Raw genomic sequence first — 58,568 nt, 5'->3', positions numbered from 1 at the left:
TAGGATGCTGTTAATAAATATGACTCTTCCCGCGTGTGACAAAGAGAGATGATGCCAGCTGGAAACTTTCTTCTCCACTTTTTCCACTAGTGGTTGAAATTTTCTGGAGCTTCGGCCATCCACCTCAATATTACACCCTAAGTATTTCCCTAAAGACTCCTGTGAAGGGGTGCCAACTATGCTTCTCATGAATCTTTTGAATCTGAAAGGTGTGTTTGGACTAAACATGATGTGTGATTTGTTATAATTAATTACTTCTCCTGACAGTCTGCTGAATCGGGAAAGAATATCCTTCACACCTGCACAAGCTTCAGGATTGGCTTTGAAGAAGATTAATGAGTCGTCAGCAAAAAAGAGATGAGATAATACCGGACTAGATCTAGACAGTTGAATTCCTTGGAATGAACCATTGGAACTTCCATTTAACATTAATCTAGACAACATATCCATTACCAAGATGAAAAGATAAGAGGAAAGAGGGTCACCCTGTCTTAAGCCGCACGTTGGTTTAAATTTTCGGGTAGGCTCACCGTTGACCAGAATAGAGTAAGTGACAGTGGTGACGCATTGCATGATCCATTGTCGACAAATTACCGGGAAACCCATTTGTGTCAAAAGCCAGAAAAGAAAGTCCCAATCCACTTTATCATACGCTTTAAACATATCAATTTTTAGTGCTGCTAGATACTGCGAACCCTTTTTTCGTTGTTTAATAAAACTGATGACCTCGTGTGCAATAAGGCAATTATCTGAAATCAACCTACCTGGTACGAACACGTTCTGGTAAGGGGTCACTAAGCTTGCTAATATTGGTTTGAGCCGGTTGGCGATGACCTTCGAGATGATTTTGTAGATTACATTACAAAGACTAATTGGTCTGAATTGGCATGCTTCTTCTGGTCGTTCTTTTTTAGGGATTAAGCAAATGTTGGTCAGGTTCCATTCTGTGAGAATATATCCCGTATTAAAAAAATGGGAAACCGCTCGCCATATATCGTCGCCAACAATTGACCAGTGCTTCTGATAGAAAAGTGCCGGGATGCCATCTGGGCCCGGTGCTTTGAGACCCCCCATCTGAAAAACCGCTTGCTTAACTTCCTCTCTTGAGACTGATTTGATAAGTTCCTCCTTATGCAAACTATCGATTTGAGGGACCAAATGTCTGATCTCTTCTAGTTCTTCCCAGTAATTTTGAGTGTGCTGTACGCCTTTGAAGATTTGCTCAAAATAGCCAAGAAATTCACTCTGAATATCTTGCTTATTTGATAACCATCTCCCTGTTGAACTTTTTAGAATTAGAATCTCATTTTTTTTCTTACGCCCTTTTGCTTTTCGGAAGAACCATTTGGAATTAGTGTCCTCCCAAGCCTTCCATTTTGTTTTTGCTCGTTGCTGCCAAAATTTGAGTTTAACATCTATTGTGCGAAGGGCCTCATTTTTGACTTGAGCATCTAGGTTACCTCCTTCACTATGGGTTAAATCAGCTTGAATTTCGCCACATTGAGATAGGATCTGTTCCCAGTTGATATTATTGATTTGTTTATAATTTTTGCACCATTGAAACAGCTTGTACCTCACATTCCGGCATTTTTGAGCTACCGCAAACATCGGGGAGCCACTAGAAGAGGATTTCCACTGGGTGGAAATTATCTCTTCCACTTCCTTGAACTCAAAACACCAGGTTTCCATCTTGATGGGAGATTTCTTTTTTTCTTTGATTGGTGAAGAGATGAGAAGAATTGGACTGTGATCTGAGATAAGGATCGGCATATTTATTATCATCGCTTCTGAGTATCGTTGTAACCAATTTTCTGAAGCATATGCTCTATCTAGTCTTTCATAGACCCGGTCAGGAACAGATCGATTATTACACCAGGTGTAACTCTGCCCTTGAGACTTAATCTCTGAAAGACCAAACCGAGTTCTCCAACTTGTAAAATTTTCCTTTCCCAGAATATACTCCGTTCCTCCCATTTTTTGACTAAGAAATTCAATCTGATTAAAATCCCCATGATGACCGATCATGAGTGTTATCTCCATGTAGGCAGATATCATATTCCAGACTTCTCCTCTACTTTCTACGTAAGGTGACCCATACAGCAAAATAAGATTCCATAATATACAGCTTCATCAACTATATCGTTGATGATACAGGCAAAATAGTTAGTAGAACTACTCCTTAGATCTAAATTTACATCGTTACTCCAAAATAAAGCTAGGCCACCTGTATTATTTATACTATCTACGGTGGCAACATTAGGAAACCCTAGAAACATAGATATTTGCTTATGATACTACTATCTGACTTAGTTTCAGACAGGAAAAGGATTTGCGGTGAACACTTGCGGACTAGCCATCCCAAAAACGGAATTGTAGGGGAGTCCGCTGATTTTAGGCCCCTACAATTCCATGCGAGAATCTTCATGGTGCTTCTGGAGACTGTTTCGGCCCAGTGTCCAAGCCATCATTTTCAAAGAAAGCCCTGTACTTGAATTTCTTAAATTTCCTTAGGATTTCTTGTCGCTTTTCTGAGATCCACTTATGCAGGTCCAGTGTGATGTCATTTATGAACTCGTCCAGTAGAGGCTCAAAATCTTCAAATTTCCTTTTTTTCTCACATACTAGTGCTTGAACAATCACATGCTTGGGTCACGGTGGTCTGCTCGATAGTTTTTTAGTACCCCCTTCCTCTACTGAACGTTCTCTTGCTTCGTGGAAGTGAAAAGGGAGTTTAGCTTTTATATACGTACCTGCTGATGGATTCGGATCCTAATCACCATCTTGCACCTTTGAGTCATTCTGAGGTAAGGTGGGGGCTGCATCTTCAATATAGTCTTGTGCTTGAATTTCAGGAATGCTGCCAACTACATCATCCACCTTCATTTTTTTTGCTCTTTCCGGCGATAAATTTCAGATAATCTACTACTCGTTTCCCGTTTATCGGAGCCAGCATAGATAACTTCTTGTACATCTCCCAGTTTTCTCTTGCCCAGAAGCGAAGTATCATAAATATTCTGAGCCATGGGTTGAGTGACTTGCGACCAGGTAGGAAATATTCTTAAATCAGCAAACTCTTCAGCAGGGACACCCGGGAACACTGAATGAAAGGAACTTGAAGAACCTGTCTGGAGAGAAGAGTGTGAACCTGGGAGTTGTAGAGGGGTTTGAGGAGAGAGAGATACAATATCCTCAGGAAACAGATTATAAAAGTCTGACCAATCAAGATTATCATTTAAAGGGAAAGAGTTGTATGGTGGACCCCCCATTGCCAATGCATCATCTGAATTGAAAAACGATGACATACTGCCAGAATGAAGTATATAATCCCATGAAACACTCATCTCGTCAGATATAGTAAATGTATTATCCTCTTGTTGATGAAAATGATTGAAATGCCCTTCTGAATAGTCAGAAGATTCCACAAAAGGCAAGTTGTTTTCATACATCTGTTGGTTAGGAGGAGACATGGGTAAAGTTGATGGTTGAGTGAAAGAGTTTGATGATTGGGGAGAGGAGATATTATATTCCATATTCTCGGGTCTTATATCACGTGGGATAACCTGGCTGATTAAAGGAACTAAAGTGGGTTGGAAAGATTCTTGGTTATTTATGGAAGTAGATATTGAGATTGTGGGTTGATCCGGATAGGGAGATTTTTCGGGAAAATGGTGCTTTGGGGGAAAATGGGTTGGATTCGTTTTTAAAGAAAGACTATGGGTAGAAGGTGCATCATGATCAGCTAAGTTTTCTGATAGCGCCGCCTGACATTTATGGAATGATGATGTAATGCTGTCATTCCTAACATCTATCTTATGCCAGCTGGCCATTTTTTTCGATCGTTTAAAGGAGGGATGGATTATTGAAAGGACAGATTTGCCCTTCTTTCTAGCACTTGCTGTGGAGCTAATGTTCGGGTTCAGTGGGAAAAGCCCGAATCCTTCATAATTACTGGGCCCGCCTTCCTCAAACATTCTACCTTGAAATCCTTCAAGTCTAAGTCTCTTAGATGGGCCCGATTGCATGCTATCTCCTTGATTGGGCCAGTTGGAGTGGGAATCACGGTCAGAGGAGGCATTATGCATTTCTTCATCTCGAGGAGGATTTTGATTATCATCGTCATCTCCAGAACCAGAGCTACTGCTTGTAGAAGCTTGATCAGGAGGTTTTCTAGGTTCATTTAGTTTGACAACTGTAGTTAAGAATTCAGGGGAGTGAGGTAAACCTATGACCTTATTTGTATACAACGAAGCATTGGGATTACCATACATCATAGGAGCTTCCGGATTACATGCCTCTGCTATTATTGCTTCAATACTTCTTTTAGCTTTTTCCCAAGGCTGATCACAGGAAGAACTTTTATGACCTATTTTTCCACAACGCTTGCAGAATACAAAAATGCCTTCATATCTGAAATTCACCCATAAAATTTTATTATCTTGAACTTCAATGAACATCCCTGGTACTAACGGCACGTTGATCCTTAGCCAAACTAATGCTCGAAAGTACTGTTTTATTCCCGTTCTTTCAGAATTTTCATCATAAAGAAGGACTTTTCCTATACGAGAGAATAACTCATTTGCAATAGATTTAGAGTTGAACACCAGTGGAATGCCTTCTAACCGGATCCAAATAGCTGTTTCAGAAAAGTTGAAGGATTTAAACGAATCAAGAGGTTTCCATGGCTTGAGAACAAGCAAAGCCCCTCTGTAATTCATAGTATCATACAATCCCAAAATATCAAATCTATCTTGCATGTCATGACAGTGGAAGAAAAAGAGTTTTCCTTCTTTCATCACTTTGATTCTTCCTCTTGTGATCCATGAATCCACCCAAGCTTGAATATGATTAACTGAAAATTCTCGCTTATCAATAAACTTACCGACGACAACTAATGATATATCTATTGGAATGTTGCTGAAATGATCCATTGGCGTTTTAATAAGCGGACCTTGTTTCCTATGCCATACTACAAAGTTGGATGTTGATTGTGACTGCTCCATAGATATATGCTTATTGACATGCAAACTCAAAAACTATAGATAAACTATAAGAGTTGGGATTTTGATACCGACTAAAAGAGAATTTGAGATTGCAATAATTGAGCTAAACGAGATGAGTCAAAGAAGAAATTTAGTAGATAACTCTTATGTTTTATTATGATGAGCTGAGTCACGAAAGGGAGTTGAGAAACGTGAGAGCAAACAGTGTATATTTCGTAGCCTTAGATGGAGGACTTTTAGAGAGAGATTAGAGAGAGAATTTTAGAGAGAGAACCTCTCGCGCTTTCAATTTTTAGTGTAATATGTTGTGCTAGATTTTGTTATTCTATAGTCTTTCACTCTTTACTTGAACAAAAACAAATCCCCACTTTAGGTACTCATAGGTATAAAATTATAATGTATGTATTTTATTGGCCTCTAAAAAAAATGTATTTTATTGGGATGGCATGTGGGTAGAATTTTGGCGAGTCGGTAATCTGGCGAGTTTGTAATCGTGTTATATTTCATTGAAGAGTATAATTACATAGAGAATATTTTCTGGAGAACAGATGAAAATTAGGTTGTTTGGTAATCGACTTGTATAGGCACTTATATGCTTTTTCTCTCTATTGATTAGTAGTGAACATATTCTCAAAATAGAGTTGCTCTGATTGATATGAGTGTTGAACTGTGGGGTATAGTTATGGCTGGTTGTGGGCATAATGGATGTCAAAAAGCATACATGTCATGAGTTGTAGACTCGTAGCCTTATATCCATCTTACGCGGAAACCTCCCACGTAGCCCACGTGCATAATTATTGTGATGATGCGGTTTAATACTAACTACTAAAAGGGGTGTGGGTCTTTTCAACATAACTAGGTTTTGAGCGTGGATGATGCCCCGAATCATCTATACAAATATATTAAAAGGCGTGTGTGACAATGAATACACGCCACGTGTCACATCTGTTACTCCGTTAGAATTGTACGGTGTGTACATAAATCATGTCGATTAACAAAATTAAAATTAGTTTGCAACAGTATTTGAACCCGTGACCTCTTGCTATTATAACATGACATAATTACCATCTCAACCAACTTTTAATCATGCTTTAAGTGTCTAGAATAAAAATTTAAATTACGATCTAGGAAAAGACATAATACAATAAGAAGCCACCAAATAATCAACCCTCTTGGGTAATATAAATACGGAGGCCACCGCTTTTAATTTGCATTATGAAAAAAGAAAACCTAATTATATAGTCTATGTCCTATTATATACATCTTTTGTCGATAATAAACAAAACTACAACATATTTCTATGCAACAATAGTTATTTATTCTTAAATTTTGGGTTTCACGAAAAATGAACAAATGTGGTGCTCGGAGGTTTTTTCGAGGCAACACAAATGTGCGAAGCACCTGTGCAATGTTACAAGTCACATCGACATTCCTAGGAACGTTTCGAGGGAAAATATGACTAGGCCCGGAGAAGTCCAAAAATGTCCCAAAAATTAGCCAAAATTGAAGGTTATAATACACGTTTTCCTTTCCCGTGACCCGAGATTCGGATGGCACGGGGTGTCTCCTAGGGCCACGGGAGGTCATTGGAAAGGATTCTTATGGCTCGGAACATATGTATGGATGCATTTACGTTCATTTTGAGGCAATTTTAGGTTTCACGAGAAATAAACAAATTGGGTGTTTAGAGGATTTTCGAAGCAACACAAATGATGCCAAGCACCTGCGCAACATTACAAGTCACGTCGGCCTTCTTAGGAATGTTTCGGGAGAAAATATGAGTAGCCCTGAAAAAGTCCAAAAATGTACCAAAAACAGTCAAAATTGAAGTTTATAATACACGCTTTCGGACTTTCCTAGGGTCTGAGTTTCGAACGCCACAGGATGCCTCCTAGGGGCATGGTAGGTGATTGAAAAGGTGTCATGTGGCTTGGAACGAATATGTCAATGCATTTACGTTCATTTCAAGGCAATTTGAGTTTAACGAGAAATGAACAAATGAGGTGTTAGAGGCTTTTCGAGGCAATGCAAATTGTGCCAAGAAACTGTGCAACGTTACTAGTCACATTGGCACTCCTAGGATCATTTCCGGAGAAAATATGACCAGACCCAAAGAAGTCCAAAAATGTTTCAAAAACAGCGAAAATTGAAGGTTATAATATACGCTTTCGGTCTTTATCGGAGCCCAAGCTCCGAACGCCACGGGATACCTCTTAGGTACATGGGAGGTCATTGGAAAGGAGTCATGTGGCTTGGAACGAATATATGGATGTCTTTAGGTTCATTGCGATGTAATTTTGGGTTTCACGAGAAATGAACAAATGGGGGTTTTCAATGATTTTTCGAGCAACACAAATGGTTCCAAGCGCCCACGCAACATCACAAGTCACATCGACTTTACCTTAATAGTTGGATAATAATTGCAAATTGAATTGTCAAGAAATTGAGATATCTTACGAATTAGAATTTATTTGAATTTACTTTTTCAATAATTTATTAGAACTATTTTCCTCAAGACTTACTTTTCAAGGGGAAGATAATAATGCACCCTTATATCAGTATGTGTAATTGAATTCTACTATTTGCATTTTTGGGATGTTTATAGATTCTTGTCGTCGGAGTTTTGGTGTGGATGTGGACCGTACGAGTGTCGTTGAGCCTGCAAACTCAATGTTGTTCTCAAAGTCCCAATCCGGCCAGCCAAAGAGGCTGCCGAAAGTCCCTACACTTATGTATCATCCAACTACTTTACTGGCTTATTTCTCCCCAGTTTCTCTCAACTTGGAGTCTACATTACATGAGTGATTTGGTTGGATGAGGTATAATTTATTTTCAAGTAACATAAAGTTTATTAGTATTAGATTACCAAGCAAGAAGAAATTCACAAAGTTTATCTGAATATAAACGTATATCTATCTTAATTTTGGTTTAATATAACAAATTAAACACTACCTCCTGCAATTAGTTACAATCGAACATCTAAATTTGTCACATAGATAAAGAGATATATATACTGAAAGATTGACCCGCATGGTAGGAGAGACGTAGAGGAAAGTTCTCAAAAAAATCATGGAGAAGTCTTCAAAGCTCAAGTTCTTTAACTATTAACTCAATAGAATTTTACATATCTTGCAAGTGTAAGTACTCAACCTTTTCGCTAACATTTATTGTCTACTTTTTTGTAATATTTTCATTTGTTATACTCCCGACGAGCCAATTTTAGTGAGGATACTTTGTTACAAACTTACATATGAATTGAATGAATCATGCTCACATATATGAGAAGGAGATATGTAGAATAATTAAAATTACATAGTTTAGGAAGTTTAGTTTCAATTACGTTGATTTCGGAATAATGATATTAACAAAGTTCAATTATTTCTGTTTGCAAAGTTTCGAGTTATTTATAGTTAATTTCAGAACCTTTAGTTTTCTACTAAATACATACTGAGCTAAAATATTCTAAAATCATTTATTTTTACTCTTGATTTAAGATATGCAAACATCATCCTCTTACATGCTTTCTCTCAAGGCCCAACACAAAGGCCTCACCTCGCAACCTTCCCTCCCTCCATTAATAAGCGTTTGAACCCACACCTAAACGAAAAATAGCATGCCTTACCACAACATACCATAAAAGCACAATAATATATACTTCATACTTCAAAGGGAAAGAAAAATTGACTTAAAGTACTAATCAAATGATCCAAAATATAATAAAAGTTAGAGCAACATACAACAAGACACAAGTTGTATAATTAACTCCTATTTACTACTCTTTCAAAAAGACATTTAGTAGCAACTTGTTGCCTTGCTGGAATAGCAACTTATATGACACCAAATAGATAGAAGTTTCCAATTTCCATCCATCAGTGCTTACCAAAGCAATTTCATCCACAAGTTCTTATTCTCCATGTAAGATCATGTAATGTACACATATTTTTTAAAAAGGTTCTATATTCTGCACCTACCCAGATCAATATATACTCTTAATAATCACTACTATACTTTCTAAAATAAGCAAATAAACTCATCATACTTCATCTCTCTCCTTCCAAACTGCCAAAGATTGTTTGGATGGATACACACCGATATTCAACTTTCATTTTCTTGAGGTTAGTTCATCTTCTTCTTCTTAAAAAATCCCTTTTTTTTTTAATTATCTGCTAATTAGTAGAATATTATTGTACTGGTTTTTTTTGGGTGTATGATTTTTTGTACAGTTTTTGTATGTGGGGTTAACTTGAAGAGTTATTTTGCTAGTTTATTTGTACTTTTGGTTGAGGATTTATAAGTGGGTAGAAGTTCAAACTAACTTACATCATCATATGACACGAAATTTCTGCAGGGTTTTTAACCAAAATTCTTCACTAAAGAAATTATAATAAACCAGTCTTATGTGACAAATATATATACAGTACTCTAAATTCAAACCCACCTTTTAACAAATTTTGAATGTATAACCGTTAGTTTATGGAAAAATTATCATAATGTCATACTAAACATGCATATTAAGGCTAAGTATTCTTTGTTTGTCTCTAATTTTACACTTAGTTATGTTAATTGTCAGCACATTTGTGTTATTATTAGTTTTCTATTGTCCTTTGATTGAATTAGAGAGAGATTGAGAATGTAATGTATGTATGTAAGGTATATTAGAGGTTTGATGTTGGATTATGTTCATTTTAACTTAAACTTGAGGGTTTTTGGATCATAATTAGGGTCGTTTCGAGTAGACAATTTGTCACATACGAGTCGTTTATTTTAATTTTTTTGAAGGCCAGTGTGGCTATGAGAATAGACCCCTTAATCAGGTGTGGTTTTTGGTTAGGAATCCTTTTTTTTTTTGTATATGTTTGTTTTTTCGGGACCAAATTATCGATAATTCTGGAGCTTGAAACTGAATTGTATGCAGCTGACCAAGTTTGGTTTCTTGTAACCTTGTGTGAAGTTGAATAGATTAACATGAATTAGATTCTAGAGCTTACAATGATTGATCATGATGCAGAGCTTCATCATCCTTCAAGTTGCTGATGTTTTTAGTTCAGTATGCTACTATGCTGTATTCCTGTCTCAGTTTGGCACAACTAGTAAAAGATGTAGTTGCTGTTGCTAGTTTTAAAATTTAATTTTCAGGTATAATAAAGTTTTGAATCCCTGACAAATGATGCAGTTCTTTTGTTTACCAGAAACTCGTAAAATAGTTATACAATTACAATCAAGCTCTAATAAGAGAGTATTGGCTACATACGGAACACTTTGTTGGCTAACAAGAGAGAGGAAATGGGGTGGGTTGACTGGGTTCCATGAAAGTGAAATTACCTGAGTGTCGTATCTTGTTTGCTATTCGCTAACAAACAGTTTGTCATTTTTCTAAATTATATGACCTCTATGATAAGGTTGCTGATATTTGACGTCAATTTATATATCGCGTGGGAGTTTTATTTTCCGTTTTCTTGGTTGATGGTTCAGTCTATCTACTATAGAGCTCAGTTTCTTCCTGAATGTAATCTAAGGTTAGTGAGATTCATCTTTTTTTTTTCCAAGGGTTGCATAGATGACTAGATGTTCTAGGTAGAAAGTTGGTTGTAATCTTTCTTTCCTTGCTTGAATATCTTAATTTAGCTGAATGCTAATTTCTTGTCATGCTTTTAATCTGTAAGTGCTTAGTCTTATTGAGTTCATTGGTTGTATATGAGAAATTTTGGTCTGATTTAGGCTTTGGTTAAGGGAGCCAAATAGTTAAATTCGTACCTAATTGATAATGAAACCTACTTTCCATATACACGGGCTAACTTCCCAACCACCTAAGGCATGAATATATAAGACTGACTAATTGATTTTGTGGCCTTCAATAGTAACTATGAAACTTGCTTTTGTGTACAGTTTATGGTAGCAACTGCATCTTATAGTAAGTAAAGCGCTACAAGAGAGCTCAGGAAAAATATAAATATTTTGTCTGCAACATGCCTGATCATGTTGCAAGCTCTTCCCATGACGAGGATGTAACATCTATGACATCCTCAAAATCACATCAGCCCATCTGGATGTCCCACTGTAATAACAGAAGTTCTAAGCCAGGATCTACTGTTGAAAATTCTGGATTGGTTTGTTACGATGAAGGGCATGTTGATATGAGAGGTTGCCTGATACAAAATGGGTTTAAGACAGAAGATGGAGTTCAATATGGGAAAGGAGCAAGCAAAGGTGCTGGAGAAATACAAACTAGAATTCTTAATCAGAATTTGACCAAGAAACTGGGGAACTTTGATAATAGTCTCAGTAATTCATCTTTCCCTACTCTCAGCCTTGGCCGAAACAAAGGAAAATCTTCAGCGGTTGGGACTCAAATTGATCATGAGTTTGGCCACAGATCCACGGCTCTAGCCTTAGCTGTTGGTCAAGAGAGCACTTCAAGAGAAATCAACTTGAGGAATAGAGAGCAACAAGCCATGTCTCATTTATACCAAGAACAGAAAGGCATAGCTGGGTCAAGGGCTTGTACATATGATAAATCCAATGATAATTTCACATGCTTTAGTCAGGAACGTCGCAAGTATCAGAAGTCCTCCTCAGTCTTGTTTCATGAGAAAAAGATGGAAAATAACATATGTCATGAACCTGGACATAGTGATGGATTACATTTGCACCATGGCTATTCCCCTGGTCAAAAGAGTTTCCAGTCTTTTTTCCTTAAAAAGCAGCCTCAAAGTGTTCGTGGCCAACCCCTTAATAGAGTTCCATGTTCTTTCCACAATGTGGAGACTATGAGAATTTGTACAATGATTGATTCTATGGAGAACTCACCTGGAGATCCTCCCAGAGTTTCTCAGAGAGCCCACCACATTCTATTCACCAAAGAAACTTGTGTTAATTTATCTGAAGAACACCAGCTGATCAGAGAACCATCTTTAGGTCATCAAGAAGGGAAGACATTTGGTGGATCTTTTAGTAATCTTGGTTCTCATGCAAGAGGAGTGAAGATCCAACCTCTGTGGACCTCCACTGACAGTGAAAGGGAACCTTCAGGCAGTCCTTCCACCTGTAAAGCTGGTTCATGGAATGAAGCGTCTGCTGAAACTGATGGCGTGCAAGCAGAATCAACTTTAGGTCATCAAGGAGAAAAAAGGCCATTTGGTGGTCTTTTTAGCATGTATCCTAACAATTCTTCTCATTCAAGAGGAGTGAAGATCCAACCCTTGTGGACCTCCACTGATAGTGAAGAAAAGGAAAATAGAGGTGATGCTTCCTTTGGTAGAGCCGGTTCAAAGAATAAAGCATCTGCCAAAACTGATGGAATGCCAGTAGAAGCTCCTAAGAAGAAGCGTATTTTAATGGGTATTTTGCAGCTCTTTCATTAGTATATTTTGCTTGGACCATGCCTTTATTGTATTTGTATTATCTAAAGTTGAACTAAGCTGTTGTAGATCATTCCTCTTTAACTCATTTATTTTTCTCTCTTCCTTTTTTTATTTTTTTTTATTTTTTATTTGTTATAGGTATGGAATCGTCCCCATTGAATCAGGTATCTCTTCCTGTTTCTTGTTAATCATGTGTTGTATAGTTAATTATGCATGAATGCCTATGTGACTTTCTCATCCAAGTAGATCAAAGTAGTACTTCCTTGATATTTACAAGGTCATTGAATTAATAACTAGATTTGAATGATGTTTGATGGTGTAATGGTGTTTCAGAGCATTTTAAGTTCAATATAATTATTTCCATCACAATGTTACATAATTCAGTAAAAACCCCTGCAAACTGCGTCAAGAAAAAAGGCGAATTTGTATATGAAGTGATATACGTTGGACTTATGTAACAAAACTAAATAGCGAATTTTGTTCTTGTATCCATCCTCGTTTCGGGTATCAGGTAACATTGTTTTCACCATGAAGGAATGTGAACTTTTCATTATAGAAGCTCATAAAGTTGGCTGATGCTATACATGCAGGATGATACAGTGGATGAAAATAGCCCAAAAGCTGCCTGTGATTCAAGTACAGAAAAGGCTAGAAGCAAAAGGCCCATGACGGAGATACCTGATATAAATGAAGATCCCCCTGAAATCCAACCTGAAGTAAGCTCAACAGATGGAAAGGAGCCAAGTAGCTCACGAGTCCATAGTTTGAATGCCAAACAACTCTTCTCATGTCATGGAGAGACCTCAAGGTCTGTGTGCAATGGCCGCCAAGAATCCTCTCTCGGCCCAGATACTAGTAACAGATGGATTAAGCGTCTGAAGGTAAGTTCTTCTGACTCATTTGGGGTTGGTACCAAGAGTTCTGATATTGGGGAAGGCTCATCGCATCAGAAATGTAATACGTTCTTCAACAGAATAATGAAATCCAATCGGGTTAACTCCGATGCCAAGTTACGCAAGCAACATGGAAAAGAACAGATGTCAATAGATCAAAATGTGGAGTCCCCAAGAAGTGGTGGATCCTCATCCATGGGTTCAAAGAAGAGAAACCAAAGCACAATGCAAGGCTGCTCTTGGATTCAAAGATGGTGTCAAAGTTGTACTGAACCTCCACCAAGTAACCCTGAGCCCCTTGTGATTTGTGAGCCCCGTAGCTTAAAGTTACGACCAGATGACGTTACAAAGAAGCAGTTCCCAAGTATTGCTGCCATGGCGCTTATGGGGAAAGCCATGAATGGAGTTAGCTCATGTGAATTCCAGAAAAGAGGGCCTGTTGTAGTTTGGAATACCAAGGAATACTAAGATACATCTTCAATGAGCTACCCAAGTGTACGTCGCTGGGAGATGCTCTTGGTTCTCATGAAAATGTAAGATTTCAGAACTATCCATAATTTATTTCTCAGTCCAACAAGATTGATGGCCATGTTTATATATTTATAGGACACTTGTATACTATATTTCCCCCAGTGTGTTTCTACATAATGGACCGATCATCCTGTACAAGTGTTCCTCTCCTCTGAATGCATCCAGGTGGTAACAAGACCTCTTTTATATGGTCTGGAATCCAAGTAGGCGTCTCTTTCTGCAACTGATACTTAAGATGTGTTGCTAAGATGACGATGCGTCATTTTTCAACAGCGAATGAGTATTATGTACGTATGATTCGTCCTTTTGGTGGCTGACTGGAGCATACTTCTTGACTCCAAGTTTTCAAATAGGTTATGAAGAGTTCCCAGATGACCCTCAGTGTTTCTGCTATAGTTTGATATGGTTAGTTACCTTTAGGCGAATTACTCCTTCTGCCCCAAATTACTTGCCACATATTCTTTTTTTGGCTTTCTAAATTATTTGCCACCTTACTTTTTGGCAATATTTTTCGCTCTGCTTTTTCTCTACAATTGGGCCCTACACCTACCGACCTACTTTTTCTTTAATCTTTCACTTCCCTAAAAAATTTGTGCCAAAATGGTTTGTGGCGACTAATTTGGGACGGAGGGAGTATTGTACTTTTATAATCCTTTGTTGGTGATTTAATTATATGCTGCTTTCTTTCTGTGGTTTGTCACTTGACTGAATCTAATCATTTGATATATCCAGAAGCACAAATATTGTCAAAGTTTGTGTTTTCAGACTTTAGATTGTTCTTCGTACGATAACTTCCATGCAATAGGTATAAATTAGATGGTTGAGGGTTATAAACTTATATAATCTTTGTTGTTAGAGCTCATTTTAAACTCAAAGCATCTGACTTCAAACACCCTAACTTAAACTGAATCATTTGGAGTTTGGACACTTGAAGAAAATTGTTGAGCTTGAGCTTAGCTTGCTTCTTTTCTTCTGAATCTTTCTTTTCTTTTTGTAAGAAAAAATATTTTTTGACCTATTAACTTATCAAGTACATTAAAAGAATGTAATATTAGACATATGAATTAGACAAGCTGATCCTTTCCACTTGATAGGGTTCAGCTAAAGCTGGCTCTGGCGTGTCAGACCGAGTTCCAAGAAATAGTTTACAAACCCTTCTAAAGGCTATAACTTAAGAGCCATGAATTGTTAGTCTCCCAAGGCTATAAAACTTAAAATGACAGTATGCTTGTAGGATTTTTGGGTCATCATAATCAGGCCCTTGATAAGTTCCATTGGCATTACTATACATGATTATAAGGTGCCTTAAAACGCCCACAACAAATACTTGAAGGTGTGTTTTGGATTGCTTCTTTCTAGTTGACTCCATTAGGCTTGAGAATATCAAGAAGATCTCGTCTATCCAGTCGAAAGGCTAACTCTTGAGTTGGGAGGTATCCTAGCCTCTCGTGGGCAAATTGTCAATGTGTGGGCGGCTTATGTTTCGTTGAGCCCTTTGTGGCTCTGGGACCTAATGTTACATAGTCTTGCCTCTTGAGAGTCTCCTGATATGCTCATTGTAAAGTTACATTGAGAAATCTTAACAAGAAGATGTCTGCTTGTGGCCAATGTCCCCTAGGTAGCTAACCACTTAAGGTCACACTAATGAAGTACCAAAACTTTCGAAAGCCCATTGCGATGGCCATAACTCATAACTGCTTTGAACTTACCTGTGACAAATATTGCAGCTTAACACCAAGTAACAGAGGCATCCTGAACTTCCCCTGGATCCCAGTCGTCTGCTGGGAAACCTGAAGGGTTCAGTGCTCAGTATCACAGCCTTATTTAGACGTTGTCGCCAAGTCCAAGCTCTACTTACAAGTGGGCTATGTGGAGGTTGAATTTGGAGACCACGCTACAGAGGCTATTTGAGTAGCAGATTTTAGTTAATAATTCTTAGGGATCACAAAACGGTTAAAGCATTAAATCTATGATACTCTTGTTTCGTTAGTAACCAACCATAACCAGACCTAATGAGAACAATCATCTACAATAGTCCTCTTCCCCCCTTCTCCTCTTAAACATAAATAAATTGTAGTAGAAAAGAGCTTACTGGTCAGAAACCATGGTTCCATTTTCTATATGGCACCCAGCTTGCTTTAAAGCAGATTCAAAGAACCCACCTCCTTTGATCCTCGAGTCCATACCGGGTGGAGCAAATTCCATAATTATGTCTTTTAAGGTAAGTGTATTCATCACTCTGTTCCTCTCATCAACTATGAAGCTGGATTCGCCGTCTGTCTCCGCCATTTGTATCATGACCTGTTTAAGGATGTCTATTTCTTTGTGCATGATTGGTGAGTCCATTCTCAGGATATTGTTGTTCCTAACACAAAATTTTTGGGAAATAATATCGCGCTTCTGATTCTCATTAACTGAGTTGTGGTTATCCTCAACATTCATACTGATGAACTCTGCCAAAGTCATAGTCCTATAAACGAGCATGAAAAAACTGCATCAGCTACATTTCACTGAAATGAGACCATGTTTTTGCTTTTTGACGGTTGTGACATGCCTCAAGATACAATCAGCAGGGATGAAGTAATGTAACTCACTTCGATTTAGAAAAGAGCTGATGATTCTCTAGGAGAAGGGTGATGTCGCCTTTCCTTACTGTTCCAACTAGCTCATCAGTTTTCCTGTCTACTACAGCTACTGCAGCAATCCTTTCTCCTGACAAAACTAGAAATGCCTCTGAAATACTTTGGTCTGCATATACTTGATAGACACAGTTTTTCCTCTGAAATCTGCTAGAGATAAATGTTACTTGGATTAGCATTTTCAGTTTCTTCTTTGTTCTGAAAAAGGCTATCTACCTAATTGTTTCCACATAACAAAGGTGTATAGCATTCTTGCCCTTACTTTCTTTGTCATTTTTTTCCTGTTACTAAGGGTAAGAATGTCGATATACTTGTTTGTTCTACGGAAAATTATTAGGTGAATAGCCTTCTTCTTTATTCTCCTTATATACAATTTCTGAATGTGTGGTACCGAAATTCTGATAATGACACAGTAGCAATGTTGTCAAACCACTCTATCCCACTTGATTGAAGAAGAAACTTCACTACTGCATGCTGTTACTAAACAGGAGAATGTAAGTTACCTGCAGACTTAAGTGTCAGAAGATTTGGGACTTTTTCTAGGTTGATTAATACCTGTGTGATGTACCCGATTACTTGGTCTGCGGCTCGTTCTATGACTGGCAGAACAAGGACCCGATGTTTAGATAGAAGCAGTAGAACGTGAAACAGAGTGTCGTCTTCCAAATGCACAGGAAAGTATGGATCCCATAGGAAGAATTTTGCCAGCTCTCCAACCTGTAAAATTAGTATATGATGCCTTAGTTAAGCAAACGAAACGCGGCATAGTGCTAGAACTACTTCAGCAACTTCAGAAATCAGCTTCCTCTTAGAGGCTGTACTTGCAATCTTGCATAAACTGCACTTCCTCCGTTTTTATTTAATTGTCACATATACTAGTTTGGACTGTCTGAAGAATTGGTAAAAAAAATACAAAATAAAGGCCACTATTACAAATGATATTACACTGAAATCACGAGGAAGTAGTAAATGATTATACCTTAGTTTGCTTCACGTCAGAATTCTGATCTAGCCTAGAGAAAAAACCCTTGGTTGCATGGCGTCCAGCTTCCTTTTGATTTTGGTTAGCTGCATCCTCCTCAAACCTCTATATTATTTCATTATCATAAGAAATTATTAACATTCTTGCAAACTTTTTTTTTTGTTTTGATGGGATTACTGTCGGTACTAAATATGTGACGTGCCACACCATTAAATCGATGGTATAATATAAATCGGACACAGGCCCGTCTCGAACTATATAAAGGTCCTGTGCGATCTCGTATTTGAAGAATTCAATAATGTAATAGCTCATCCATACTTCACATAATCATATTATGAAAAAAAGTAATCCATATAAGTAGATAAACTTTTTCTTTTTACTACTTGAACTTTCTCTATTTTGGGGCCCTCACAATTAAGGGGACCCTGTTCCATGGAACATGTTAAACATGCTAAAAGCCGCCCCTGATCGGACAATGCATTAACGGGGTTACTCATAAGCATCAGCTTAGCGTTATAATGGGGTTATTGTTAATATACATCAAGAGAATCATTGATAATGTGTTAATGAGGCTATTGATGATATCGACATCGGTACGTTTGACGTGTCACGTAGGAGACAGGGTGGTGAAAGAAAAGGCCTTGAAGGCTTAATCACTCTATTATAGAAGCATCTAACTAACAAACCATAGGTGATAGGTAATATCTATATTTTCCATTAGGAACAATTTTTTTTTAAAAAAAAACTTGCGAGTAGTGTAAATTAGTACCTGAATGCACCATAGTACCATGGAAGCAAAGCTAATTACACCAATATATTGGTCCAAGAACTTTGATGTTGCAGCATTGTTGGTACTAAAGTTGTTTGATGATGAGTCTTTAATGAGTGCTACAGATACATTCTTCTCATACAACAAGTGTATTGCATCTCCAAGTGAATCCCCAGCCTTCAGTTCCAGTACTTGTGTCATAAATAATATGACGAGTAAAAAACATTGGATGACATTAGATGGAAAAAACTAATAAGATGAAAGACCCTACTGAATTGCACATCATACAGGTATAACCAGTAAGTTTTGCAGGTCAGACTCTTTGAAGGGAGGGGGATGGTAAGGAAAATTTCACCCTAGAGAGCCCCTATGTAATCGCTTATTAGAAGCTTTTGGAAAGGAAAGACGGACTAGTGGGATGACCTTAAAGTTATGAGGCCAAATCTTTACCATTAGGCCTACGAAACAGGAGAAGGTGTTCCCACACCGTGTGTTACATGATACGCGCACATTTGTACGTAATATTTTCTCCATACAATATTTTGGGTTTATGATTGATCTTGTATGATAGTAATAAAACACAAATTTCAACAATAAGGTCATACCAACCAACAAATTGAGAAGATATAATAAAAACTGATCATCAATATGGTTGTTCTCATCACCTGAAATTCTTTTAATTCTTTTACATTTTTTAGAACTTTTTTGAATTTGTGAGAGAAATTTTACTAAACTTATATAAAATATAGAAAACAATAAAAAGATAACACAACATGATGAAACAAAAAATTTGCTAATTACACAAAAAAAAAATGAAAGAAAAAGATTACTAACCAGGTGAATTTCTAATGCCAGGCAAGGAGGATATTGAGATGCTGTTAAGGTAGGTTTGTAGGGCAGAGGCAGAATCTTTAGAATCATTCTCCATCTTTTTGTCTCTATGTAAAAATGATTTTTTTATTGATATGAGCCACAAAGGCAGTACAAAGTATAAAGAAGGGAAGGGGGAGTCAAACTCATGACCTATCATTCACAGCACCTCGATCTTAACCATTAGGCGAAGACATTTTTGATTTCTGTGTAAAAATGATGATTGTGTTGCTGCATTGTGGAACTGAATAAACCGTGCACCATCTTATTATTATTCCTTGGATCTTTCAGTATGTGCCACATAAAAAAAAAACAATCACATCAATATGTTAGCAGAATTGCAAAAATAAAGTTCATCCCACAATTGCCGCATATTAACAAATAACAATTAATTTTGGTAACTTGTTCACCTTTGTGTATTGCTTCACATCGTTACAGGATAATCTTTGCTTGTTTGATGTTTCTCGAACGATATCTGTGTATGGGGTTGTCTAAGTTACATACTGTCCTATTGAACCGCTATCGATCGTCATGGCCAACTCATATATATAATAGCCATTAATTTAGAATGAGTCAATTCCTGGTACCGACATCAGTATCATGACAGTCCTATTGGAATGCCATCTTCAAATGGCATAGGTCTGATCCAGTACTTGGTTAACGAGTCTAATAGTTGGAAAATATTCACGCCTCAGAAAAACTTTAAATCCCCCCGGGTGCCAGATGATCCCCCGGGTTCTTCAAACCTTCATTCCCAGTCCACTTTTGTCTTCCCTTAGCTCGCTTGGCACGACCCTAGCTAGGCCTAGGAAGGCCTCCGAACGGCACCACATGACCCTTCCACAACACGAGTGTGCCTTCAAAGGGCCTCCCCCGGTGCACAGGCCCCGCAGGCGTCCGGATTCGTGTACTATAATCCACGATTTTTTAAGTTTTCGGGCCATTTTCCAACTTCCCGAGATCCGATGGGTTTTTTCATCCCGGACCTCCCTAGCGTCCTCGGGTGCCTGAGGATCCCCTATAGGGGCTTAGACCTTCATTCCCTTCCCACTTTTGCCTTACCTTGGCTCGTTTGACTCGCTTGGCACGACCCTAGCTAGGCCTATGAGGGCCTCCGAATGGCACCACTTGACCCTTCCACGGCACGAGTGTGCCTTCAAAGGGGATCCCACACGGCCTCGGAGAGCACCCCATGGGCATCGGTGCCCAGGCCCCGCGGGCACCCAGGTTCGTGTACTAATCCACGATTTTTTCAGTTTTCGGGTTATTTTCCGACTTCCCAAGACCCGGCGATTTTTTCATCCCGGACTTCCCTAAGGTCCCTGGGGTGCCTGAGGATCCCCCATGGGGTCTCAGACCTTCATTTCCTTCCCACTTTTGTCTTCCCTTGGTTCGCTTGGCATGACCCTAGTTAGGCCTAAGAGGTTCTTCGAACAGCACCACATGACCCTTCCAGGGCACGGTGTGCCTTCAAAGGGCCTCCCACGGCCCCGAGGTGCACCGCATGAGCACCAGTCCCCGGGCCCCGCGGGCTCCCGAATTCGTGAAATATAATATACGATTTTTCTAGTTTTCAGGACATTTTCCGACTTCTCGGGGACTGATTTGTCCCGGACCTCCCTAGGGTCCCCGGGGTGCCTGAGGATCCCCCATAGGGACTCATACCTTCATTTCCTTCCCACTTTTGTCTTCCCTTGGCTCGCTTGGCACGACCCCCGGTAGGCCACCGGTCGGCACCACCTGCCCCCTTCCAGCGCACGAGTGTGCCTTCAGAGGGCCTCCCACGACCTCGGGGTGCACCCATGGGCACCGGTGCCCGGGCCTCGCGGGAGCCCGAATTCGTGGACTATAATCCACGATTTTTTCAGTTTTCAGGCCAATTTACGACTTTCCGGGACCCGACGAGTTTTTTCATCCGGGACCTCCCTGGGGTCCCCGAGGTTCTTGAGAATCCCCCATGAGGCCTCAGACCTTCATTTCCTTCCCACTTTTGCTTTCCCTTAGCTCGCTTGGCACGACCCTAACTAGGCTTAGGAGGGCCTCCGAATGGCACCACATGACCCTTCCACGGCACGAGTGTGTCTTCAAAGGGCCTCCCACGGCCCAGGGGTGCACCCCATGGGCACCGGTGCCCGAGCCCCGCGGGCGCCCGGATTCGTGTACTATAATCCACGATTTTTCCAGTTTTTGGGACATTTTCCGACTTCTCGGGGCCGGCGATTTTTTTTGATCTGGACCTCCCTAGGGTCCCAAGGGTGCCTGAGGATCCCCCATGGGGCCTCAGACCTTCATTTCCTTCCCACTTTTGTCTTGCTTTGACTCGCTTGGCACGACCCTCGGTAGGCCTACAAGGGCCCCCGGTCAGCACCACCTACCCCTTCCAGGGAACGAGTGTACCTTCAGAGGACCTCCCACAAACCCCGGGGCGCACCCCATGGGCACCGGTGCCCGGGCCCCGCGGGAGCCTGAATTCGTGGACTATAATCCATAATTTTTCGTGTTTTTGGGCCATTTTCCGACCTTCCAGGACCCGATGGATTTTTTCGGCCCGGACCTCTCTAGGGTTCTCGGGGTGCTTGAGGATCCCCCATGGGGCCTTAGACCTTCATTTCCTTCCCACTTTTGTTTTCCCTTGGCTCGATCCACGCTCGGCCTAGGAGGGCCTCCGGATGGCTCCCCATGCCCCCCTTTTAAGGCACGGGTGTGATTATTCATATGTATATTGTAATCATGTCATATGTGTGTATATTGCAATCATTTATTCCATAACGAAACAATCTCATTATTTATGTAGGATACGATTTAGTTTAGCTGGTAAATCTTAAGGGCATAGTATCAAATACGCAAGGAATTTCGTCTATATTCTACATGCTGGCTAAGTGTCTTATTAGTTTATTGAGAAGAGCTTTGTTCCACTTCCACTTAAAGTTATGAAGTTCCATTGCACTCTCAACATACACAAAAAGAAGAAAATAAAGCCACATCTCAAATTTTCAATTGCAGGCAAGAAATGCAGTATCCACTTCATGAATGATTGATCATAATTCATAAATCGACAATAACGTACTTGTTTTTCTCAAGTTGTGTCTTTGTGTGTGTGGAGTCTGATATCTAGCTATGAATAAATAACGAACCTACAGTAGGTTTATATGGTAAAGTCTTTGACTCATGCGCGTAAAATCCGACATTATTTATGCGAGTAAAATCTGATAAACTAATAAGAAGGTGTTTGGATGCTCTGGAATTGTAAAATAACTCTATAAGATAGAATTTGAATGATATCAACTATTGACCAAAGTGTAAAACTTTTATTGATGTATAAACAAAAGTTTGGTACAATATCTTTATCATTAATTAACATTATAACTTCCTACCCTAAGAACTCTCCCTTCAGACAAAGAGAATGTTGTTCTATATTAGTAGTAGTATATTATGACCAAAAAGAACTTATTTCTCCTGCACCTTTATTCTTTCCCTCTTCTTCTCTTTGTACATATTGTAGCCAAGCTGATTTCTAGTTGTACATAGAATTATCCCAGGTAGCTCATTCTTTGTAGTCCTTCCTTGTACTAACCCACCTTCAACATACCGCCTTCTGAAGCTTTTCCATTCCAATCTCCTTTCGAAGACGACATATATCTTGGAAGATGTTTGACAGTTGAACTTGGAAGATCATAATTTATATGACTGTGCCATCTTCAATGGTTGCCTTCTCTACTATGACGGTGATCCCTGATCGAATATAGAACCCTTGCTCTGGCCGATCAGCTTCTATGACACCCTAAATATGGGCCAAAAAGAGATGATTATATGCTCAAGAAAGCAATTAATTGCAAGCAGAAACAAAGCAGGGTTTAAGCATGCTTACATCTTTGTTGGTGATGATCACATCTTTACCTATCTTTGCATTCTTGTCAATGATACAGTTTCTGCAAAAGGAAAAACTCGCCTTTTATAGAAACAAATTCTACTAATAAAATTGTATATCTTTGGTCCTAGTTGTCAGTTAACATTGTATTAAGGAGGAGAAAGTAGAAGAATAAAGAAACAGAAGTAAACAGAGCAAAATATAAAAGAAGTGTTCATCATTCATTGATGTTAACAGGGAAGTAAGAGCACTTCGGTCGTTTTCCTACTGTTTTTTTCAAGGAATCATTCTCCTACTGTTATGCACATATTTCAGCTACGTATTCAAAAAAATTAACATACTAGAATAGTAGTATGTTAACTTAGCTCCGGTACGCACAAAATGGTAGTATATGTTATGTTAGTTTTGGGACGGAGGAAGTAATATTGTTTCGAATTGCTACAATGATTGAGCTCAATTATTGTTGTTACATTTGATTAATTTAAGTAACTAGATACCTGATTATTGTGTTTCGCCCGATCCCAATTGGCACCTTACCCTCTGCTAGAAGAGATGCAATTTCAGATTCAGTTTGATAGTAGTCTGCACCCATCATTAAGGTATCCTGGAAAGGCATATAATAGCCATTCAGAAAATGCTGATACAAAGAAACAAAAGGAAACTTACAAAAGGATATCTTAGATAGAAAGAGAACCTTTAAGATCTATACCTTAAGCTCTACACCAGAGTCCAAACGAGACCTCTCCCCCACGATAGAGTGCTCAACTTTACATTCTCTTAAGAAACATCCATCTGAAATAATAGTATCTTTAATCTGCATCATAATCGAAATGAGACTGTCAGTTCACTAGCGATTGCATCACTCCGGCTGTCTCAACATACTTGCTCCATCCTTTATGGTAACATTTTCTTTTTGAAGTATTTCTCAACACTCATTTACCCAGTTTATATATGTGCTGAGGTGGAAGGCGTTTTGTGTCAAGCACTTTTTTTGAGCACGGCGAAGCAACCTCAAAAGAGGCAAACTTGAGGCACACCCTAAAGCACACTGAGGGGAACCCAAGGCCAATATCAGTTTTTTTAAACATGATAATATTGTAGTCTTCCTTTGTTGCGCCTCACTTCGCTCCAAAGTGCACTAGTATCCTTATTGCCTCAATGCGCCTTGAGCATTTTTGTACATTGCATTTACAAACTTATTTTTCTCTCTTATTAAAAAGTGTGCAACTCACTATGGAGCAAGTAGTTTGAGACAGAAGTACTATAAATTAAAAGTTTAATTGGAGTAGCACATACCTGGCACCTGTCCATTTTCGTAGGTGGTAGGAACCGAGGAGAAGTATAGAAGGGTGTCTTTGGGTCATAAAACTCAAAGCTTGGTGACTTTATCAAGGAAAATCAGATCATTAGTGTTATTCATCAGATGAAGAAATATATTGAGTAGATGGCTTAATAATAATCAGATTGTAGGCTAAGCAGCTCACCTCTTTAGTGAGAGCCAAATTAGCATCAAAGAAAGTCTTTAGGGTTCCGATATCTTCCCAGTAGTCTCTGAATAGATATGCCTGTTGAGACATGATTATAAAAAATTTATGACGTGCAAAAAGGCGTGAAAGAATTATGTATGCAAGTGTTTGTGAACATACTGCAGTGCTCTTTTCAACGAAAAAATTGACAAAAAGAGACTCAATTATGGGCTATATTAGATCAAACTACGAAAACGTACAAAAAAAGATTGAACTACCCATCATGCTAAGAAAAAAAGCAGACTTAGTTATGTTGAAGTTGGAAATTCAGACATCTAAAACATTGGAAAGAGCAACATATAAGATCCTAAATGAATCTTCCAACTCCTGCATATGAGTGATTTAGATGCCTTAAATTTCCAACTTCAACATTTCTAAATCTATTTTTGTTCATATGTTCATTGGTCAATCTGTTTGTACATTTTCATATTTTTATCTATATTTATCTGATGGTCCATAATCTAGTCTAATTTTCTGAGTGTTTACTTCTTTTAATGTACATGGCAACAAAGAAAAAAAAAACCAGAGAGATCAGCTTCAAGAATTATATACCTGTATATTTTGGTCCTTCACAGCAGAAGGAAGAATTTCAAACCCAAAGTCATTGGCTTTCGGGCATGTCTGCGTCAGAAGCTTTAGTAGCACATCAGTTCTAAACACATAAACTCCCATGGATGCAATATAAGGATTACTCAATGCATCTTCTTGCGATAATCCCAGGATTTGCGTGTCCACTCTCTGCAGCAAAACAGACATCAAAGGATTTAATGTACATCCCTTTCAGTTGTAAAGACAAGAAACACACAGTACATTACTAAGCATCATATGAATAGGTTGTCCCACCATTGCTTCCAACTCAGTCCCCTTCGGTTTCTCCCAGAACTGGATTACTCGACCTCTGCTGTCTATCTTCATCAGTCCATAATCAGATGCGCGGCTGAGAAAAGCCATTATATGTAAGAGAAAACGAAAGTTTCTAATTAGAAAAGAGAAGCGAAGTTTGTTCAAAAACGGACATTCAGCACCAAATATAGAGGTGACAGCATACCTCTCACCCACAGGAACACAAGAAACTGTGATATCAGAGTTTCTATCAATGTGATTCTGTAAGTGATAATCAAAAAGTATTAAGATCATTTTGAGGTGATCAAAATTTATCGAAATATTCAATTTTAACAAAAAAACTGATCCAATACCTGCACAAGATCCATATAGTCCATTCTATAGAGCTGATCACCAGATAATATCACAATATTCTCAATTTGCTTATTCCTCGCGTCCTACAAACATTAAACACATTCGTCACATGCCATTTTCCGGCAGCCCAACATATGTGAATGTATCAGGTCAGGTAGATTATCCACCTCCAATAGGCAATTAATAAACATTTATTGTCGCTAAGCTGATCCCATTGGGAAGACCAAGTATTTTCCTTAATAACTAGCAGTAAAAGATTCAAGAAGTTAAACTATTTTACCTCAAACAGCCATATAAATTGTCTAACAGCATCAGCTGTTCCTTGGAACCAGTTCTTTCCACTTTCTCCTTGTGTTTGTGTAGCAGCCAATACCTGATAACCACCAAAGATGGCAGAACTCTCTAGTCAATAATCTATAGTATAAACAAAGAAGATTTCACATCATTTTGAATCAGTTTTCCTATTGCATATGATTAGAGAATTCAAATTACTTCTCATGGTGTATTACATGGTATACCATTGCACCAGAAGTTTACCTCAACAAATCCGTCTCCAAAGTTGATACCATTGCCATGATAAGTGCGGTATATGTGTCGATTAAGAGAAGCTGAATTGAACTGAGTTAATATGAATATCTTGTTTATACCACTGTTGATGCAGTTACTCATTGGAATATCAATAAGCCTGTAGGATCCTCCAACAGGAACCTGTATCATTTTCGAATAAATTTAGATATAGATGGTCTATAACCAAATGATTAATTCATAAAGTTTATTTGTCATACTAAACACATTTTTCCAGCATAAATACCAAAACTTCCTGATTTAATAATTTTGATGCAAGTCCATTATCCAATTATCCTACTATTCATAGACCATAGTTCTATGCAAGAGAGCAATCTCATTCATAACCTGTCTCGCCTACGAATTTAAAAGGTTTACTTACAGCCGGTGTTGCTGTTCTGCTGGTAAGAGGAAACAGCTGAGCTCCAACACCTCCTCCCAATATAATGGATGCAACATTCTTAGGATCAGCTCTTCGCCTTTCGAAAATTGGTGTCTCTCTTATCTGTAACAAAATCAAATATATGAAAAGAAGAAAAATCACCACAATAAACTACATTGGATAATCAAGTAGGAGCTCAATAATAAAGCTCCCACCTCCCAAGTCCCAACTATAAGGTCGAGGGTTCGATTCTCATCACTCATACTCAGGGTAATGTGATGCTTTCTAATTGAGTAAAACTCTCAATTATTTTTATTCTATTTGATCCATATGAGCCACGAAGGTAGTACAAAAAGGGGAGGATTCGAACATGTGACCTACCTATCGTTCACAGCACCTCAATCTTAAAACACTCAATTATGACTCTACATAGTTGAGGTTTTCTTTTAAATTGAGATCACCCCGCCTTACAAGGGTTGTGCCATCTATGACGCGTTAATCCCAAATCAAACAAACAACAATCAAGATACGGAAGTTTCATATCACACACAATTAATCAACGTAATCTAGCAAATAAATGAATCCAAAAACCCGAAACATAGGCTCAGTTTGTTTTGGAGGAAAACGAGTTTCTCCATTTTCCATTGTTTGGTTGGATAAGAAATTTACATCCCTATGTAAACATTTTCCTCCAAAATTTGAAGAAAAATTCTTTTTCTCCCCTCCCTCATTTCCAACATCACATTTTCCCCTTCTTCACTTAATAATTCTCCATCAAATCAAACAAAGTAAAACTAATACTTCTTCCGTTTCATAATACTCGCTACACTTTTTATTGTGGAAAGTTTCACATTACTTGCTACACTTACTTTTTGGACAATAAACTCTTTCTATCTCTCTCCTCTCACATAGGTCCTTTTCTTTTTACTCTCGAGCTCTTTCTTCTCAAAAAATTGCCTAAAAATTCGTGAATTTAAAAGTATAGCGAGTAATCTAAAATGGATGAAGTATTCATTTGCGTTTTCCACCCAAAATATTTTTAATAATAAACCACGTTTCATGAAAATATTTTCCATCCAACCAAACCCAACATAAAAAAAAAAAAAAAGATTTGCAATCTAATAGAACTTACAATGATCTCAGTAGCATTGTTTGATGTCATGACAGAAAAAGCAACTCCAGGTTTAATCTTTCTGATTCTCTGATCAATCTTTAAGCTCATTGACAACTTATTAACCAATACATTGCTCTTTAAACTCCCACTAATTCTCTCTCCCCAAAAACCACTTTCTCCATCTCTTTTTCCTGTTCTTGTCAGATGTGTACTTCCTCCAAGTGTTGCACAATAAGAATCCATTACCAAAAAAAATCAATTTTTTTTTTTTTGGGTGGATTTTTTGTACTAACCCACAAAAAAAAAGCTAAGTAAAGATGATAAAGATGAACAATAGATGAAGAAGATTGAAGATTATGAAGAATCCCAAGAAATTAGATAATCAAATAAAGTAGCAACTCCAATCTAAGCAACCCCAGTAATCAAAGTAAAGTATTAGGAATTTTTTTTTCCAGTTGTTATATGCTTGGATTAATTAAACTAATACTAACATTCCATAAAATGTGCGTAATTAACAAAGTAAACCCACTAAACCAAGCAAGATTTAAACAAGAAAAACTACTTTAAAAAGATGGGTTTTAGAGGGAAAGTTCTAATCTTTTAAATAGGAAACTACCCACAAAATTTGAAGGTAACAATGGAGGAAGAAGATGGAGAGACTAAATAAGGAGGCAAATTAGCTTGAATGATGGTGAAATGTTGAGGGAGAAAATATGGGCTTTATTGGCATGTGAGCCTTTTCACGAGAATCCCTTCTTATGATAACTGAGGAAATTTCTATTGTATGCTCTTGAAAATCTAAATTTATTGACAGTGAAATCCATCTCATGATCTTCTTGTCATCTTGTGAATGTCATTGAAAGTCACGTGACGTAACGAGAAGATGTTTGAGCAAAGGGCAATGCTACATCTATTGGGTGGGTAGTTACCCCACTAGGAATAAAGCATTAGAAAACTATTAAAACTAATGAGTTGGATTCCACTATTTAGGAAATTGTTAAACGTCGTCCAAAAAGTACTTAAAATCGCCCCAAATTCATTTTTATAGAATATATTACCCTTCCTTTTTTCCACACTACCACCCACCACCCCCTGCAACCACTCGCCATCACCTACCTCCCACTACCACCCGCCACCTCCTCCACCACCCACCTGAAAGCAGTGGAAATTTTTTTAGTGTGATGGGCGAACGTTTGATCAGATGTTCGCCCCATGGACATTATCTCCATGGAGCAAACGTCCAGGCCAGACGTTCGCTCCATGGAGCGAACTTCCTGGCCAGACGTTCGCCCATCACCCTAAAAAAAATTCGACTCCTTCTAGGTGGATGGTGGGTGGCTGTGGCAATGGGGTGGTGATGGCAGGAGGTGGATGGTGGTGGAGTGAGGTGGCTGATGGTGGTGGTTTAGAGAAAAAGAAGGAAAATGTTAGAGATGTAATTTCAACTTTTCTTTGAGCAATTTTAAGTAATTTTAAAACGATGAATAGAAATTCGGTTTAATTATTTATATTAGTAGTGGGTTGTTGACCCACTAGACAGATAAAGTTTTTTCCATCCTGAAGATCGTCGATTTTTTTAGACACATTAACATATAATATTATTTTGTATGTAATAAATTGAAGGAAGAAATGATATAAAAATAATATTTTAATATATTTATAATCAATAAACATTGAACAATAAGAGAGTTGATAAGCGTCCTCTAAAATCACTTAATCACTCCTTCGTACGATGATATTCAAGATTTGAGATTGAATTCTACGAATATAATTTTTTTTTTTAATAGAAATTTTCGTTATTTCTATCTCTCTCCTACATATTGTAAATGGTTACACACTCGCACAATCTTTCAAATTTGGCAACTTTGAGTCATAAAATGTTTTTAAGTAATTTTTGCTTGGCAAATTGTAATAACTGCCTCTTACTAAGATGTATAGCATTGCTTTTCCGTGTATTCTAGGCTGCTAAATATCCTACACATTTTAGTCACTACTCACTATTAGCCGAACACCTGTCCATCCCAGAGACAAGCAGACAAATTGGGCATAAATTTGATAAGCGGAAAATAATTGTATTTAGGCAATTTGGTTCAGTTGCAATTAGTTCGGTTCAGTTTCGTTCCAATGATCATTTCTATTAATAGTAATTTAATTCATTTCAATTGCAATCAGTTCAATTCGGTTCGGTTCAATTGTTTTATGTCAAAGATAACATATTTTTAATAGTTTAATTACAAGTCTGTACTATTTACAATTAAACTAAACTGAATTGAAAATAAACTCTGAGTGAACCCACTACAAGTTTCATTGTTTCAATAACGGTGTGATGAGATTATGCTATTAGAGGTATGACAAATTGGTTTGTTTGTAATTTGCATGTATCCATTTTGATGTTATAAAGGTTAACCAGCTTGATCCTTGGACTTCGTCGGTGGTAAGTTTTTGTAATCAACAACTAAATTGAATTAAAATTTGTGAGATTTAAATATCAATTAGATAATACAATTTTGATAATAACACCATGTATTATGCAAGATTTTGTTTAATTTCTAATAATATGAATAACTATATTAAACATAGAAAATTTATTGTTTGAGGATAAAATCTTCACATATTAGGCTATCAAAATGGAATTTTTTTCATGTATCAAGCCTAAAACTATAATATCATAAAACAAATTTTGCATGACATGTCAAAATTTTGGCAAATTTATTTATTACTTCGAAAATTTAAGCTAGAATTGTTAATAATATTCAAAGTTTAAGAGATATATTAATGACATAACACCTAGGTAAAGTATTTTTCCTTTCTAATCTCATATCACCAAATTGAACTTATGCAAAAGTAACACAACCAAAGAGAACTTTCAATCTAGAAAAGTTCCTTTCATATTTATGTTTTTCCTCCTTTTATCAAAAATGTCTTGACATAGTGGTTAAATTAAGGTGTTGTAAACAATAGGTTACAGGTTCCAATCCCCCTCCTCTTTTTTGTACTTTGTACTGTCTTTCGTAGCTCATACGGATAAAAAAATGTTGTCAATTAATTCAATACATTTCAATTAGGGCCATGAAACTTGAAATGTTAAAAATAGATTATTTATGATAAGATTGCACAATTACAATATTGAGGTAAATTACAAAACTTGGAGTTTGACAGGGGAACTCCAATAATTTTCTGCAAGACTGCAAATATCTTTCTGACCGCCCACGTGGCAAAATTTTGACGGTCATAAAATAAAAAATTACACAAGAAAATTCCAGTCGTTAAGTACACATTAGGGGCCCATCTGAAAAAATCAAAGTGTGGGCCCAACATAAGAGGCTCAGAAATATCAAGTGTAGTAGGCCCACAAATTCCCACATTTTATGGAAGTCCATGACACCAAGATACATAAACAAAGTGGTTACATAGAACCAGACAGAAAATGTCCTAACAAAACTTCCATAGTACATCACGTGTTAGGTCTCTCCTCTCCCCTCTCTCCTAACAACAACATGCATGCCTTAGGATTTATTTTTCCGGACTTATTTTCAGTTTAGTTCAATTCAATTTAGTTTAGTTCAATTCAATTTAGTTCTGTTCAACTCTTAATAATACTTTTATTCTCACATATTCAATAATCATTTCAGATCAGTTCAACTGTTTTATGTCGGAAAAAAAGACCATAAATCCTTATGTATAGAGAGTTAGAACATCCACAATAACTACCCTCTCTGTTATAGAAGAAAACAATTCATATCCAAACAACAATAAAAGACAGTTTAGAGTCAGTGTTGGAGTCTCAATAATCTATACTAACATATTGAAAAGCGTTCTTAAGCAAGTTTGTACGTCACGTGACACTTTTTCTTAGTTGTTCCATTCCATGAAATCATTATACAATAAACGAATTAAGAACATATTCTATAAGATTCAACCATGTGACATCAAGTTAATATAACCAATAAGTTATGCAATATTAGATTATATTTTTTAACATGAAAATGTTAATAACCCGAGACATCGTCCAGAACTAAAAAGTAAAAACTAGTTACATATCAAAAGTAAACCCGTATAAGATTTATGCCTAAAGCACTAAATTAGGGTGCGTTCTATTCAACTTATTGGACCTGAACTTATTGGAACTTATCTGAACTGAACTTATTGAACCTGAACTGAACTTATTGGAACTTATTAAACCTGATTGGACCTGATTGAACCTGATTGACCTTATTGGAACTTATTGACCCTGATTGAAACTTATTAGACCTTATTGGACCTGATTGAAACTTATTAGACCTTATTGGACCTGATTGAAATTTATTTGACCTTATTAGACAAAAACATTGACCATGAATAACATAAATATTACCACTAACGTAAATACTACCCCTCAAAATTTTTTATGGAATAATAATTATTATAATTCGTCCTTTAAAAAATAGATTATTAATTATCTCTTATGGTAATTAATTTAACAAAAAAATTACTATTTATATATTTGCCTATACGTAACTTTCATCACTAATATATCTAATAGTGTTGTTTTAATTTTATAATACACTAGAAGAAAATCAAAAAATTAATTTTATAAAATACTAGTAGTTACTAATTTAAGCTGAGAAAAAGGCAGTGAACTTCATTCTAAAGGGCTTGATTATGGGCCTGATTCTCCTTTTCCTAATCAATGAAAATAAGCTGAACATTTATTGCTAACAACAACTCCTTCATTCATTTCTTCGGCTTTCTTCACCTTTCATTTATTTGAATGTTACTAGAAGAAAGAGGAAAAAATGTTCAAAGTCATAGTAGCTTCAACTCGGGCGAAAATTGCAGATGAAATATGGTTGGCTGTTGATGAAGAAAACGTATTGATTGAAGAGGATGATGTAGAAGATGAAGAAATATACTCCGATAAAGAAAGATACTCCAGTGATGATAATGAAGCAATCAATTGATAACATTTATATTTTCATAGTTATTAGTAACGAAAACATGTTATTCTAGTTATTTAAAGACGAATTGCAAAATATTGTAATTATTATTATTATTATTATTATGTTAACCTTAATTATTTGACCATGATTATAATATTATTCAATAGCAATATGAATAATCAAATAATAGACAATAATACAAGTATAATACTATACATTATGGTACTTTAATAAAAAATTCTAATTATAACTAATCAGCTAATAGTAATATGAATAATAAAATAATAAACATAATACAAATAAATAATAAAATAATAGACATAATACAAATAAATAATAAAATAATAGACATAATACAAATAAATAATAAAATAATAGACACTAATACAAGTATAATACTATATAATCATTGTGGTACTTTAATTAAAATTCTAATAATAACATAATCCGCTAATAGTGATATGAAATTATGAATAACAAAATAGTGGACAATAATACAAATGTTTATTAAACATTGACTATTTGGACCTTATTGGACCTTATTAGACCTGATTGGAACTTATTGGACCTTATTAGACCTGATTGGAACTTATTGCACCTGATTGGAACTTATTGGAACTTATTGCACTTATTAGACCTTATTGCAACTTATCTGAACTTATCTGAACTTATCTGAACTTATTGGACCTGAAACTTAATTTTTTTAAGTTGAACAGAACGCACCCTAAGTACTCGGTGTAATTGGCTAATTGCTAGGGGGTTCTTTTATATTACCTTGTCAGTTGCGGTTTTTGGGAGTTGGGAGTAAAAATTTTACTTATTTTTCCGCCTACTCCCAACTGTCTAAATGTCTAACCTACAATCTACGTATTTGGTCTAAGTAAATTTCTTTTCCACACTGTAATTTAAAAAAGTACTCCTAATCAAGTTCAATTAGATAATTTCACTATTATTACATACTTTCATATATTTTAACCCTTATAATCCCCTAAAAATATAATGCAGGAGAGAGTTTATGTTTTAATGATTAAATAAGAAAAATCATAAAAAAAGCTATGTCTGTTGATTTTCCTGAAATTAACAAATCTTATTATAACATGGATAAATTCAACATGTTTATTGCCTACTAGGACTGGTCACTTTTCTAAATGAGAACGATCTCAAACATAAATAATGCACACAGTTATATTTGTAATATTTTTCATGATTGATTTAAAGGGATTTATATGCTACTCATTCCAACAAGATGCATCTTTCTTTTAGTGAGTTCATTTCCTTAGTTACTCCATAGTTAAGCGTGCTTGGTTGGGAGTAGTCCAGGGATAGGTGGCCTCCTGAAAAGTTTCTCAGGTAGGCATACGTGAAAACAAAATGCATCGGATGCATGGTGACGATAGACTCGACTCTGAAAAAATCGGGTTGTTACAATACTAGTATATCATCAGTTTGAATTCTTGAAAAGCCCCACTTATAGTATGAAAGTTTGCTCAAGTTTTTGATCAACTTAGCACTATTAATGAGCTTTTAGTATCGTGTACACTATATGAATTGCTCATTTTCTCAAAAAATGGTATAAGATTTTATATTCATTGGGGTTAGGAAGAGTTGAGAGTTTTAAGTTTCAACTACCCATCTACAATATGCAGATGATACCATCTATTTCACCACACAAAATCTGCAAAATCTTTTCAATATAAAAAAAACCCTCATCCTTTTTCAGTTGACATCTGGCCTCAAAGTTAATTTCCATAAAAGTGAGATTTTGGGAATTAATTTATCTGACTCTTGGTTGAATTGTGCAGCCTCCAAACTTTATTGCAGGGTAGGGAAATTCCCCCTCACTTATCTGGGCCTCCCGATAGGTGAAAGCATCAACAGATTGCAAACATGGGCCCCTTTGATCGAAAAGATGAATGCAAAGTTAGCCACTTGGAAAGGGAGTTTACTCTCAATTGGAGGCAGACTCACTTTGATCAAAGCCTCACTCTCAAACTTATCGATGTACTACATGTCACTGTACCCCATTTCCATGGGGATTATTGAGGAGATAAATAAAATACAAAGGCGGTTCCTATGGAGCGGTGGAATTGACAAAAAAGGGATGGCACTCATCAGATGGGAACTGACACAACTGCCAAAAAAATTCGACGGGCTAAATATTAGCAATATCCTCAACCGAAATCTGGGTCTTCTTTTTAAATGGATTGGCGCTTCTTCAAAGAGCCCAACTCATTATGGAGGAGTCTGATAAAACAGAAATACAAATACCCGGAATATTTCACGATGTCAGATATATCACGCATGGCAAGGGGAGGCCCATGGAAGGCCATTTGCAATCATCTAGTTAAAAATCCGGATTCACAGAGCCTCCTCCTCAATGGTACTCGCATGAAGATAGGGAATGAAGAAGGGACACTTTTCTGGTATCACACATGGGTCACTGATAAGCCTTTAAAAACTCAATTTCCCAGACTCTTTGCGTTATCTGCCCTCCCACTGGCCTCGGTGGCTGCAATGGGCTTCTGGATGGACGGGGTTTGGACTTGGGACCCCCCTGGTCACGAGATCTCAGGGTCAGAGACACCAGTGAATGGAACTCCCTCCTTGCACTTCTAAAGCAGGTGTGTTTATCCCCAAATTCGTGTGATGAAATGATGTGGCCCTCCCACAAATCAGGTCATTCTCAGTTAAGCACTACTATGAGGAACTTGCAAAGAAAAAAAACGAATTCATTTTGAACTTGGTCTCAAAAAGACTATGGAAAAACCTAGTTCCACACCGAATTGAAATATTTTTTTGGCTGGCCCTCTTGGGGAAGATAAATACCAAAAGCAAGTTGGCTATCTTAAACATCATCCCACAATCGAAAAAAGTATGCCCGCTGTGTGTTAGTGCGACGGAAGAAGTGGATCATTTGTTAATACACCGCCCCTTCTCACAAAAATTATGGGCTTGGTGGTGTGATATGTGGAATATCAGATGGGTGTGGCCAAAGACGCTGGAACTGGCTTTCTCCCAATGGTACTACCCGAAAAAAAATTCTTTCTTTAGGAAAATATGGATTGCAAGCTTTATGGTTATTGTTTGGTGAATCTGGAGAGAAAGAAATAATCGAATTTTTAGCAATACAAAGGCCTCAATCTCAGAACTTCAAAATCTTATACTGTTATGGATAAGTTGGTGGGTGAAATCCTGGGACGAACCTTTTCCCTACTCACCGGAGGAGGTAATGAGAAACCCAAATTGCCTTAAATGGTGTGAAAATCAGCCGAAGGCCTTCCCAACCCCTATAGCAAATATCCCATGGGCGGCGCCTCCCCCATCCTACCTCAAATGGAATGTGGATGCCTCACATAACCCCTCTCTCCAATGCTCAGCAATTGGAGGAGTGCTTAGGAATGATCGAGGAGAATTTTTATGTATTTTCTCATGTCCTAGCTATCCCACCTATGGAAATCAATGCAGCAGAAGTAATTGCAATACACCGAGCGATACAGATTACTCTCAACAGCGAAAGGTTTCGCATCTTCCCCATTGAAATTGAGTCGGATTCTCATAACGCAGTCAGATGGGCTGTTAGTCCAAATGGTGGTCCGTGGCATCTAAATTTCATTCTGAATTTCATAAGGTCAGCCCCTCAAAGAGGCCTCTCTCTCTCAATCTCTCATCATGGAAGGAGCTCAAACATAGTTGCAGATGCGTTTGCAAAACAGGGATTACATCGCTGTTCGGATTTTGTAGCCTGGATATAATTGTAAGAGGAATATTAGAATGAGATGTATGGTGGTATTTTTGTGGTCTCTGTGAGACCTGATTATGTAGGAGGTTCTCCTCCATACCTTATTTTAAAGCTATCAAAAAAAAGTAACGGTGACAGGAAATGTGGAGCCAAATAGGGTGCTAAACAAAGTGAAGAGCACAGGAAAGAGAGCAGAGTTTTGGCCTTATGTACCTTACAATGTGGTATCTTACCCTTATGCTGCTCAAGTTTACGACAAGAAACCACCCTCCGGCTATGTCAAAAATGCACCTCAAGCATTTGCTACTACTTCTGATGCAACACAAGAGAAATATATTCAGATGTTTAGTGATGAAAATCCTAATGCCTCTTGTAATCTTGTTCTATCATGTAATCAACATGTTCATTGTTTATTATGGGGTTAGCAGTAAGATTTTCACATTAGATATATGAAGAAGGGTATTGGGTATAGTAGCATGTTTTCCGAGAGCAAGAGAGAAGTCTTACATGAGTTACTCTATGTCAACTGCAACGTCGACATTCATCAAAAAAACTAGCCTGCGGACTGTAAATTGCAACAAGGCCCCAAGCTATTGGACCAGACCTCTTTCATCAATCCAAACAAATAAAAAAATATACTATAGGACTATATGCAAGCAAATATTTGCAGTGCTTAGGATAAAATGTACTATTTAATCTCTAAACTTATTTTTTCGGAAAAATTCACAAAAAAAAATGCTCAATTATTACCCTTGTTTTTTATAAGTCCCAATTATAAATTATTCTCTACATATCCCAATTTACTATATTGTGATTTTCATAGGTCATCATTTAATTATAACTGATTTAGAAGATAAATTTTTTAGATATTTACCATCTTCGAACACTTCCAACAAGTGACAGAAACCTATAAATTGGGACCAACATTTAAAAATCTTACCTTCTAAACTAGTTATAAGTAAGTCAGAACATATAAATATCAGAAGATAGTACACTTATATAAGAAAATGGATAATAATTAAACCCTCTCTTGTGCATTTTTCTTTTTTTTTTGAGGGGGAGGAAGAGGAACCTCTCAAACTTAATATGTGGTCTTTTGTTGGGATTTTGCAAATTTCATTTTCATTTCTTGCTTTTTGCATATCATAATGGACTATTCCTACAAATTATCTGTATCTTTTGTAGTAAAACTACAAAAAATATAAATGTAAGTGTTCTTGTTTGGCATGCACTAACAAACCCATCTAGTATGGTCCTTTACATTCCCCGCATAAGAATGCATCCGTGCTCCAATTACTACGTTCTAGAATTCACAAGATGAACTTCGTTTTCAATACTACTAGGCTAATGGGAGAGGTACTTTAAAAGAGAGATAAAATATCTTAACATTAGCATGAAATAACATACCTTCAAAAAAAGCTTCATATATTGAAAGCTCGCGACTCAGACTAGACTATGCAAGCTCCAGCTCGTAAACAAAGTCGATCGAGGCTCGAAATTTAAGCACTCTAGTAAGAATTTAAGATGGTGCCAACTGAGCCGAATTTCCTCAGTCCACAACTCCCTGGCTCAAGCTCGGTAAACTAAGCCGAATTCCCCGTCACATATGCGGTACACCCCTCAGCTCAAGGTTAGCTAGTTTCATCAAACACAGTAATTGATAGAGGAATTGTAGAAAATTTTCCGAGGGCCAATATGAAACACTCTTCAGCAGTACCAAATAGTTTGTGCAATATCAGGTGGTATTTTTGGGCACAACATAAAATGGGATCATCTTACTTGATATCCCAAAAATACACATTTTCCCGTACATAAAGCACATTTGTAGTCGAAGGAAAGGTATAGAACAGTATCAAACTAAAAAAATACAACCATTTTCGAAGAGTAATTAGATGATGACTCCTGTATTAGGCATGCCATAAAGGGGTTGGCCAATGTAAAAGGTGATTTGGTTATCTAAGGAGAAAGGTGGCCGCAATGGTACTGAACCATAAATCTTCAGGTAATATAGGTTCCGATAGTCAGCTTCGAGATCATAACAAATTTTTATTCACATTGCGGTTTTCTGGTCAGGCTACTTCTAACCGGTCTGCTTGCAATCGCGAAGCAAGTCGAGAAACAGAACCAAACCCGACGAGTTTCAAACAAGTTTGGCCAAATACTTCCATAGTTGGTTCAATCCTTCCAAAGTAGTAACATGAAAAGAGCACCAAGAGGTTCAACAATCAAAGCAAATATTTCTCAAAGGCTAATAAGAGTTCTAATTGAGTATTTTGCCTCAAAGAAAAATATACGGGAACAGAATTGTCAAAACTAAACTATAATATCAGAAACAAAACTTGCAGGAAACATCCTAGCAAACCATAAGTTCTTAAGACATGATTAAAGAGAAAGCACTTAAGCAGCAGCAGGGTTAACTTTCTCGTTGGTTGATCTGGTGTAGATCTGTAAGCTGGAATGATGGGCAACCATCTTGATAGAACCCCTTGTCACAAGCTCTCTGATGGCCCTCCTTGCAAGAGATCCATTGATCTGTCATACCAAAACAATATCATTGATCAGCAAGTATAAAAAGAGCAAATAACACCACTTAGATTGAATACAAAAATTGTTCATAAGATCAAGAAAATAAGCTCGGCATGAATTGTTGGAGAAACAACATCAGGAGACATTAGTACAACTTTATTTCAGAATAAAAGGTTTGCATATTAAAAGAGAGATAATAACACACGAAGATAGAAAATTGGACATCGGAAGTAATTATCATTAGCATTCTGGTAATTGAACTTTTGCTTAGTGCAGACAACACAATGACTACGTTCTAAAGTAAAACCACCAATAATATGACTGATTCACCAAAACACTACTCAGAGGCCATAAACTTGGTCAATTAATTTTCCAATGATCAGAGGATCCTTAAATTCCACTTGTTTATGAACATCACAATGTTCACTGTGCTCACTAAACATACCATCTCAACAGGCTCTAATTTGGCTTAATTTAAGCTTTACAACACACTGATAAAATTGCCTCCAGAAATTTCACATGCACAATGCAATCTGAGGAAGTATGTAAATAAACAAACCTCTGAAATTTACATAATTCACAAATATAAGAGGAACATAAACAGAACAAAACAAGAAGGCACAAGTTTCCTGCAATACTGTCCATCATAGTAAATTTTGTACTACTAAACCTAAGTTGGGTATTGTTAAAAACAGAAACAAACGGAAGAAAAAAAAAAGCACAAGGCTTCGTACTATTAACCCTAAGTTAGGTATTGTTGACAGATATTGTTCCTTTGAATTAACCTAATGCAATACTGTCCATCATAGTAGATTTTGTACTATTAACCATAAGTTGGGTATTGTTTAAAACAGAAACAAATGGAAAAAAAGCACAAGGCTTCATCCTATTAACCCTAAGTTAGGTATTGTTGAAAGATATTGTTCCTTTGAATTAACCTAATGCTTCACATCTACTCAACCCTCGCCGACATCAACATTACCATTACATCAATCCCTACGGCCAATACAAACTTGACTCTCCAAATGAAAGAAGCCCCTCAAAATATATGGACACATAGAAGGTTCAACCCTTGCATTCATTCGAAAATATAATACACGTCACCGACAAGTACTAAATTACAACTTATTCAATCAAAATCTCATAAACCCTAGGCACCTAAAGAAATACAATTACAACTTATTCACCCAAAATCTCATAAACCCTAAACACCTAACGCAATTAAATTACAAACATATTCACCCAAAATCTCAAACCCTAGGCACCTCTAGCAATTCATACTAAAATCGACAAACGAACACGAAAAAACGAATACATACAACTTCAACACAATATATAACAAACATCGCAACATAAATAGACAAACGATTACCAACTTTACAAACTTCAAAGAACAAACGAACAAAAATCAAAACTATCCAAAATCCAATTAACCTAACCCACATCTTCGCATACAATACTTACATTCACATACAATCAATCATAACAACACACAAAAAATCAAAAATTACAAATTTTAACCCTAATTACCAAAGATCTGCATTTAAATCAATGAACAGCGTAAAAAAAACATCTAAATCGGGTAAAAAAAATAGAGAAAGAAATCATACCCTGAAACGCTCAGAAAGAGTAGCAGCAGTAACAACCTTCTGTTTAGCAGCTTCAGAACAAAGTTTGTCAAAAGTTGCGTTATCAAACAACACCAAATTGTTCACTTTTTCCTTTTGCTTTCCTTTACTCCACTTCTGCAATTTTTTCACCAAACAATAAAAATTCAATTCTGTTAAAATCCAAAATAAACAGGAATTTAAGAAAAAAGAAAAACACAAATTCATGAATTTTAAACAGAAACAAAATCAAAAACAAAACCTTCTTCTTCTGCTTTCCTCCAGATTTAGCAGGCTTCGATGATGGTGGTGGTTTACTATCTTTCTTTGGTGCCTATGATTTCATAACAATTAACATCAAAAATCAAAAACAAACGAAAATAAAAAACAAATGAAAATCAAAGCAAAAGTATAATTCATGAGATAAATCTAGAGAGAGAAGATGAAGGAGTACCATTTTTTTTTTTGGAGAGAGAAAGAGAGAGAGGAAGAGAGGCGGAAGTGAAGAGAAAACTGTCAGGAAATAAATGGAGAAAACCCTAATTTTTCACTAGGGTTTTGGCCGAATATATTGCTGATGTTCGGGTAACTCTAGGGCCCAAATCCCGGCCCAAATGAAAAACAACTCGGCTCGGAATAGAGCCCACGCGTGTAATTTATTTTTTATTTTTTTTAGCGGCCCAGAACACGTCTTGCTAATTGCTATAGTATAATTTGTCACTCTCAATTTCTCTCGTTTCAATTGTCTCACACGAACATGATTAAGGATTTGTTTGACAATTAGCGGATACATGTTAGTTGATTATATTAGCTGATAACTAATACTTCCTCCGTCCCATAATATAGTTTCCATTTCTATTTTGAGAGTCAAAATTTAAAATCTTTGACCAAATATTTTCATTAATATATACACGAAAACATATTCATGTGGGGTCTTGTTGGATTCGTCTCAACGTGTAGATTCATAATATCAGTTTTTTATATTTTTTACTAATACGAAATAGAAGATATAATAGGTCAAAGATACGTCTTTGAGACTGTGCAAAAAGAAATGGGAACTATATTTTGGGACGGAGGGAGTAGCTGGTTTTATTAGCTGATTGTATTTGTTGTTTTTATAAAGGTGTTTTTTAAGTAGATTATAGTTGATTGGTACCCCCTTTTGTTTTTCTTTTTTCTCACTTTCCTGTGCACATCTCTCAATACACGTCTTTGAGCGTAAATGTCTTTTATCCCACATGACTATATTTATACAAATATATTAAAAGGCATGCAAAATAAAGCTTGTATGCCACGTGGCACTCTCCTCAAATTTCTAATGCAAATGTGTTTATGTTTACGTGTACTCCTCACTTAAAAAAATGTGTAAATGTAAGGTATCGAACACATGACCTTTGAAATGAAAAGTAAGAGCTTAACCATCAATACACTATGACTTTGTTGTTTAATGTTTCAAATAAAATATGATGAAGTCTTGTAATAATTATAATTAACTAAAAAGACTTAAACAAGTATGCACAACTCTTACAAGAGAACTAGTTATTAGGTTCGGGCTATGTCCTGGGTAAGAAAAAATTTCATTTATTAATATAATACTTTATGATAATAACACTAATGTAATAGCCTATGTTTCGGATACTTTAATTATTTCTGAGTTGGAGTATGACATGTGTTATAATATATTTATTTATTTAATTTTATGAGACTATTATTATTATTTAATATTTTTGTGTGAAATTAATTGAGTGGTATTTGCCAGAATTTAAAGCCAAAGTCGATTTTCCATTTCATTTATCATAGTTGGTTATTTTTGGAAGATAAACCCAACCCCCCCTATTGTCGGTCAAAAATTGGTAAACCCAAATTCCTTAAACCCCTCCTCTCTCTCCCGTGTCTTCTACTCCCAAAACCCCAACCCCAAAACCCAGTTCTCTCTCCTTGTGTTCTCGTCGGAACCCAAGCTCGTCGGAGCCTCGACTCGTCTCGCCGCCGCGAGCCAGCGACGTTACTATTCTCATTTTCTCTCTCTCCTCTATTTTGTCGTTGTTGTTATTGATGCTCTTCGCCGCCTCCTTCGCCGGAGCTGCGTGTCTCCCTGCTCACATCTTTCTCCTCTGTTCGTGTCCTGCTATCGCGGCGCTGCTCGCGTGCCACCGCGGTGCTGTTGTTGTTGCTTGCGGTTGATCGGTACTGCCGTTGTTGCTTGCGGTTGGTCGGTGCTGCTACTGTAAGCATTTCTAAGTCTTTCCTTTCGTTGCTGCTGTTTGTTATTTGTTGATGTTGTGGTGGTGATGTTGTGGTGGTTATTGTTGAGTTGTTGTTGGTAGTTTTGTTCTTGAATTGTTGATGCTGTTGTTATGTTGTTGGGGTAGTTATTGTTGTTGTTGCTCTGTTGTTTGTTGTTGTTATTGGGATGTTGTTGTTGCGGTGGTGTTGTTATTGCTGTTGCGGTGCTGTTGTTATTATTGTTGTTGTGGAGTTGTGTGGTGGTCGTGGTGAAGTGTTGCATTATTGTTGTTCTGTTATTGTGGTGGTTTATTAGTTTTAAGTGATGGGTAAGTTTGTAGGTAAATCTGAAAGTTAAGATGATGTCTTTTAGAAGTAGTTTTGTGTGGTTTCCTATTCAAGGATATTATATAGTAGTCGTATGGTTGTTGTTGTTGTAGTTATTGGAGTCGTGTGTTGGATGTTAAGTTTAAGAGTTATAAAATGGATTTCATTAGATTTTATTTCGGGATTTAGTTTGATCGGTGTAGTACGTTGTTTTAAGAAAGGTTGATTAGATTAGATTAGTTTCTTTTATTGAGATTTTGTGATAATGGTTTTTGTAATTAGTTATATTTGTTATTGAGGTTAAGGATTGTTAGGAGTTCAAGAGAGTTGGAGTTGTGGAATTCTCAAAGTCTTTATATGTCGGAGCTACGGAATGGATCGCGTATGAGGTAACTTTTACGTTCAGTAAAATCATTTACTCATTCCCTTGTGTGTGTGTGTGTGAATATTTGTGTTATGTTTTCGATAAATAAGTTCGTACTATGGCCATAGATATGAATGTGATGATGAAATATTGATTGAATATGAATACGAAAACCGTTTTGCTGGCTTAGTTTATGAACTGAAAATAGAAAGTGGGCAAGGTATGGGTGGAGGATGGTTACTCTTTTGACCTGATACGGTCTGCTACGCTCCATAACGAACCTCGGGGGTAGTATTGCTGGGCTCCATAACGAACCTTGGAGGCAGTGTTTGTCCTTTGTCCAAAGCTTGTACTTGCCACCGTTTGTTTAAGAGAGTGAGCTATGCCAGCGTTGTAACGAATTGAAAATGATTTGAGAAATAAAATGTTTATAACGGGCTGAAGTAAAGGTTACGAGTTTTCCACTCATTTTGGAATTGTGTTTGTTTTGTATTTTCTCCCTGAATTTGCAGGTTTGGTATCAAGAGCTCGAGAATTGAAGTGAAGCAAGATTATGATGTCGTCCTAGATTAAGGATTGAGCTTGTATCTAGTTAGTTGATTGGAGAATAGTTTATGATATTTCGTTGTATAATATTTGGGAATTTTAGTTCAGTTATTGGTGTATTTAAGGATATTTTTCCGCTGCGAAGTAATTTATTTAAGAGTTAATTCTTGTTTATGGATGTTGAGTGTGTGTCCGCTAGCAGCTCAGAAGAGTGGGCTGTTACAACTAAATACAACTTAGCATAGTGGTTAGAACTTTAGTATATAATGTACTTGAGGTATCGGGATCGAACCTTATTGATGTCATATTCTCCTATCATAATTTTTTCTAAGATATTGTTTTCAAACTCAAACCTCTCAAAATTTTTTTAACTTATCACGTCGTAACATGAAATTTTCAATTTCTTAATCGACAAAATATACGAAAAGTAGCAAGATAAATTATGAAATTTAAAACTAATACTTCCTCCGTTTCAAATTAGTTGTGATACTATCTATTTTAGGAAGTTTCAATTTAGTTGTGACACTTTCATTTTGGGTAATTACTTGTCTATATCTCTCTCCTAGCACATGGGACCTTTTTATTTTCTTTCTCTATCTCTTTCCTCTCCAAAAATTATTTAGGAGTCCGTGATTTTAAAAGTGTTACAACTAAATTGAAACGGGTGAAGTAACATATCTATTTATTGTAACTGACTCGGTGCATCGCCCGGGAAAAAAACTAGTTTTTTCTTATAAATTGAAAAAAATCGAGAAGATTCTCTCTAATGTCTAATAAGGATATAGACATATTTTTCACTTTTGTATTTTTGGTGGTTTATAAAATAAACTTGGTATAGTAATAAATAATAATTTTAACCGCGTCTATTAAATTCAATATTCATCATTATTAATTTATATATATATATATATATTTAAACTTATGAGTAGATAATTTGCAAATATATTTAATAAGAATATGGACATAATTCATTATTGTACCATTTATTGTTTAGAAAAAAATATATATGTATTGTATATATTGAGAATAAGACATACAAGAAAAATAATATATAAGAATTATGCAAGATTAACAAAGAAAATTACAAGAATAAGAAAAATCAAATTAAAACCTTCGGTAAGTGTAGTAATATTAAAGAGCTTTAGGACATAAATGTATCACTAATTCCCAAACCTCTAATATCCCAAAGTTCTTCCTCCCAACTTTTTCAAAAAGAGCTTTAAGCTCCTATCTCAAACCTTTCTTTACCAAACACCCACATTAGGATATTGACTGTTCAAATTCTCTAATATGTGTTCAAACATCTAATTTTGTCCCAAAACTTTCTTTACCAAACACCCACATTAGGATATTGACTGTTCAAATTCTCTAATATGTGTTCAAACATCTAATTTTGTCCCAAAACTTTCTTTACCAAATAGGACCTAAATCTATTTATTAAACGAGTTACCTACCACTAGTAGATTTTTTTAATAAATCAATTGTCAAATATTGAGTTAGATTCGACAACATATCAAATTTTAGCGATAGTGGGTAATAAACTTACTTAATAGAGTAGTAGACAAAGTTCATCTCACAACACATAATTTATTTATTCTCTTTATAGTATATGTTTTTACAATGCTAAGGTTTCTACGTGAATTTATACGGATCTTTTAGGGGGCAGTCGGGCGCAACTTCTAATGGACCAAAGAAAAAACATACACATCTTTCCAGCAGTAAAAGCCCATGCATGACATATTCGACTTAGCAATAAAAGCAATAAACATCAAAATTTAATTTGGTATGTTTACGTTTTTGTATGGTTTTCTAATCTATAAAGATTGATGTTGATGGACTTTTTTTTACCATGGTTTGGCCTAGTATTGGGTCAATTCATCCTTTTGGGCTTATGGAGCATGAAGTGAAATTTCCAATCACATACATCTTATTTTGTGTCCATTCAATTTTCTTTTAGCACGTTGTCCAATTCTGTTGCTTTTTTTTTTTTCTTGACATATTGATGCACATTTTTAATCATGAATTCATGACTATCTTTAATTGTGCTTTTAGAAATATAATTACTTGTATATTGAAATGACACGACTTACCGACAAATAATGTGGATGACCACGAAATAACCTATTGGTTTATGCCGTTAGCATCACTATATAAATATGAAAATTTGACACCGTTTTTTATTTATTTATATGAGCCACAAAAGTATTACAAAGAAAGGGATGAGGGATTCAAACCTATGACCTATCGTTAAAAAACACTTCAATCTTAACCACTAGGCCAAGACATCCTTTTGATAGTGCTCAATCGAACCTGTGACACTGTTGTTTTAAAGTATGAAGAATTATGATTGATTGTCTTTTGATAGAGCTTAAATTTGCTCTCTACTTGGCAAATTGTTAAGCACGGGGAATTACGTCTAATATAAATTGGATTGGATTATGTCTGGTTTATATTAGATTACGTCAAATACAAAACTGCTAATCGAACTTACACTTTAAAGCTCTACTGGATTGAGGAACTAGTTTCTCAATTAATTTAATTTCGGCTCATATTAGTATTTTTTCGATTCATGGGCCATTTATGGAATCGTGGGCGCAGACGTTGGGCATGTGTATTGGGCTCTGGATGGTGCAAGCGTTGCTTTAAAGTCATGTGACAGCATAGTATGATAACTTTAAAGTTAGGGGTTCAATTCCTACTAAAGACATCTTTAAAGAAAGGATTTTTCGCACTTCCAAAGTATTTGACGTGTGAAATCAGGCCGACTTGAACTACGAAAGGTTTCAACCTCTTGAAAAAAATTGGTTTCGGATTATATGATCATCTCGAAACAGGTTCTAGTCTTTATTATCAATGAAGTAAAGGGCTAAGATCGATCCTTTACTCCTTAAAAGAAGGGGCGGGGGTGGCAGCAAAGTGATTTTATTTTGAAGCAAAAGTGTGGTGGTGGTGGTGGAGGTGGAGAGGTGGTGATATATTAAGATTTTCCTTAGATATCTTGAAACAAACAACATAGTAAATCTAAGGATTTACCTTTCCATCTTCTTGTTTTCGTTTCTTAAACCCTTACCCTTTCTCCTCTGTGGACCAAACGCCCCCTAAATAAGATAACACAAGTTTATAAGAGAAATGCATAACAATGATAGTAAGTTGCTAGGCTGCTCTGTAAGAGGATACATTTCTCCATGATGACATTTGCTCTTGTACATAATTATAGTACAAATAGTCAAATAGAACTAAATGGCTGAACAACATAATATGTCCCGAATTCTTATAATTTATCATCAATCTTAATTGGAATAATTTTCTAGGTATTGTATAAAATCCCCAACTTTTATATGATTATTCCTTAAATAACAGGACCAAACCCTTTATTAATTTTAGTATATATAAGATTTATATTTATATTTATGTTTAAATAATAAAGAGACTTATAGTATATGAACCGAGATTAAACACTAATCGTCACTAGAGTACATCCAATACAGACATACAGTGTGATTAATATAAAACTAGCCTTACATGCACGCAATGCGTGCAATAGCGTGATAGCATATGAAGTAGAAAATGAAATTAATTGGGTAGAATAACTGTCTTTACACTTTTTTTAGAAAAAAAGGTTAGTTTAAATATCCTATTTTTTCCCCTCTTCTCATTCAAAATAAATCAGTTACTTATCTTCCTATTTTTTTTTCTTTTTCTATTTTTTTGGTATCCCCATATGTTGCCTTATATATAGAGATCATTCATTTTACTTGTACATGCAACTTTGTTATCACTTTAAGAATATATAATGTGGTCACATTCGATATACACGTCAATAAGCAGAATAGATATTACATGCGCGTATTCAAAATGTTCATCTAATTGTCTTTTTTGTATATGCATATTACAACTATATCCAACTAGATTTTATCTCAATGTATATATGTATATACAATATGTGATAATTCTACGTACAAAATGCTATTATAATTGCGCATGCAACCTTGACAAATTGGGGGATCGGAATAAAGGAGATTCCAACTTAACAAGGGTGAGAATCGATCTCAGGACCTCCTGAAACCATTAGAGAAGTTCTAACCAGTACGCTATCCCTCACTCTCGGTCTAAGTCTAAATGTACATGCACATATCAATAACTTTTTTTCTATCAATAACTTATAGTATATAAGTTCATCAACATGGCCTAGTTGTACATGAATCTTTTAATTTTGTTATATATTTCCTTAGCTTTAACCATTGTTAATTAATCTTCAATTTTGATTACAAGGATGCAATCGAAACGGTGCACCTCTATTCTGATCTATAAGAATACTTTACTTTAATAAACCGATTCTTTGAAAAATAAAATTGTAAGAAGATATATTTAATTTCATAATATGCCCTTTATTTTTTTTATTCATATGAGTCACGAAGGTAGTAAAGTACAGAGAAATGGAGGGGGAATTCGAACTTTTGACCTATCGTTCACACTTCACAGCACCTCGATCAATCTTAATCACTAGGCTTAAACATCCTTGAACCTTGATATAATATGCCCTTTATGCATTATACTACCTCCGTTTCTTTTTAATTGTTACACTTTGACATTTTACACTATTCACAAATTGCACTTTGACCCTCGTTTGTGATTTATACGTGAATAAAAACATAGTCATGTGGGATCTTGTTAGATTCGTATTAGTATGTATTTTATTAATATGTAGTTTTTATATTTTTTACAAATACAAAATTAGAGATGTAAAGGCTCAAAGTAGTGCATCGGCATGCGTGAAAAGTGTAAGTGTAACAATTAAAAAAAAACGGAGGTAGTATATAGTACAGTAGCACAAGTTAATGATGGAACAGCAGGATATATTCTAAGTTAATATAGAATCAGCATATGAGTTGGAAAATGCAGTGGATTACTAAGACTGCCATTGCATGAGAACTTTACGTGGATCTGATGCATTATGGTATTATCCGACGTGACAAATTCCACTTTTAAAGTAGGAGGATATTGTTACGTACTCAATATCATGGACTAATATTCCATAAAAATAACCATGTACTACTAAATCATAGCAAAATTAATATGGGACAGGATAGGGAAAAAGTTTAATTAAAATAATTTTTTTACAAGAATAATCTAAAATATGGAAGGAATAATCTTAATTATGTATTATTTTAAAAAAATCACACATATGGAGATGGCCTTTTCAAAATAATTTCAAGTGTCCAATAACACATTGAATCCAGTTTCTCGCTCACTACTTCTTACAATGCCTCCCTCTGTTTAGCCAACTACTCAACTAGAGTTTGATACATTATTTTTTAAAATCGGCTTTTTTTAGATCAATGGATTATTTTGAGAAGATACGTCTAATAGTTGATATTATTATGCAATAATGGATAGTTGGGATCATTATAAGATAATTAGTCATAATTTAGATTATTCTGTATTATTATGTACTTGAGCTAAAAAATACTACCTCTTGTAATAGAACTTAACAATATAATTTTTCTCTTATTTTAATGGGATATCATACGCAAATGCACTGGTAGATCTAGTATGACATATTAAATTAATAATGAGAATGGTAGAACCACATAAGAAAATTGAATAGCTCAAATTATTTTGGAGCGGATGAAAATAAAGAGAAAAGTTAAACTACTACTATAAGATAGGAGTAAATTTTTTATTAACTAACTCATTTTCAAATTTTGTAATAGTCAAATTTATTATAGAAATATAAAATGAAGAATATATGGTACCGAAATTACAATAATTTGAGAAAAATTAACACGAACTTTTATTAATAATTCTATTACTTTTCATTAACTCCAAAATCATTACAATTTGCCAAATACTTTTCTTGTACCACTTGATCTCTTTCTAACATTTTCCTGTAAACAAAAAAAAAGTTGTGGGAACGAACTTTGTGTTAGCCAAAACATTGTTCCTTTTGAATCAACAATGCGTGTTAGAATCAAAATAATTGAGTTACCACTTTTTTCCTCCATAATTAAGGAAATATAGAATCAAGCACACATGCATGTTGAGAAATTGAGAGCATTTAGTATAATTATCCTAATATCCTATAGTGCCTTGTTCCTTTAGATAGCATATTGGCCATAAGTCATTGTCAGATAAACTAAATTAGTGACTAAGACATAGCTAGGAATTGTTGGCTAGGATTACTTTATGCAGAGATACATACATATGCTCCAAAAGTTTCAATCATTCACCAAATTTGTCTGCCAAATCCATTGATTTATATGAGGATAATAAAGCTTCATCCAAATGTTTAGTTAATTAGTTTGATGGTGTAAATTGACTTCTCCTTCTTCTATAACCTGAGCTCGAAGAAGGAAGAGATAAGAGGGCCCCGTGAAGAATGTGGTCAGAAATCCATAATAGAGTCCGATCACAACGACCGAATTAATTATCTTCATGCAGAAGGTTACTAGATTACCTAGTAGAAAAGATTGAAAAATCATCACAAACATCCCTCTTTTTTTTTGTATTCACTTTATAATTATACTCAAAATGCATGTAAAAAGTAAATTAACAATGGAACAAATTTAAACGATACAAGGAGTATTATTATAACCTACTCACATAATATAGATTTACGAAAAAGGTTAAAGATTTTGAAGAATGGATGATCAAGTAATATATAGTCATTTCCAAATAACTTGTTTCAATAATCCAAAGATTTACAAAAGCTTCAATCATCCGAGTTTCTACAAAGTTTATGAATATTGGGGTGAAAAGAACACAGGATAAGATTCCTAACTCAAGTTACGTATAGACCCATGCATCTTTAATTGGCTAGATAACCATAGACCATAACAAACAAAGTAAAGGTAAATGATAGAAACTCATAACTCTAGAAGCTCTCTGCTGCCTTTCTATTGCCGTTACTGATCTTTAGCCTAAGCAACTAGCTAATAAAAGAATGTCTAGATCCTCATCTTTACTAGAGTTTGGATAGACGTCTCATCGTGAGAGTTAAAATGACCTCTCACAGGAACACACTTGACATTTCGCGCAAAGATACAAAAAACAGACACTGGACTTTGGTATAAACTTTGAGTTTTTGTACCAATTATGCTTACTTTGGTATAATTTTGAACTTTGGTATCACTATACCTCCTTTGGTACAGTAATTTGGTATTAACTTTGAACTTTGATATCACTAATACCTCCTTTAATATAACAACTTTTACTTTGTTACATGTGAAATACCATTTTTAACCTCTCACGATGAAACACCAAGAGTTTTTGTCCTTACTGGGGTCTTACCATTTTCTCACAAATCATATTCATCCTTTCAGGTGAATTTTTTGATTATCTACTTTAACGACTTAACCTCATTATATTCTCCTCAGAAAGAAGTGTCAAATCAACGAAACATGTTAAGATTCTACTATCTAGCTGTAGTTACAAAGAAAAAGTCTCTTATTTTACTAATTACTATATATGATACAAAGCTTTTTTTCAATCTAATTTTCCAGTGTCATAACTAAAAGTTATTCTTTAAAAGAACAAATACAGTCAGCTTCGTCTAAGAAAAGAATGTAATATTATATTTATATTTTCATAACGGGTAATTTTATTACTTGTTTGACTGACTGATAAAATATGAGAAATGAAAAACAATAAAATTGTTTAATTGATAAAAATACAGGAATAGTAAAAAACTCATAATTAAGTTTCACTTCCTACAACGTTGAAAAATAACTTAAACTTCCCTATTAAGTGGAGCTTCCCACCAAGATTTATTATGTAAACATTTGATGTTGTAGGAAAATAACTTAAACTTCCCTATTAAGTGGAGCTTCCCACCAAGATTTATTATGTAAACATTTGATATCTACCATTTAGTTTGTAATATGTAATTATTTTCAGATTTGTAGTCATTATATTGTATGCTACAATATTGTCAACTATAAATTTAAAGTTACATCTAAGATATACATGGGGATAAAATCACATCATTATACTCTTTTTAGTTATTATCCTTATTTAATGTAGATAACATGAATGATCCAATTGAATCTGATTACTCACAGGTTTCTCAATTCAGGTCTGTTCTATTTGACATAAAACAACTGAATTGAATTGAATTAAATTAAATTATAACTAACAGAAATGATAATTGGAGCTGAATTGAATCAATTGAATTGAACCGAACTGAATTGATTACAACTGAACTGAACTGAAAATAAGTTGGGGAGAACAGACCCTCACTCTTTAGCGACCCTAACCCTTAAGAGTAGGGAATTACGAAGGAGGGAGGCATAAGGAAGTTTTATCTAGAAGTGTCCTAGGTCTTGTTTTTTAGGTACATTTTCAGTTCAGTTAAATTCAATTCAATTACTTTCTACTCGCAGTTTTACTTCGATTCAGTCTAAAAAACAGGATCTTAAAAGTACTGGCTTTCACAAACTTGTGTTTATAGAAATCTTATGACACACAAACTCTTTATCACTGAGCAATGCTACTCCATATATACACTCAATCTAAGAGCAAAAAAATGAGTGCCAAAATGTTGCACTGTCTTTTCATGAGACAATAAAAACCAATCAATTTTATGTCTCCACCAATTTTATGTCTCCGTCTAGTCTCAAAGTAACGGAAAGTTCAACAGAAAACGGTAAAACTTGAAGGGGTCCAATATAAATAAAGCATAAAAAAAGACCCAAAACATATTGCATAAACTTCTTTATATTTTTTGGTTTAGGAGATAAAGACTTAAAGTTGTTCTTGCATTATTATTTATGGTGGGGTTCATAAGTAATTGGTATGATTAAAGATTTAAAGTGAAATTTGTCAAGTACAGTGGAAATTTTGATTTTAAAATTTATGGCTGCTAATTTCCATGGCATTTTTCTTAGTAAGGAAGGAAGAAAAGGATGGCCAATGATAATGTTCTCTACAACTACGTGTCATCGCTTAATGGCAAAAAGCCTAACTTAGGATGTGACAATTTGCCTCTAACCTACTTCAGCGCCAAACATGTTAATCTAAGTACATAAATATCTCACGACTAGTTGGTTACGGTTGGAACTTAATTCTTATGGGAAGTCTTATTTCATCGGAAGTAAATTTCTTTTTCCAATCTTGGAAAGTGGCTTTGAGTGTTTGGTTGAACATAAGAATTTGTAATAGACACAAGAATTTCTAATCGTCAAAAGTCTACACTTCATATGAATTTACATTTCCTTGGAAATTCTATTTTCCATGAATTTCCTATTTTCTGCATACCAAACAACTATCCTATTTTGTACTTTCTTGAAAATCCAAATTCTAGTGAAATTTGAGGGGAACCGAATGACTTTTTAGTAACAGACATGGTTATCTAAGAAGAGTTTTAAACATCATAAGTACGTAACAGGTTGAGAGTTTGATTATATCTAATTTCAAAATTGTATTGAGATCTGAGAGTGAGAGATAGTCTAGTGGTTAAAGCTCTCTCTCGATTTCAAAAGGTTTTGAGATCGAATTTAGCAATGAAAGTAATGTATAGTGTAAGAGTAATTTTAACTTATACTAAGCAGTAGGTGACAGTGTAACATTGCTAGCATCAATATTACTTCTTGTGAGGAGGAATTCCTAATATCTCCCCTCTTTCGAGGAACTTCATCTTACATTTTTAAAAAAGTTTTAACTTACTATTTTTATAACTTATTGAAACTTAAGGGAACTTTTTTTATTTTTCAAGATATATTGAAAAGCTAAACGAGCACTACCATATAAGTATCCACAATGAGGTAGATGGACAACTGGAGTCGTTTTAGTATATTAAGAATATATATGTATTCACAATTAAAAATGCATTTATAATGCATTTGTCTTATGGATTCTCTATTTATTTGGTATATAAATAGAGGTCCACACATCTTGTATGTTTTAAGTGCGCTAATTTATTTGGTAAGAGACCACACGAAGGATAAAAGTGGGGAATTTGACACGACATTTTATCTTATATAATAAAGTAATAGGGTAACTATTAGTAAAAAGGAACAACCCGAAATAAAAAGTGGACATAATACAGATTAAAAAGAAACGAATGTAGTATTATTTTCAATAGTTTGCGGGAAACAAGATAGGGAAAAGAGAAGGAAGTTTCTTACTACCAAAAAAACCCTCTGGTGGAGATTGCATTAAAATTTAAAAATGCAGATAATCTACTAGATCATTGATACGAGATTTAGAGAAAGTTTAAAAGAGAAAAGATGTTCCTTATTCTATTTATACCAATACCACAAGTCCACACTCACATAATTAATCTAAAAATTACACTTAAACTAGTGTACTTACTTTAAGATCTTTGCCTTTATATATAGTTGTTTAACTCACTCCTTTGAGCAGCCAAACACAACCATTTTTCTCTTTTCTTCTTCACACTTCAATTTTCTCCTCTGATATACCAAATCTCAACCCAACAAATTTCAATGCTTTGATCAAATTTCGAAATACCTCAAAAAGTCTTCTTTTACAAGATTATTATTATTATCCTCTATCAGATTAATTTCTCTTCAAATGAATCGTTTAAACATCAACCATATCAAAGTTGAGAAAGCAAATGCAATCAAATTTAGGTACCAACAACTAAGGAAACTCACAAACTTTTTTCGAGTTTTCGAAATTTTGCTTATTCTTGCAGTAATCTCTAGGCTATCTTTTCAATTACCCTTAGCAATAATCAAGCTTTCAAGTGATTACATTCAACACTTATCAATCTACCTAGTTAGTCCTAAATTCGTGTTCATTGTAGGAAATGCAATTGTGATCACTCTTTTTGTGAACTCTGGACATCTTAATAACAATTATTCCAACACAAAAACACCAAAAACTTGTTCATATGAACGTAAAAACACTAAGATGCAGCACAAGAATAGTGTTAAAAAACAGGAAAAAACAGAGGAAAGCGCGATTATGGCTATGATATTTTCTACACCAGAACACCAAGTTATAAAGATATATCAAAGGAGCAAGTCTGAGAAGATAAAACGAGAGAAAACTGATAAGAATTACTCCGGTTTACGAAGGTCGAACACAGAGATTAAGAGCCTAAAAGGTTCAGATCAGTGTAGTAAAGATGCAAAGGAAGGTCATAGTTACCCTGAAGATCATATGAGCAATGAAGAGTTTCAGAAGACTATAGAGAATTTCATTGCAAAGCAACAAAGGTTGTTGAGAGAAGAAGAGTTTTCTGCAATTCAAGAGTAGTTTTTTTTTGGTTACAATAGTAGTAGTTAATTTTCTGCAGTGGAAGATTGGAAGGTTTTTGTACAGTGTTTTTTACTTCAGGAAATCAAAGTTAACTTGTTATTTGCTATAGTTTACCTTAAGGTTTAAACTTTAGTATATAAGACAAGTTTTTTTTTGGGATATATTATGGTGTTATTAGTTGAAAATCAAGGTTTTCAAGTATAAATATGTTCAGAACTTCAGATTGCTCTTTCACAGTTGTAACTTGCATTGTTATACTTATTTTACTTAAATTAGGCCGCTATGTACTTGGGACTTGTTCTCTCCGACATAAAACAACTAAACTGAATTAAACTGATTGTAACTGAACTAAACTGAAAATAAGTTGGGCAGAACAGATGCTTAAGGATTAGGAAAAATATACAGTATACTTCATCTGGTACAACTCAATAGCTGGGATTTGCGGATATATGTATTTAATTTAATATACTCCACCGTCTAAAAATATTAATCACATATACTATTTAGGAATATTCGAAAAAATTAGGAGTATCATATGTTCTATAGCAGAAAAAGATTGTGATTAGATTTCCTGATTCCTATATCCCTGCCAATTAGAGTGGTGGAGAAAGGTTGGAAAGAAGACGACTACTAACATTTTCCCCCCTTTGTTCCACTTTAACTTGTACGATTCACGTATAACTTTGATCTTAATATCTTTGATTATCAATGAAGAATATTTTATCTATGATAGTTGTTAAGAGGAAGTTAAACTCAAATGAGAGTTGTCCCACATGAAAAACTAAAAGAGGGAGTAGATAATATCGTACAAGTATGATATATTACTTCTTATTATGTATTTAATCAGACCCTACTTCAACAACGCTAATTTATAAGCCCTTTTGTCAACTAGAAACAAGTAAAAAAAAAGAGTTGGATTTCTCGATTCTGCTGCTACCGCCTTCCAACAAGTGAGGGAGTCCTCAAAAGGCGTCCGAACGTAAGTATTACCGAGAGTATTTTAGTAATATCAAGGGTGGATCCTTAAGTATGAGGAGTTGGAATGACAAATAAATGACGATTAAGTTCTCTATCAAAAGTTGTGTTAGATTCTTCATCTACATACCTCTACTTGACTTTAATATTTCATATTGGCAAATCAAATTTAACCTTTTCCTGGGTGCTAATTAAGTGTAGTATATGTATGATAACTAACCTAAAAGTTACTAACAAAGTTAAAACCATTTGTCTTTACAAGCTAATCACGTATCTTTATTAGAATCACAAGCTCCCAGAGGACAGATATGGCTGTTATTCTGTTTGCAAAGGTCGCTAGCATAAGATACTATCAGTTAATCACTCATCTATTAGTTTATTAATTGTATACCAAGCAAGGCTTGACCTAGTGGTAAAGATTTAGCCTCATGACCTTTTAAAGTTATGGGATCAAATCTCACTAGGGAAGTAGGATTTCTTTTGGGGTGATGTTTCCCTTACCATCTCCCCCTCCAAGGAATCTGATCTGGAAACCTGATTGGTTATACCTGTAAAAGATGCCGTAGGGTCTTTCATCTTACCAACAAAAAAAAAAGTTTACAAGTCGTATTGGCTCAAGTCCAAATCAATAAATTCCAATCTTATAATTCAAGTTAGCTCCTTAAAGCTTTAGGCTTTCACTTTCTAAGCAAGCATTATTTTCTTTTGTCTCTTCTTATATCAAATTGCGAAAGGTAGGAGCACATAAAAACCAAATCCACAGTAAAATTGACAAGGAAAAGGTTCATATACAGCTTTAATACTTTGTAAAAGCCATCAAGATATTATTCACCATAGTTAAATTTATTACTTTATATTCTCATTTCTCAAGCTAGTAAATCCATAAATTTGTAAACCATAACAACCCCCTTGGTCATCATTAGAGTCCAACGGTTGGAGCTTCCACCTCATAGTCGGGTGTTCGACTCTCATCAGCCACAATTTAGAGAGTTTGTATAAATATTTGCTTTTGGATATAAATTCCCAATTTTTAGTTTAACCCCCTAAAAAAATGACTAATGTATGCCATGTAATCCTTTTATCATAATTATTACAAGTGAAATATATATCAAATACTTGTTTGGTTGACATTAAAACCCATAAGAAATTAAATTGCGTAGGAAGTAAAAAAAAAAAAAAAGGGATATCAAAAAAAATTACACTTTTTAGGAAGTTCTAATTCTTTTTTCTTTAATTTGGTAAGAAAATACCCTCCTATAAGCACCTAAGTACAACCTTCCTAAGAGCTTGGCTCAAGCTAAATTTCAATTCAAAAGACTTCACACATAGCTCAAGCTAAACTAGTCTCATATGCACGCGATGCGTGCGAAAACATATTAACATTAATATTGACATTGAAAGCACTAAATGTACTTATACTATTTTATTGTAGTTTAATTTGATCATTCACAATATTTTTTTCAATGTGATAAATGAACTTGTACCATAATGTACTATAAATTGATATTATTGGATGATATATGCTAATATCTTTAATATATGTGTAATTCATTGCGTAACATTATATTGAGAAATTGAATGGTATAAGCCTATTTCTTTGATATATTTGAATTACGAAATATTTTTAAATAATGATGAGATGGATTATCCCAACTAACACAAACAACCACTATGAGCCTTTAAATAAATAAAATGATAAATTATCCTAATCGGCACATAAGACAATTATAAAAGAAGTTTGGTATGTTTATGTTAATGTATGTTCTTTGAAATTGTGATTGCAATTGGAAGTTTAGTTAGAAAGAAACTTTGTAAGTTCTTACTTTTTAATTGTTTGAAAATTGTTTTAGTTAGATTAGATTAATTTTCAATCAAAAATATCTCTTTTAAGCATATTTTTTTTAAAAATATATTATGTGTACATTACATTTTATTATAAGTTAGGTAATGTTAAGTTTTCTTATTACTTATCACACAAAAATATAGATTAAGAAGGAATTGAATATTTTTGATAAGTGAAGGGTAAAAAAGTGATCTTATAAAAAGACACCGTAGCTCACCCCTTGGCTTATATAATAGAGATTAAAGCATAACGAATCAAGTCGAGCAACCTAAAATTCGAGCTTGGCTTTGGCTATGGCTCATTAGCACCCTTAAACATGAATAACTTTGTGGAAACAATAGAAAGAAAAAGAATCTATTAATAGACGAAATAGAATTTTTATTTTACAAATAACGAACTGCAGCTATATCTTGTTATGGGGAAAAATCAATAATTTTGACAGATGCTATATTTTGTTCCAAAGAATATAATGCAATATATATTCTTTGATGCCAAAAATTGGTATCTAAATGCTAAACTGTACCAGACAATGAGAACTTAAATTCTGAAGGATATGTCCTCCTCACCTCCTGCT

At 35.4% G+C, this 58,568-nt stretch overlaps 4 protein-coding genes and 1 long non-coding RNA gene across 7 annotated transcripts; 2 read left to right on the top strand and 3 right to left on the bottom strand.

Moving 5' to 3' along the window:
* Window positions 1-8,854: 8,854 nt before the first annotated feature.
* Window positions 8,855-14,556, top strand: LOC104904330 (hypothetical protein). 3 transcript variants are annotated; one of them, XM_010692550.4, is made up of 5 exons: window positions 8,855-9,115; window positions 10,887-12,338; window positions 12,500-12,525; window positions 12,952-13,242; window positions 13,335-13,590. In XM_010692550.4, the coding sequence occupies exons 2-5, from the start codon at window positions 10,967-10,969 to the stop codon at window positions 13,356-13,358; spliced, it is 1,713 nt and encodes a 570-aa protein (XP_010690852.1). In that variant the 5' UTR covers window positions 8,855-9,115; window positions 10,887-10,966; the 3' UTR covers window positions 13,359-13,590. The 3 variants fall into 3 exon arrangements, 2 of the variants coding, with proteins under 2 accessions (XP_010690852.1, XP_010690851.1); XR_791605.4 differs by adding an exon at window positions 13,888-14,556 and having other exon boundaries at window positions 8,858-9,115; window positions 12,952-13,787; XM_010692549.4 differs by having other exon boundaries at window positions 8,858-9,115; window positions 12,952-14,473.
* LOC104905002 (SNF1-related protein kinase regulatory subunit gamma-1) lies at window positions 14,455-18,376 on the bottom strand. The gene is made up of 8 exons (XM_048637205.1): window positions 18,176-18,376; window positions 17,404-17,511; window positions 16,980-17,141; window positions 16,816-16,898; window positions 16,380-16,571; window positions 15,889-16,255; window positions 15,495-15,575; window positions 14,455-14,496 (listed from the first exon to the last, which is right to left on the bottom strand). The coding sequence occupies exons 1-8, from the start codon at window positions 18,374-18,376 to the stop codon at window positions 14,455-14,457; spliced, it is 1,236 nt and encodes a 411-aa protein (XP_048493162.1).
* A 3,957-nt stretch (window positions 18,377-22,333) lies between these two features.
* Window positions 22,334-28,465, bottom strand: LOC104904329 (glucose-1-phosphate adenylyltransferase large subunit 1). The gene is made up of 14 exons (XM_010692547.4): window positions 27,715-28,465; window positions 26,583-26,705; window positions 26,174-26,344; window positions 25,917-26,009; window positions 25,636-25,719; window positions 25,488-25,543; window positions 25,283-25,376; window positions 24,992-25,177; window positions 24,398-24,478; window positions 24,210-24,296; window positions 23,623-23,727; window positions 23,411-23,517; window positions 22,914-22,974; window positions 22,334-22,826 (listed from the first exon to the last, which is right to left on the bottom strand). The coding sequence occupies exons 1-14, from the start codon at window positions 27,937-27,939 to the stop codon at window positions 22,725-22,727; spliced, it is 1,575 nt and encodes a 524-aa protein (XP_010690849.1). The 5' UTR covers window positions 27,940-28,465; the 3' UTR covers window positions 22,334-22,724.
* A 10,106-nt stretch (window positions 28,466-38,571) lies between these two features.
* Window positions 38,572-41,085, bottom strand: LOC104904328 (40S ribosomal protein S25). The gene is made up of 4 exons (XM_010692546.4): window positions 40,942-41,085; window positions 40,750-40,821; window positions 40,491-40,625; window positions 38,572-38,886 (listed from the first exon to the last, which is right to left on the bottom strand). The coding sequence occupies exons 1-4, from the start codon at window positions 40,942-40,944 to the stop codon at window positions 38,752-38,754; spliced, it is 345 nt and encodes a 114-aa protein (XP_010690848.1). The 5' UTR covers window positions 40,945-41,085; the 3' UTR covers window positions 38,572-38,751.
* A 1,193-nt stretch (window positions 41,086-42,278) lies between these two features.
* LOC125493439 (uncharacterized) lies at window positions 42,279-44,124 on the top strand. The gene is made up of 2 exons (XR_007269998.2): window positions 42,279-43,429; window positions 43,917-44,124. It is a non-coding gene; the product is annotated as an uncharacterized LOC125493439 (long non-coding RNA).
* Window positions 44,125-58,568: the final 14,444 nt, after the last annotated feature.

Source organism: Beta vulgaris, chromosome 9 (genome assembly GCF_026745355.1).
Source record: "Beta vulgaris subsp. vulgaris cultivar EL10 chromosome 9, EL10.2, whole genome shotgun sequence".
In the NCBI taxonomy this organism is placed as follows: Eukaryota; Viridiplantae; Streptophyta; class Magnoliopsida; order Caryophyllales; family Amaranthaceae; genus Beta; species Beta vulgaris.
This window is presented reverse-complemented; position numbering and strand designations above follow the sequence as displayed.

What these genes read in the sequence shown, in the direction of transcription:
- LOC104904330 (XM_010692549.4), top strand. Translation starts at nt 10,967, where the DNA reads ATGCCTGATCATGTTGCAAGCTCTTCCCATGACGAGGATGTAACATCT. An exon ending in GAAGAAGCGTATTTTAATGG is followed by an intron (nt 12,339 to 12,499) that starts GTATTTTGCAGC and finishes TATTTGTTATAG; the next exon opens with GTATGGAATCGTCCCCATTG. An exon ending in AATCGTCCCCATTGAATCAG is followed by an intron (nt 12,526 to 12,951) that starts GTATCTCTTCCT and finishes CTATACATGCAG; the next exon opens with GATGATACAGTGGATGAAAA.
- LOC104905002 (XM_048637205.1), bottom strand. Translation starts at nt 18,376, where the DNA reads ATGACACAAGTACTGGAACTGAAGGCTGGGGATTCACTTGGAGATGCA. An exon ending in TAATCGGGTACATCACACAG is followed by an intron (nt 16,899 to 16,979) that starts GTATTAATCAAC and finishes GTTTAGTAACAG; the next exon opens with CATGCAGTAGTGAAGTTTCT. An exon ending in AGCTGCAATATTTGTCACAG is followed by an intron (nt 14,497 to 15,494) that starts GTAAGTTCAAAG and finishes TCAAATGATTAG; the next exon opens with ATTCAGTCAAGTGACAAACC.
- LOC104904329 (XM_010692547.4), bottom strand. Translation starts at nt 27,939, where the DNA reads ATGGATTCTTATTGTGCAACACTTGGAGGAAGTACACATCTGACAAGA. An exon ending in GGACTGAGTTGGAAGCAATG is followed by an intron (nt 25,178 to 25,282) that starts GTGGGACAACCT and finishes GTTTTGCTGCAG; the next exon opens with AGAGTGGACACGCAAATCCT. An exon ending in ATTTGGCTCTCACTAAAGAG is followed by an intron (nt 24,297 to 24,397) that starts GTGAGCTGCTTA and finishes TCCTTGATAAAG; the next exon opens with TCACCAAGCTTTGAGTTTTA.
- LOC104904328 (XM_010692546.4), bottom strand. An exon ending in GAGGAAAGCAGAAGAAGAAG is followed by an intron (nt 40,626 to 40,749) that starts GTTTTGTTTTTG and finishes AAAAAATTGCAG; the next exon opens with AAGTGGAGTAAAGGAAAGCA. An exon ending in CTCTTTCTGAGCGTTTCAGG is followed by an intron (nt 38,887 to 40,490) that starts GTATGATTTCTT and finishes TTGGTATGACAG; the next exon opens with ATCAATGGATCTCTTGCAAG.